Below are 52,912 nucleotides of genomic sequence, written 5' to 3'. Positions count from 1 at the left end.
ATGACACACACACACACACACACACACACACACACACACACACACACACACACACACACACACACACACACACACACACGCACACACACACACGCACACACACACACACACACACACAAACATTCTTTCCAATTTTACCCAGTTCTTAGACTGTTGTCAAGTCATATAATGCCGGGGCCAGCAACCCGTTTTCTCACAACCCGTTTGTGTTTTGAGTCCTTGGCACAGTGGTTGACAACCACTGTCTTAGAGGCTTCATATGGATGCTAATTGGAGCGCAGCAGAGAATCAGGACATATGTTGCATCCTCTCCCCTCTCCTACCGATCCTTCTCTTCTTGTCATCTTCAATTCTCTTTCTTCGGGCACTCAACCTCAGCTTCGAGTCAGCTGAGCTCCAATAAAGTTTCCTCCATGTCTCCTGGTTGACTCCACCTAACATCTCATTCCATCGCTTCATCTTTATTCCTGCTCCCCGCCTCAGTCTTTCACCTCTCTCTCCCACCTCCTCTCACTTTATCCTCCACCCCTCTCCCTCTTTAAAAAATAAAAAAAAAAAACGGTGAGAGGGAGAGATAAACAGAAGTGGAGAACAGCACATTCAGACTGGAGCGTACATGTGGGAGGGCTCTGGTGTCAGCGAGCAAACCCACTAACGCCACCAACACACATCAGAGGCCCCAGTGTGTGTGTGTTTGTGTGTGTATGGATGGTGCATACTGTGCCTGCTGTGCCTGAGGGCAGGGAATTTAAAATCAGGCGTCCAAGGAAACTGATACAGCTGAATATTTGAATATTTATTCCTTATCAGCAGCTGGGATATTAATGAGGGAGCCGTGACTGAGCGGGTTATGGAAAGAGAGCGAGGGAGTCAGGCGGATGTGTGACAGGCAGATGGTGTGTTTACTCCTCTGTTTTCATGTCTTAGCTGAAGGAAAGCACATGAGCTCTGCCTAGTGTTTATCCTCTGGAATTACATAAGAGCGAACACATCTAACAAGGACGCGGGGATGTTATGATGGCTGTATTCCCTGCTCATCTGCAGTCAAGTCAGATTTTCTCTAACCCAGTTTTTTGGATGTTGCCTCCAGAAATGCGGAGGATAACCTGAGAATAAGGAGGGAAAACCTGCTAATAGGTTCCCACGACAATTTTAGAAAGAGCTATGAAAATACTGCTGTGTTAGGGAGATAAAAACAACATGAAATACAATTAAGTTACAATAAAGTCACTGATAGGCACCAGAGACACACTGTAAATCTCTGTACATAATGGCATTTAGGGAAACATGCTTATTCGCTTTCTTGCAGTAAGTTGGATGAGAAGTTTGACACCACTTTCATGTTTGTCCATTAAATACGAAGCTACATCAGGAAGCTGTTAGCTTAACTAAGTTTAGTAAAATCACAACATGCATACACAAAGCATAACGACCTAATTAGAAAGTTTTATGATTTTCCTTAACCCTTGGACAGAGCCAGGCTAGCTGTTTGCCCTGTTCCAGCCTTTATACTAAGCTAAGCTAACCAGCGGCTGGCTCTAGCTTCATATCTATTGTACAGACATGAGAGTGGTGTTAATCTTATCATCTAATTCTACATGAGGAGTAAGCATATTTAATTTCAATAAGTAAATAACATTTTGAACTATTTCTCTAAAGGCACCAAAAGGTCATTTAAACCTACAGGAACATTAAAGTGCCTTCAAGTGACACAATCTTAGAGTCAAAGAAGCTAACATGTGGAACAAATCTCCCCTCCCGTTATCTCCTTTAACATTCACTCTGTTGGCCTGTTCCCGTCTTAATGGAACAATGGAACAGCATTACCAGCGGCTCATCCTTGTGATCCTGGCTCCCTGGGGTCCCGGTCCCCTTCCAGTGGTGTCTAAATGTAGGTCGACTGCGCTGTGGTTTAGCGGGCCTGTTGTTTGTTTAGATGAGGACTTTCAGTCGAGATGAATTATCGGCTCAGGCACTTGAGCGTGTTTACGGGTGGGACAGACGAGGGGCGTAAGCACCTTTCTCAAATGGTCTCTTAGTAGTGGTGATGTACAGCCGGCTGAGAAAATTCAGCAGGGAGTCATAAAGTGCTTTTCAAGCCACCTGTTTTTAATGCACTTTTTCAATTTGCACATTAAAAAAAAAGGAAAAAATGGTTTTACACTTTGAGATGGAGGAGTTGTTCTGTCATAAAGACATAATGCAGTTAAATGGAAACAGACTTGGCATTTCGGCACACAAGAAGCATGTGACAACGTCAGCCCTGTGCGGATGGATGAGAAAACTGTGACCTTCCTCACATTAACACATGAAGCAAGCGTTGGTGTGATTTTTCTATCAGGTTTTCCACTGTTTGAGGTTCAGCTCTCACTCGTTTAATTCCATCAACTCGTTGCAGTGACATAATGACAACTGATGGATGACCAACTGCTTATATTACCAACCTTATATTCACATGTTTGTTCAAATCTGCTCTATATTTGGATGGAAACTTGACATAGAGTCTCTGTGGTTTCTCAACAGGGACAGAAATTGTTCAACATTTTGGGGAATGTGATTCAATTTCTTGCTGAGCGACAGATGAGAAAATTGATGCCAGTCTCGTGCTTGTAGGCTAAATATGGGGCTACGGCCAGCAGCTGGATAGCTCATCTGAAACAGCCTGGTTCTGTCCAAAGCAACAAAAAAAACTCGACCAGAACCGCTGAAGCTCGCTAATTAAAAAGCCATAACTTGTTTCTTTAATTGTTACAAAATGTGCTGTTTTACGGTATGTGCTGGAATATTTCTTGGCTTTTATTTTCCCATCTGCCGCAGAAAGCAGTGAATCTCTTTTTTTAGATTTACTGCAGAATTACCTCTGATGTTTGTTAGGGAAAAGACTTCCTAAAGCATGGTTTGGCATTTTTGCAGGATCTATCGCCTCCCCTTGTTTGAAATCCACACTCTGTCAGCTTGTTGTTCACAGACCAGACGTAGCTGTACAATTTATCACAATGTTCACTACAGGCACAGTTTCAAATTGCAGAAGGCTGCACTTTTTTCTCCGTGAGAAAGATGTTTGAGACGGCTTTGGAAGCAAGGTGTTTTGATGTTATGCAGAATGCGTGGCCTGTAAACAATGTGTTTTCAGGCGGGAAAATCATTCATTTTACTCAAACTAAGCACTCGGGCATTTTCTGAGCATCTTTCAAAAGCTGAGGAAGAAAAACTGTTGTGTTGTATTTCAGCCCATATCTCAACTTGCAGTATTGAGCAAAAAGAAATGGCAATAGGCCTGTGATTTCTTTTTTCTTTGTCAGCGCTGTGCAGCACACTGCTCGTTCCAAATGGATCAACAGACGACTATACATTTGTCTCCTTGTCTACATTTCCATCCGCTCATCCATTTATTCACCCCGTGTGTTGCAGCGAGCCGCGTTTTCATCTGAGAAACGGCTGAAAGCACAAAAAAGAAGAAGAGAACAGGGGCAGGGTGTTTGGAGCAGAGCAGAGCCTTATCCCTCTGACACAAAAGCTCACTCTGATCCCTGGAACACAATAGAGCCAGCCCCCTGCACCCTTGGGCCAGGCAGCAAATAATACCCGTAATGCAGCATGTCTGTGACTGCCGGAATCCCCCGTGGCCATACTTGTCCAGCTTGTAGAGGACTGTGCCAGAGACATGATGCCAGGCAGCAGCCTATAATGCCAATTTATGGATGCCAAATCCTGGCACACACTCCATTCTTATTCTCTCACCTTATGGACAGTGTGGGATGATGCTGGTCTCGCAGAGTAACATGCCCTTCAGGTCTATAATGTACATACACTGACAACACATGCTCACAGCAGCATGCAGACCCTCGTCTCCTCCATCACGCTCTGTGGCACAATTGAGTTATTCGGCGCAGCCATGCTTGTCACACCAGCAATAACGTGGCAGTGCAACTCATAGTGGCTTAGATGAAGCAGATACAACAGTTCTCACACAAGTAATAAGTCCCATGGTGATGCTCCCTAAATAAAAGAACAAGGCACACACACGCGCAGAGAGACTGCAAGTTCACTGCAAAGTTTCCCCCTGCACTCCCTTGAGCTCCCATCATCTCCTCAAAACAGCTCTGATGAGGGAAAACTGGGAATTTACCCACAGAAATAAAAGAGCAATTACATCTTAGATTCTTCTGAATAATTCATAAGTCATTGTTTGTGGGATGCTGCGTGAACATGTGTGTTTGGAAGAAACTGTCCCTCAGAAACAACACGACTGTGCTACATTTATGGCCTCAAAGTTGAGGGCTGGGAATTTAAGAAGACTCATGAACAGCTATTGGTTTCAACTGGGTCGAGCTGTGACGGGGCAGTGCATAGCTCCACAGCGCCACGCTGTGGTGAGAAGGAAGTACAACTCTGGCATAGCTGGATTTTTCTTTTTTATTTCAAATATACAGGGCTGCAGCAGCATTTACATCAAAGGTATGACAAAATTCCACAGTTTTACACTTTGGCAGCAATGGCAGCTCACGCACAACAGCCAGCGACACATTCATTCTTTACAATGAAAGCTCACAGATAAGCATACAGCGTGCAAATACGGTGCATGAACATACTCCTGGAGTGAACTGTGGATCATGTGCGGTGGTTTCAGTGCCTTTAAGCGTAAACATGGTCATATGAGGAAACCTCGGACACCTTAATCATTCCCAGTGTGTGAGATAATATGTAGGTTTACATAATGTCATATTGTGTTTGTAATAACTTTTTACAGCAACGTCTATGAGAGCAGACTCAACCCCAGCTGCCCCAGGTTATATTTACTGTTTGCACTCGCTGACATGAGGGACCACTCGTCTTGCCACATATGGGCATGTGATGTGTGTGTGTGTGTGTGTGTGTGTGTGTGTGTGTGTGTGTGTGTGTGTGTGTGTGTGTGTGTGTGTGTGTGTGTGAGAACCCACACGGGTTTTCAGGCTGTTTATAAGACTGTTATTTATTACAGTGCACCATGATGCATTCTTGGCTCTTGACTCTGTAAATACTCGAGGGAGACTCTTAGAATAAATAATTTCACACACCCAACTCCCAATTTAGAAATATAGAAAAAGAAAAGAGAAACACCAGATCCGACTCCAAGTCTGTTGACTCATGCACACGAACATTTTCAAAAGGGAATGGTGCAATCGTCCGCTGCTATCCAACATTCTCAGTCCTTCTGGGCGCAGACAGCCCGGATCACAAATTAAGGCACTCAATGTGGAGACCACTTAAGTGTAGCAGACTGAAAACCCTCGTTTATAAAAGCAGCTTGTGACTGAAAGAAAAATGCTTCATGAAGAAGTCTGAGGCTGTTTTTGTATCTTACATTTCTCTCCCACTCACCTGTCAATAAATTAGGTGACATGAGGGTGCCATTATCAAATCTAAAGGAGCGGTTAAGCTGAACATAGCATCTGGATGAGCCAAACCATCAGGTATGAGTGTCTTCCACACTTCCACACAGACTTTAGGCGACATGTAGCCCAAACAGGAATCAGGCAAATTCCCATGCCGCCCCTCATACAAGGGTCTACACCAACACTCATCCCCCGTTCAGCGGTTCCATCAAGGATCCATCCCCGTACAGACATTCCTGATTTTGGTCCTCTCAGCTCGTCGGAGCGCGCGCTCATACTCGTCTCTTCTTCGCCGTCTCATTCTGTCATTCACACATTGAGCTTCTTAAGCTGTTCATATGTGAGGAAGAACTGGAAACAGAGTAAAGGAGGACAACCAAAAAGGAGTGTATATGTTGTGTTGAGCAGAATGTGAAGAGTTTGGGCTCTTCCTGTACTTCAGCTCTGAGCCTCCCTTGGTACCATTTCATTGTTACCTCGGTCTACTCTGCTGCAACAAGTCAATAATCTCATTATATTTTTCAGGCCTGGTAGGAGCACACCGACGGCCTGCCAGCACTTCTCCTCTCCTGTAGCTCTCTGTGCTTTGCAGAAGGCTTTCATAAAGTTCAGTCTCCACTCTTCCTCTTACCCCACACAGAGGGGCCCCACACGCCCTCTCTAACCAGAGGTAGTGGGGTACTGAGGCAGTAGTTACATAAGTTACATAATGGAGTTAGCCAGGCATTAAGCTAAGCCTCGCCACTGAATACATAACAGAATTTACAACTTTTCCCCGCTGATGTCTCCAGTTCAAAGATATTGCATCACAGAGGATATATGTAAACAGACTGGTGCACTAATGAGATGGTTAAAGGATACAATGATGTTCCACGGTCCCAGGCGGAGCCAGTTGGGAAAGAAACCCTTGTAGAGGGCCATGAAGCCCTCAGAGCGCCATGTCTGAAAAGAAACAAACATGTTAAAAACCCATTTTATCTTATTATCCTCTGATGGTATTTCTGAAGTCATCCCTGGGCATTTTTGAACAGGGACTGGAAAATCAGTGATCTAGATAAATTAAACATTATTTCATTATATTAAATATTCATCATCACAGGAGGCAAAAACCAAATGCACACACAGCACTTCTTCGTGGTAACAGACCAGTGATTACCAAGTCTAAAAATCTAACTATTTTGATTGGTTTAAAGGTCAAAACAATTGACTGAAAGTTATGAAGATGCCTGTGCTTAAAGCTGTGGGAACCACAAGGAATAAAAAAGAATGATTGAATTTGAAGTAGTGGACGGTGAGACATCCCGACTTTTAGTCTCTATAGTGAGAGTTAGTCTCTCAGGCTTTAAAAGCTCCATCCAGAGCGACAGAAAACATTACGCGTGACATTATCTTAAAGGCTGCATAGTGGTGCCCATTATGAGTAAACTGATCTTCATTTGCAAAATCAGTGGAGTGCTCCTTTAATTGAATCATTTACAAAAACAATCTGACTGACCTGCAGTATACAGTCAAGCGTTCCCTGGTACAGAGCGCCTCCTCTCTGGTTCATCATGCGTGTCCGGACTACGTCCACTGGATTGGAAGCCAAAGCCCCTGCCAGACCACACACAAAGCTGGACCTGAGGCAAGACAAGACAAGTTCAAATGATCGTCTGTAGACTCTTCATGTTTGTCCTGTGATTACTACTTTGGTACTAAACAGTCATTGCTGTGTTGTGTGTGCTGCTGCCACAAAGGTGCCGTGTATAGTGTTTCGAAATATGTCCCGCCCTGACAAGCAATTCCTTCAAGTGATGACCACCACATAAAAAACAGCAGAATAATGTCCATGTGACTTGGGAAACTTACAAGAAGTGTGTGTACACGGTGTCCCCCATGCAACCTGACAGGATCAGATGCTTCTTGGTGATGTCATAGACCGGTAGTTCAACCCCGACCACGATGGCCGCCCGCTGAGCCGTCAGAGAGACGCCCTGATGCAGAAAGAGAGGGAATGTTACGAGACTGAAGAGCCAAGTTATAAAGAGCAGTGTCAGTGCCACCTGAAACCCACGTAAAATGAGCTCATTTATTGATAAAATAAAGCAATTTTTAGGCTTTCTGCACCTTCCACAGTCCTCTTGTTCCTTCCTCCTGGTAGATGTTGATAAAGTTGCCCATCATACTGCCCTGGATCACATTTCCCTGAGCCTGCATGCGAATCTGGAAGGACAGACAGAGGTAATGTCCATAAACTTGAACTTGAGACAATGAAAGCATACACAGCCAGTACGGAATGTTATAGGTTCACCAAGCCAAGCCCGGGGGTGTATTAATCAGGCTCCCGTTGGAATGCAAAGGCCAAAAAAGTTAGTCGGAAATGCTGGCAAACACGATGTCCTAAAGTATTTTTTCTCAACCCTTGTTTCCAGGAATTCTCCGGCCCGTGCTGGACTTGCTTTCATTTATAATGACTGCTGTTTACTTCAAGCTCCAAGATGGCTTGGCCGGCGCAGCTAGAACACACCGTGATGAACACGCAGTGTTCCAAACCTGGAGCCACATCCCCTTCTCTGCTAAACTCTTAACAAACACACACTGTGGACGGGGGCTCATTATGCCCAATAGGGTGTGGCAAAAACGAAGCCGAGCAAAACATTATGAGAGCAGATAAGTATGTGCACATACACACACACACACACACACACACACACACACATATTCATGCAGCCATATCATTTACAGAACACTATGTTAAGCCTTAGAGGCTTCCATCTATAAATAATCCACAAGTGGTTTCTTAATAGCACCAAGACAGCCTTTACTGCACACTGCATCACATCAAAACACACCACCAGCCGGGAGCTGTTACAGGCTCATACAGAATGGACTTGCTGTCTCTCAGTATAGTCCTCAAGGCTGCATGAGTAGTTATAGCTGTATGGCATGTGTAAGAAACAAAAGAAGACTACCCTGTTCTTCAGGGGACGATTTGAGAGAAACTGTCCAACCTGCTCTACTGCCTTAGAGTTTTCATTGACTCTTTCATGAGAACAACACAACACGGAGATCCAACACAATCGTCACGTGTGCAAATAGCTACCTTCAGCACATCAGTGGGGTTGGCGATGGAGGAGGAGACGACTCCAGAGAGAACACCACACATCACATTAGTCAGCAATGTCTCATCTGAAAGAGGAGTGGGAGGCAGACTGTAACTGTGGACAAGCAGCATTTGATACCACGCATCAGGCAGTCGGTTGCAGTTTATCCTTACAATGTTTTGCAGAAGCGCAGACAGTTACAACGAGCTCTTAGCATGACAAAATGAGGAGACACATTTAAATAGGTCAACATGCACATCTGCACCTCCCCTTCAAGGGGAATGTGCCTGAGTCTATGGGGGCGGGTCACTGCCTGCTGAAATATGTGTGTATGTATGTGTGTGAGAGAGAAACTGGGACTTACCCTCTGGTCTGTCAACCAGCAATCGCTTCAAACTCTGGTATGTGCCAATTTTTATGGTCCCATAGGAGGCCTGGCGCAGCATGGCAGGCTTAATTCTGCAAAAGTCAAGTATATTTTCATCACCCATTACCATAATGTCTCAGTGGGTGTTACAGACCCACAACTATGGTTTCTGTCAAGAAAACAAAGGAAGAAATCCCCCCCCAAAGTCTCAGCACATAAGGAAAAAACAAAACATGGAGACAGGCACATCTAAGACAGCCCCCCACCCCCGCACTCTGGATAGGATGGTCGAGGTTAAGGTAAGTCTGACAATGTGAAAACAGGAAGTGTGCCCAAAGAGGAAATGTAAATATTTAGAAGAAATACGAAGTACAGTGGGGGTTACAAGCAAGGAACAGCCCCATCCGTGTATGAAACAACGTCTGGAAGACATCTAAACACGCGCACATAAATGCAGCATACAAACCCTGAATACAGCGCGCGGAGCCCCTCCTCTCGCCCAATCCTCACGATAGCATGGAGCATGCCTCTGTAGCGGATCTCTCGGTACTTGCTGTCGCCCACTTGGCCTTGAACTTGAAGACGCGTCTTGGCTAGGTCGATTGGGAAGGTCCCTGCAACACAAACCATAAGATGTTCACCTTATGAGACTGTAAATGGCAACACAGATTTAAATGATCAACAGTAATCCTCGCAGCTCGGCCTCCTCGCCGCTCCACATCACTCACCGCATTCAGCCGTCACAGACGCTAACCCGCCGAAAACAAAGGGCTTCCAGTTGACGTTAGACATTTCTTCCAGTCGCGTACCGAGTCAGAGAAAAAGTCTCCCGGCGAAGCGGGGGGACCAATGTTGAAACGTGCGGCTGATACTCTCCGGCTGCTGTGTTTCAATCCCAACCGGCGTTTGATGAGTACAGCCTCGCGTGCCGGCTCCGCCTATCGCTCCCTCCACTGGCCACTGTATTCACTCTCCCCGCCCACTGCCTGTTGCTAAGCAACCGTGCCAGACAGTAGCGAGGTGCCATGTGATCATGAATTTGGCGACAAGGGTGCTTATTTTGTTTGATTGCGCACAGAAACAAATTAATTATGATATTATATAAATTCCACCACCAAATAATTTTAGAGCTATCTCTGGTTTGAATGATCACAAGGATTATTTGAAAGCAGTAACCAGTGTGCCTGAAACTCATGGGAATGAACACAGTAAACTTCTCCCACCACATAAACATACAAATCCATAAATGTATAAACTAAAACTATATGTAAATTCTATTTCCTGTCTTGTCCTGCCTAAAGACACTGAATGTGAGCTGCAGAGGTTCTGTGGCCTCTGACCTCTTTCCAGAGTGGGCAAAGATAATGTCTATTTTATTGCTGGGATCAGATGTCACATTGACCTATGGCAGCACAGAGTTCTTGAAAAGGTTACAAGATCACTTGCAGTGATACTGCACAACTTATCGTATACTTTATGAGCTACAGAGCATGTCTGTAGTCATATTCATGTATTTCTACAAACTTAAAGTTAAATTGTAGACAGCCAGTGAAAACAGTGGCTTATGCATGCGAGAGGTTTAATTTCCATGTAACGATAAACATAGCAGGGAAAAAAACGTGAGCTCTCACTCTGCCCATACTTCATGTAACACTGATAAAATGGACCAGACAATTACCGTAAATCAAGCACCGAAGCAATGCTAGCGAGACAATAAAAATGTTCTTTTGCCCACTCTGCAGAGAGGTCAGAGATCAACATCTGGAACTCATCTTCGGTGTAGGGGTCCACAGGAAAACAGATGTATTGTAGGTGAAGCAAACATCAGAGATTCTTTGCCCTCTGATTCTTTTCTTTGATTCTTTGAGTTTCCTTAGTGGAGGGGTGGGCAGAGCATTTACATCATTGGAAAGCCTTCTGCATCTTCAGCAGGTATCTGAGGTACCTGCCCTCAGCCCTTAGCCTTTTCATCACTTATGATGTACTTGCCTGTGTGGGGCAACAGAGACTAGATTAACCTTCACCCGCAAAAGGGTTTCAACTGCAGGCTCGATAACCACAGCCATCTTCAGCTGGTCTCAGCCGCCATGGTTATCTCCTTGGAGGCATTCTTCATTCTTCTCTAATGGCATCCTTTGACAAGAGCTCATCAATCAAATCCTGGTACTTGGCCTTTTTCAGTTGGTGGGATATGACTAACCTGTCCTCCCAAGTCACTGTGAGTTCGGTTACTATGATGCTTTTTCTGCTCCTGGATAGAAGAACAATGTCTGGTTTGAGTGAGATTTATTCTTCTGGAGAGTTTCTTTGCCAGGTCCACTTGTATCTCCCAGTCAAACACTTGATGCAAAATGGAGGATTCTTGGCAGTTGTTCTTACCATAGGAGTTTTGTATCCTTCCCCAAGGAAAGTGACAACCTGGGATTGCGATACCTGGTGTTTGTCACCTTTGACCCTCTCCAGGTCCATCCATTTGGCAATTTCTGTAAGGATCTTGTCGCGCCTCCACCTGATCACCTACTTTCAGTGCTTTTGGGAATCCAGTGGTGCAAAGGGTTGCTCCAGACTAACTGTTGGCTACTCTTATCGTTTATTGACAAAAGTGTAATTACAATCAATGATAAGCAGTAGAAATGATCAACAATAAATCATCAAAGAATCAACAATAAAAAGATAGTGAAGGATATAAACAAATAAAACTGAATGACAGAGCATTACTGAGATCTCCACGATAGGCAGGAGTGTATTGCTGAATGTTGAGACTGTTGACCCTTCACACCATTTGTCTTGGGCTGTAAATGTTCAACACATTCATGCAGAGGAAGGTCAGCATTTAATTTCCGACTGCCAGGGGTTCACATGGACAATGCACTGGAATGTCTGAAAAACAGTGAGGCTTGCATAATCAGTGTCATGCTGTCATGTTCAGTGCCAATGCCATGTGCCAAAGAGGCCGAGTCATTCAGGTGAGTCATACGGGCTCATTTGACAGGACGACTGAAGAGCCACGCTCATATTGAAACCATTTTATTGAAGGTCTGAGTGTGAGACGAATAAAAACTGTTATAGGAGCATTTCAGGTTCACATTGGTCGCCACAACAATGACAAACATGCAAAACTTCCAACAGTTCTTCTGTAAAAAACTTCCTTCAAGAACACGAACAGTCCTAACAATCACTACACCCACTTTAGCCAGAAGCCACGACACCCTTTAACTTTATCACTGAATCGATATGCCATTATATTTTATGACTATATCATGCGCCAGTAGTTAACTATGTGAACATCATGTCTCGGCACCATACAGTCATGATATCATTGTGTTATAATGCCAACAGTCAGCTATTGTATCCTAAGCTAATGTAATGCCGTTAAATCAATGTGTCATTCTTCCAATATGTCACAGTGCACTCATGTGAATTAATATCAATAACATGCAACGTGTTTTTGTTTACATGCTGCTATACCTTTTGTTTAATGTGCGGTTGTGAGAGATGTCACTGTGTCACGCGTGTTGAGAGGGCATATTGGGAACATTGTGACTGATTACTCATAGACCTCCACTTTTTTTGCACTAGCTTTTTCATCGTAATGTTCTGATGTTGTTAGTGCATCTCAAGTGTCAAACTTATATTTGTCTAAGTTTAAAAGCATGTTTTCTTAAAGAGTGCAAAACACATAGAAAACCCTAAAACATTCATAATGTTAACAGTAAAGAAATGAATAACAATTTCTGAAAGAGACATTAAGGTTACTCATCAACACCAGCCATTCACCATCTTAGAAGTGTCTGAGATGGGTTCTAGTCTTTTGGGAGGCACTTCAAGGGAAACCACAGAACTAAAAAGCACGTTTGAAAATGGTGAGGTGCGACCCTGTAATTAGATCTAAAACACATTAAAAAAAAACCCGCCTTGAAATTCAAGGAGTGGTAGTTTCATCCCACTGCCACTAGAGGGCAGAGCAGCACCACTGTAAAACTCTTCCAACAGAGGCCTGATTGTCAGACAGCACTAGCTAGCAGCTCAGTCTCTTTGATGGTGAACCAACCACAGACATATGACAATTAGGCCAATCCCCTCTGAATGAGAGGACACTATCGATACAGTAAATTAGAAATTGCAGATATATTTGAATGACAACATGCATGTGCAATAGATCAGCAGAGGATTGTGGGATGACGGTTTAGTGAGGAGGACATGCTTGCCTGAATGTAACTGTGCTCTCCTTATGAAAACAGCTTTCCACAGGAAGAATATATTGCTCGTGTAAATACCTCTGCTTCATCCTATCTGTTTTCTATCACATTCGTCCTTTTGCTCTCAGCTTCTGGGAAGCATTGGGTCTATACTCCTGACTGCAAGACATTCATCTGGAGCATATTTATTATGATCATATGCTAGTTGTATTGTTTGATTAATGGGTTGGCTTCGGGTCAGTAACCTCAGTATTGCCATCAGTACATTATTAACGACCACAGAGAAAGAGGTGGTGTGTGTATAACTGTGCACGTTACCGTGCGTGTGTGTGAGTGTGTGTGGCATGTGCGCGGATGAATGCGATGCACAACTTCGACAAACGGAAATAGATGAATGGAAATATTGCAGTTTTATCTGAAACCAATAAGCAGAGGGAAGTGTGGTGCACCTAAAAATGGCCACATTTAATGTGGTGATTTGTCATATGAAGCCTGAGAACGGACCTGGGATAGAAGAGGAGGGGATATATCTGTGTTTGGTGGTGTACAAAATAAGGAAGGAGAATACAGTTGTGTTGAGAGAGTGAGAGCGCATAACCTTATTTATCATTTGTTTGGCACTCTTGGGACATATAAGCCTAAAAACACATGATCTACAACTATACATCCTATATCTGGGTTTTTTTTATTGTAGTAAAAGGCTTTAATGTTCACTTAAGTATGGCATACATGGGCAATTTGTATTACTGCTGCCAAGATCAGCATTTCATGTGTTCACAGCGTTTTAGGCCTACACACATGTAAAAGCACACCCACACTCTGTTTTATCCTCTGGCACAAAGTGCATTGTGCTGTTATTGTGTCAGCTAAATAGGGAACGCTTGTTTTGTGCTCACCATGAGTGACTGCGGGAACATTGTACTAATGTCACTGAGCATCTCTTGACTGGTGTTTTACACCAGCAAAATCTCTCTGCAGAAAAACCTGTGTGTGTGTGGAGGTGTATTACTCATGTTGTGTAATGTGACATCTTTTTACATGGTCACATTGTGGGGACTCGCCTTTCTTATTGGGACAAAATGCAAGTCCCCATAACGTCATTTTAGGGTGAAGACTAGGGTCAACGGTTAGGGTTAGGCATGTACTGGTTATGGTTATGGTTAGGGAAGTCCCCAGGAAATGAATGCAATGTTCCCTGAAGTGATGGGAGCGTAACTCTGTGTAGGCGTGTGTGAGGTAACTGATGTTCCCAAGACAACACTGTACAACATGTGACAAAGGATGTATGGATGTGGACTCAATTAGAGTGTGTGCAGTTACATAACCCTAACCCTTCTAACTGTACCAAACACCCCTATAGCAAGCACACACACACATGCAGAAGTGGAACTGTATGAAGTACCTGGAAGGAACAATTTGACATTTTGAGATATATGCTTGTTTACTTTCTTGCTGAGAGTTAGAAGAGAAGTCATAGCACGAGTTTGTACGCTACAGCCATCAGCTGGCTAACGGTTTGGCACCAAGACTAGAAATGGGGAAAGATAGCCAAAGATAACAAAATCTGCCTACCAGAACATTTAAAGCTCACTAATCAATATGTTATATCTTGACTGATTTAGCTCTTCAGGTTTGTTTTGTACAGATGTGTGTATTAGTGCTTTAGAGTTGCTGGTAGGCAGAATTTGTTACCCCCTGACAGAGGCCAGCTAGCTGTTTCCCCTTGCTTACAGTCTTCATGCTAAGTTAAGCTAACTGACTGCTGGCTGCTGCTTCATATTTACCATCCATGTACGACAGTGCTATCAGTCTTCTCATCTCACTTGCAGCATTAAAACGAATAAGGAAAAAAATGTGTCAAATTAACTCATGAGGCAGGAATACAGTATGATATTTATGGAAGTCAAGAGGGGTGTTAAAGCCCAAGCTTTTCATGCTGAAGGGTTTAAACACCCACACATGCCCTAGATAGATGAAACCACCATTTCTTCTATTATTTCTTTCCCTTTTTTATTCCACTAAATACATAAACTTCACTTCATTTCAAGGAGAATGACTCAGAGATGGCTGGAAATCCTAAGGTCATCCAGTTATTGCTGATACACTGTAAGGATTACATGACTAAACCAGTGTGCTTTCATAGGCTCCCCACCAATCACACTGGTTACATTATTATCCAAGATTATTTTTTTTTATGTGTTTTTAATTTCTTGTGTAAATGAGTGTGCTTTTTTTTTTATACAACATTAAATTTGAGGGCATCAACATTAAAGTAATTATCTCTCCACAATTAAAATAATTATTTGTAGAGGATAATCAGTGCAAGGTGAGAGTACACTGATGAACACTGCCTCATACACACACACACACACACACACACACACACACACACACACACACACACACACACACACACACACACAGATTTGTTTTGGTCCCTCTCTTTGTAGTGAAGTATTTTTACCCCGTCCTCAGGGCAGCACTGAACTTAATGGGAAGCGAAGGCTTGTCCACTATGGTTAGTGTGTGTGTGTGTGTGTGTGTGTCTGTGTGTGTCTGTGTGTGCATGTATCTTCGTGTGTGTGTGTGTGTCTGTCCTAGTTGTTTACCATGCCCCCTCACACTCTGCTCCTCACACCCTCCAGCTCTGAGAGCGTGGACTCATCACTATACGATGATGAATACGACATGCTGCTTTCTGATTGGTCGGACCTGAGCTGTGCTCCTCCAATCTCCATCCAGACTGCATCGGAGAGGTGAGCCTCAGTTATACAAAATCCTCACATCACAGTGACGCAAAATTTGCAGTGTTTTTCCAGACCTGTATTTTTTACAGTCACAGTCATTCCCATAAATCCATGCTTTCAGTTTTTATTCTGACACCATATAAGGAATTCTCATAAGACGTCATCACAAACCCCCACAATTCACTGATACTCCACCTGTTAATCCTCTTGCTGCGACATAAGATTCATATGTAGCCTCTGTACCTTACAACCTGAGCACCTGCAGAAGTATGCAACCTTGTGTGTCTGTGTGTGTGATCACCTTGGTTTGAGCTTCCAGGTTGTCCACTAAGCACTCGGCCTCCTCAGGGTTGCTGCCCTGTCAGCAGGATTCCCTTATCAAGGCCTCCAAAGAGTGGGAGGTGGAAGGTTGCTCACTCAGAGAAAATTTTCTAAAAGTGGTTAAAATGGCGAAATTCTTAAAATGAAAGCTTAATGTTGCCAAGGCCTTTGACGTTGACCTTAACCCTTAGCTAATAACTAGTAAGAACAGCTGACTTACTGCACCGTGATCTGCCCTCAATTAAGAGCTGTTGTTGCTGCCAAGAGGGAAGAGGAGTGGGCTTGAGACAGTGAGGTCAGCAGTATGAGGACCGGATTTGAAATGTGGAAAGAAACTAAAAGTTCTGCTGAGATGCAAGGCACTTGGAAACGAGTGTAACAACATGCTGACTTTACATAAATATCACACTTAAATTCAGCTGAATTTTACTGATGGTCTGAGGAATGAGTCATTGTAAATAAAGCAGAACTGAACGTGTGAGAAACAAAAAGAATAAGCTGTAATGTTACAATAAGAACAATCCCTTAAGTTCTGGACAAAGTAAATGTTATATTGAAAGCTCTCCTCCACTCAGATGTTGTTTAAATGTGACCTTCACTGCGCAGAATGATTTCAGTGCAGACCTTGACACTAGAAGGCTGTTTTTTACATTTAGCTGCTCAGCCTCATCTGTGCTCAACTTCAGTTAGAGTTTAAGACTTTTCAGAGAAACAGGAGACATCTTGCCTAGTTCTTCACATAAGGTGGTTCATATCTCTTCAAAAACCTCTTGGTTACATCGCGTATGTTCATGTTTCTCTGCAGACTCTGATTTGGACCAAAACGCTCTGTGTGATCATCAGCTTTACATGCAAAAATAGATTTACATTACTGAGGTCTTTGAGAGAAAAAACTCACACATATACCTCTTAAATTCACATTTTCCTACTTTAGTTCTTGCCCTCCCTTCCTCTTGAAGGGCAAGATGGATTTGCAAACAGCTCAAAGTTATAGTTAACCACAAAGAAAACACTTCACTTCAACTCACAAGGAGAACATAGGCCAATGCTAAGAAAATTCTATCTACGTACAGTTTATTTAGTGTATCTAATAAATACATCTTGATAAAGATTTGCCTGTAAACTACTTCAAATAATACGTGGACATTTTTGCAGAGAAAATAAAAACAAAATAAATAAAAAAAATCTGTCTGTGGAAGTATTACAACAGCTGATTGATGCAATTGTGTGCGTGTGTGTGTGAGAAGTGGTCATTAATGAATGTGTAAAAGTGTGAAGGAGTTGCCAGATGTAGGACTTTGCCATATATGGAGGACTTTAACAAAGAGGTCATCGCAGTCATCTTGGGTGCAGAAGGCCCATAATTCTGGCGACACCCCTCGGTGCATTCATAATAATCTAGCGCTCCTCTGCTCCGTTTGGGTCTGTATTTAGAGCCATTAACCCAGCGTACGTATCCTCTTCTCCCACACTCCTTCCCTCTGCTTCCTAATAGCCTGGATTAGCCGCTGCTTTAATAGACTCATCCATCTCCTCTGTTTATTCACTAGTTTCCCTCTCTCGAACACACACACTTTCTCTCGTCCTCTTTCTCCCTCCATCTCTCTCTGCTCATGGGCAATTACACAAACAAATGCGGTTTGTTTTCCACTCAGTCCGACTGGAAGGCAAATGAATGGATTTAGCAGGCAATTACGTTTGTAGTTTAAGGTCAGTTGTTGTATTATATTATTGCTGAGAAAAGGTGAAGTCACAGTGTCACTCCTTCAATTTGCACAGGACATTAGCCATGCAGATTTATGCAAATTCCTGCCACAGAGTTTCGCCTCTGATTGGCCAGAGCTTTCCGCCCCTGCCAGGCAGACTCAGAGCTTAAATCCAGATTTGCATAGCTTGACGTGAAGCGAACAGAGGAGGCAGAGAGGAATGGCTTTTTGTCAGCTGACGTCGCAGGGTTGGCAGTCGTCAGACATACGTAAGACACCCACGCATGATTCATATAAAAACATGTATGGGCAGCACAAGCTTTGAGGCCTCTGAAGGACAAATCAAGGACGAGATTCTCGGATTTTGACTGTTTTGTGTCTACAGACAATAAAAAATGTCTGAAAAATGTCTGAACTGTTCGGTTCTATATGTTAAGTCTTCAAAGTGGTCACCCAGAATGACGTTCAAAGCTATGGACAATTTTATCATGGTTAAAACATTGTGTTCATTTTCTAGATTTGACCCCCAGTCAGGCCTTTCAAAATGATTCCTCTCCTCTGGAAAAAAAGTTACCTTTTCAGCTCCGGTCAGTGCAGATGCAGCTCCTCAATAAACTGACCAGCTGTAGGATGCAGCAGTGTGTGTGTCTACATGCTGTTTATTGATTAGCTGACATATCCTTAAACCAGCCAGTGGAGCATTGAGGCACCCTGAAGTAGCTGCGATCTCACACACACACACACACACACACACACACACACACACACATACACACACACATATTGATAAACTCGTGTTTTTAAATGAAACATGTTTGACCTAGTGTTACTGTAGGCAATGGCGGGGGACGCCACTCACGTGCACGCTTCAACTTTCAACTGTCAGCCGCTCATCGGTCCCCTCCTCCTCCTCCTCCTCCTCCTCCCCCGCATGTGCCGACCCCTCACTCCTCATCTCCTTCCGTCGTGTTTTCCTTTTGCTTGATTTCCTGAAGGGAGGAAAATTCCTCTTATCAGTCCCAACCAGAAGCAGCACTGCATGTGTGTGTGTGTGTGTGTGTGTGTGTGTGTGTGTGAGGATAATCCCCTGCCTTGCTTTTATTGGCTCAGCATTAACCCGTTTTTGCGGAGCTGATGACTTGGGGTTTATTTTAGAAATGGCAGAGTTTCATTTAGCATTTTAGAGGTTGTGTCTTTTAAATGGCACAGCAGCGATTACAACATGAAACATCTGAGAGCGGCATTTCAGAAAATTCATTAGAATCTCTTAACTCTCACTTAATCAGTTTGTATTTGCCTCTGCTGACTGCATTAGAGCATCTCTATGTGTGTGTGTGTGTGTGTGTGTGTGTGTGTTGGTACACAGTGACTCACTGAGCTTGTCTCAGAGTGTTAGCGTCACTTCAGCTCATTCTGTTTTGACCAGCCAACCCAGAATTTGCTTTGCTTATCCATTGTGATTCGATCAGTGGTGTGTGTGTGTGTGTGTGTGTGTGTGTGTGTGTGTGTGTGTGTGTGTCTGAGTGTTTCCATTCAGCAAAATCCCAACAGTCCACCTGCACGTCAAACCCAACACCCCTCACATCATCACGGGATGATTACACATGACCAATCAGCATCAACATCTTAAGTCAACATCCATTGGCTGCAGATACGGAGCTGGTTTTCGGTTCGTTCCTCCATTCAGCTCCTCAGCCATGATCACATGATGTCTGCGTGTGTGTGTTCTGGTGTGTTCCCAAAACTGAGAAAAACGAAAAACTCTCCTCGCTGTAGTTGCCATAGTAACCAGCGATTCGCCGCATCTGGCAAATTATAGGGTTGTATTGAAGGGCGAGAGGGTGTGTGTGTGTATGTGTGAGTGTAACGTGTGTCTTGCTGTAAGTGTGAGTGTGTGTGTGTGATTGTAGGAGAGAGCGAACTTCTCCTGCATACAAAAACTGGTGTTCAGGTGAAAATGAAAAGCAGAGCTGGATGATCGATTATGATCTTTGCAGCCAGTCGATATGAGATAAGACAGCCCTCACACACTCACACATACAGCAGACAATGAGACAAAGATGCAGCCTGGATCATTAACACCAGTTATTAGACCAATGCTCTGAGCGCGTTGAGATGAGGGCAGCTCTCTATACTGAGGTTTCATGACTTTGTTACGGACAAGTGAATGGAGCCACGGATGAAAGGGAGATATTGTCTCTAGTGACCTTGCAGTAATCTCCATCATGGAGTTCAGGTGATACAGGTCCCTGTGGAGATGCTTGGGGTCACACATCTCCTCCTCACTCTGACACAAACCCTGTGAAAGAAGGTCAAGAGGAAATGATGGCTTCCTTTCAGTCACTTTAGCAGCATGCAGCACTGAGCAATGGACTCAGACTCAACACAGCAGGGTACATCCATCAAAACACACACACTTAAGATGAACATTGGCATTTAATAATGTTGTTAATTCTGTTTTTGAAGAAGCTGAGCTGACTTTACAGTAATTTATTTATCACAGTATTTTGCAGCGTAGAAATAGAATCCTGCAGTATAAAACCTATAAATAAAAAGCCTCCAAAATGTCACTGAAGGGCCCTACACACCAGCCATCCTCCCTCACAGGTATCCCAACTTCCTGCCTGATCAGGCCTCTTCTCAGAACTGTGCGGTTCACAGACACCTCGCTCTCCTCCTCTCTCTTCCACATGTCAAGACAAGTTACCCGTCATTGATCTTACATTCCTGGTTTCATTGAGTTGTAGCTAAATCCCATGAACAGCACCTCGTAGCTTATTGTTATATAAAGAGAGAGATCTAACCAATCACAGTCACTGAAAACACCTGCGTGAGTGTGTCGAGTATGTAAGTAAAAGTGAACCAGTAAAACTAGTATCCACTGTCAAAGTACTCATACAGAATGGCACCTTTCAAACATTATATTATATTATATTATATTATATTATATTATATTATATTATATTATATTATATTATATTATATTATATTATATTATATTATATTATATTATATTATATTATATTATATGTGGGGTTGACTGATCCATGATAATTAATTGGATTCTATAAGATTATTGTCTGTTCTGTGTGTAAAATGTGAAATGACATACATGTATGACATGTACACCTTTAAAATTATACTTAAACCCAAACTAAACCTTAAACTTTTTTCCACTGAGGGCAGGACAACAGGCTGTTCACATAAAACTCACATATTATCACCTCCAAAATAGCTTTCAAGTCTGTCCTGATTGAACTATATTTAAGAAATGAACCTCAGACCAGCCTTGTCGTAAAAGGATACGTTGCATCTCGGATTTAAACTTCTCCACAAACATGATGCCAGCAACACAACAAGCATTTTTACAGGGATAAACAGGAGAGCAGCCTCGCCCAGTGGCTGCAAACATCGCTCTATAAATCACAAGGGTAAATGGTGTGTTTAACGTTTAACCGCTGCCCATTAGAGAGTCATGTATGGCTGTCAGCATGGTGTTTATTGGGAACATTAAGCTATTTCTAAAAGCACATTAATGTTACAGAGTGTGTATGTTTGCCCTCTTCTTCACCTGACAGCCTAGACTCCTCTTCATCCCCAGGATGGTGGAAATCTCATTTCAACTCTCTGAACTCAGTCAGACTTTGACATCTTTATTTTTACTGTACTTCAAATAAACTGAGCGCTTAAAGAGGAAACATGGGGAGAGAGGAGGAGGAGAGGAAGGAAGAAAAGGGACAATGGAGGAAGGAAAGGAGCTGTAAGAAGGACAGTGCATAGAGGAAAGACAGAGAAGAGAGGGAAAACAGAGGAAGAGGAAGCTGAATGATGGATGGATGTGTGTTTGTGTGTCAGTGCGAGTGAGGACAGAGGTATACAGAGAGAGAGAGAGGTGTGTGAGGGCACCATTAAAGCCTTGTACTATAAATCTCTGACAGTGCGTGTGTGTGTGGAGATAACAGAGGGATGTCTCTCTCCATTCTGGCTCTGTCAGAATGATGTATGCATCCCTTTCTTCCTGCCTGTGAAATATTAGAGGGGGGCCCTGTGTGTGTGATCTCAGACAGCATGTGGCCAACATGTTTGGTAATTCCTCACCTCTTATCAGCGCTCACATGAGGTATTGTAGGTGGGAGACTAGCGGCCGCATGGGAAAAGAGGAAAAGTGACCCAGAAACACACTCACACCAAAACACACCGAAATGAAAGAAAGCTGGAGACAAGAGAGAAACAGGCAACAGCTGACAGTGACAGCTTTCTTGATCGAGGGCTACGGGCTTGACAGCTGTGATTGATCGCATAATGGCAAGCACATTTCAGCGCTCTTCATTTAGCTGACAGCATTTTCTTTATGGCACCTTGTGTTATGGTATCATAATCATGCCAGTGCCGCTGGAGCGCCTGAGGAATAAATCTTTCTAATCCCCCCCCCCCCCCCACCCTCCATGTGACGCACCAGGAGATGCAGCTTAGCCGTTGCTGCTGCTCAGGCTTCTCTGTCTCCTTCACGCCGTTTCAAATGGCCGCCTCGGCTGTCACTCAAATTACCTCATCGTTCAACTGCTTCATGGACGGAGAAGAGAAAGCATGGAGAATGTGTTTGTCTGCAGGTGACACCATGCCATCTCACTTAGACTATGGGCAGTGGTGAGTGATGGCATTCTGAAGACAAAACATATTAAAGCTCTGTGGTTTCAAACCTATAAGTATTTCTTTTTGAGGCTGCTCCAATCAATATTTCAATATAGACAATGGATGAAATAAGTGTGAGATGTGAAAGGCTTCATTCGGAGTGACGCACCCATAATGAAACAGCACCCGACTCTGCAGCTCTACACAGCCTTTGAGCCTTTTCTGGCTCATTGTTTGGGTCTGATAAACAGACTGTGGGCCATCTGTCCAGGACCAGATAGCTCAACAACAAAGTTAGTTAGCGACTAGCTGGGGAACAAAGTGAAGCTTTTTGCAGCTAACAAGTCAGATTTTTCCCTCAGGAAGAGACCAAAACACATTCATCAGGTGGCTTGAACAGACTCAAAATGAATGCCAATATCGCTCCATATTTGTCTTATACACTCCTGATCAAAATTTTAAGACCAGTTGAAAAATTACAAGAATTTACATTTTGCACTGTTGGATCTTAAAAGTATTAAACTGTAATAGGCTGTTCATCAGCTGATCAAAAGTTTAAGACCATATCTCAAAAAAACAAACAAAAAAACCCCCTAAAATAGAAATAAAAATTTCAAAAAAGGACTCAGTAATGAGTAGCTGCGCCATTGTTGTTAATCACCTCAAAAATTTGTTTCGGCATGCTTGATGCTAGTGTTTCCAGGAGGCTAGTGGGAATGTTGCTCCAAGTGGTGAAGATGGCTGCACGGAGGGCATCCACTGTCTGGAACTGGTGTCCATTTTTGTAAACTTCCCTTGCCATCTAACCCCAAATGTTGTCAGTTGGATTTAGATCAGGGGAACACGCAGGATGGTCCAAAAGAGTGATGTTATTTCTCTGGAAGAAGTCCTTTGTCAGGCGAGCATTTGTGAACTGCAGCGTTGTCCTGTTGAAAAACCCAGTCATTACCACACAGACGATGGCCTTCAGTCATGAGGGATGCCCCCTACAACACATAGCCAGCTGCCGTTTGACGCCTCTGCACAACCTGAAGCTCCATTGTTCCATTGAAGGAAAAGGCCCCCCAGATCATGATGGCGCCCACTGATGGAGGCCATCAGGACTGTCAAGGTTAAATTCTTTCTCATCAGAGAATAAAACTTTCTTCCACCTTTCAATGTCCCATGTTTGGTGCACTTGTGCAAACTCCAAACCGGCAATTTTGTGCCGTTGAAGGAGACGAGGCCTTTGAAGACGTTTTTTGTCCTTAATACCCTTCTCTCGCAGATGCCGTCTGATGGTTATGGGACTGCAGTTGGCACCAGTGACAAGCTTAATTTGGGCCGAGGATTGTCCCCTGTCTTGACGGACAGCCAATTGGATCCTCAAACTCAGGGCCGGTGAAATTTTTTTGGGTCTACCACTTGACTTTTTTGTTTTATAACCCTCAGGATCATTTAAGAAGTTTAAAATGACTGTCTTACTGTGTCCAACCTCAGCAGCAGCACGCTGCGAGAGGCCTTGCTTATGCAGCTCAACAATCCGACCGCGTTCAAAGAGAGAAAGCTTTTTTGCCTTTGCCATCAGGAGGTCATGACAGTGTGGATACCATCCATCCATTATCTATACCGCCTATCCCTTTCGGGGTTGCGGGGGGCTGGAGCCTATCCCAGCTACAATGGGCGAGAGGTTGCCAGCCGATTGCAGGGCCACATGTAAGGACAAACAAACATTCACACTCACATTCACACCTACGGACAATTTAGAGTCATCAATTAACCTGATGAGCATGTTTTTGGTCTGTGGGAGGAAGCCGGAGTACCGGAGACCCGGGGATCGAACCGGCAACCTTCTTGCTGTGAGGCACCCGCACTACCTGCTGCGCCACCGTGCAGCCCACAGTGTGGATACCTGACAGAAAATGACACTGAATCCACATTTTTGCAAAGATTTGGGCTTTTAAATGCTGTGGTCTTAAACCTTTGATCAGCTGATGAACAGCCTATTTCAGTTTAATACTTGTTTGCAATAAATTGCTTACTCAATTTTTTTTTGTCTCACTCCCATTTCTTCTTTTTGCATTTTGAAGCTCTGCTTAGAACCTTCTTAAGATCAAACAGTGCAAAATGGAAATTCTTGCAATTTTTCAACTGGTCTTAAAATTTTGATCAGGAGTGTATGTAAATAGGTAATGAAAGGTTGGGTGCCCACCAGTGGCCAAAAGAGTAATAAATACATTCATGCAGCTTTAAAGAAAATCTTATGTAATATGTAAGGAACAATCCGAGTTTAAGTTAGAAATGAGCCTGAGAGTCCAATCTGCTTCATCAGAACTGTGTGGGTGTCGGCAGATTCTGGGTTAATTTTTTTTACCTATTAAAGAGCAACATAACCCCCCGTGAAAATCTTGTTTTTGTTAATGCATCCAGTGGTTTAGCTTCTCACCTTGCTGCAGTGTTGTAGACGTGTACTCCAGGGCATCTGTCACTTTTAGATGTTGTGTCAGGTGAAGCAGCACTCACAAATATTGACATCACACATGTGAAATAACCAATATTCTTTTGGCAGATAATAATGTGTTGATGTAGGACGGCATCACTGTAAATCAGACGATGACTGAATGGGAGAAAAAAGGGCTTTTCTGGGTGTGTGTGTGTGTGTGTGTGACAGACAGACAGACAGACAGACAGACAGACAGACAGACAGACAGACAGACAGACAGACAGACAGACAGACAGACAGACAGGTAGGCTACAATGTAGGAGAATGTGAGAAAGAAAGCACGACTACTGTCACATAAGAAATCCTGTTAAAGGTATAAACCAGCCTTGAGGCTCTCTGTTGGATCTGATTAATGAAGCATCTTGGTGCACCTGTACACCCTTAAACCAAATTTTTCTTTTAAAGGCCTCTATTGCATTTTCAGATGGTAAGAATATGTGTGTCTTCTGCATGCTTAATAACTTTTTACTGTGATCGTTTTTAAAGCTGCTGCACTGTTTAACCTCCCAGTGCAGATCACCTGATTATGGACATTGGGCTGCCTGCTGCTGCACAGGCTTTCTGTTTTTGCACAATCATCTTTGCAGATGAATTGATCAGTTTCATTTTGTGATCACAAGACTTTTTTTTCTTTATTCTGGTGATCAGGTCCCCTAATAAAAGTGAGCCCATGCAGGCTTTTTTTGTGGAAATAGCTTCCTCTATGGATGGACAGCCAGCAGAAATGACAGAGGCATAAAATGAAGCAAGGAAAAGACCGGATAGTTAAAAGCTGGAGGCAGACAGATGGAACGGAAGGAAGAGGTGAAATGAAAAAAAAATTAAAAACCTGAAATGGGTGATGAGTGAGGGAGAGACAGAGATGGAGTGAGGAAAGAAAATGAAGAAATACAGAGTTGATGAGTGAGGAAATGATGAATGGGCTGAAGGAGAGACAGATGGGCCGACTCCATCAGTGCTGCAGAGAAATGGAAAGAGTGAGTAGAAGAGTGCTTACGAAGTCAAAGATGATGATGATTATGATGATGACAGACACACACACACACACACACACACACACACACACACACACAGAGGACAATACAGTGCCCAGTGGACAGTTATCCTTTAAATAGAGTTCATATTAAAAGCAAAGCATGTGCAATGATATAAATGTTAGCTGTAAAACCCATTGGCTCATGCTACGAGGACACAAACAAGTGAGTGATTTAATTGAAAAAATACAATAAACTGATGCGTGACTGCGTGTGTGTGCGCCAACACAATGTAAAATTAATGCAAGATGACAGAAAGGTGAAGACTGATGATGTCCTGGACACCCACAGACATCAGTATGATGCTTTTGGTTGCTATTTAGCATGCAGACATGAGAGTGGTGTCAATCTTCTGCTCCAACTCTCAGGTGAATTTCCCAAATTGTTGAACTATTACTTTAAGTGTAATAGCCATTGTAATAATTTTTACAGGGAGTTAATTTATACATGTCCATTAGTCACAAAGATGGTTAGAAATATTATATTTCTGACCTGTAAAGTATTTTATTTTTGAAACTGTTTTGTATTTTTGTGTTGCTTCTTTTTTTTTTCTCTTTTGCTGCACATTTTGACGCCATCATGTGCTGCATGGCATTTTGATTTGTCTGTTAATGCCCGTGTGTGTGTGTGTGTGTGTGTGTGTGTGTGTGTGTGTGTGTGTGTGTGTGTGTGTGTGTGTGTGTGTGTGTGTGTGTGCGGACCCCCGGAAGAAAATGATGATGAGGATCCTAATAAAGGAAATGAAATGGAAAATTATGAAATGTCACTGAAAAACACGCCTGGCTTCTCTTGAAATGACAGAGAATTCACACAATATTCGCAGGGTTTTGTGTTTCAAACACTGACTGTGGCGTTCAGGAGCAGCTTGTAATTTACTCCACTTCATTGTTTTGATTTGCGACTCAGTTACATCACACATTTTAATTAACCTTACATGGCCTTCACACTGGAAAAGCAGAATTTTGGCCAACAAATGAATCAATACTTGTGCTACCTCACTTGTCTCCCATTATGCAGCCTGTTTGTGACGTCAGCACCTGGCATTTGGTACCCTGCCACCTCCCAACCCACCCCACCCCGCCATCCTGTTATACAAGACACACACACACAGACACACACAGCCATAATGGAGCAATTATCCTCTCCTACTCCGATCTGCTCCTCTGATTGTAATTTGCATTTATTATTAGCCTTCAGCCTGCCAGAGGCTGTGAGGCATGAGGATGGATGGTCATACACCACATCACACTGACAGACCTGCACAGATGCTTCACAAACACGTGTGCTCGAGGACACAGCAACATGAGCACCGGTGTACAAAATTAGGGGGAATAGAGACCGCACAAAGCACGTAGGCCTCCACCACAGATGAAGTCATTATGACGGCAGGATGGTGTTTCGTTTTGTTAATGTCGCTCTGTGTTAATGATGCTACAGTGGGAACAGTATGTTCAGTGGCGTTCCATCACAGAAATACATGCTTCACATTCCACACTGTGATGTCCTGAAGGACTGCAATGAGTCTTCCTGTCCCGTGTCCCAGTCTGTGTTCTCTTTTACTGCGAAGACAGCCTCAGGGCTCATCATATGGAAATATGTGAGAAGCAGAGTCTCTCAAGGCACATACAGTACTACAACACACCAGCACACTAATAGATGTGCATACTGGTGCTCACACGCACACACTCAAGCTCATACATGCACACAAAGAGGACGTGCAGAGGATCACTGAAGTGTGAAATGATTCTGTTATCATGTCGTCTGTGTGGAATATATTTTCCCATCAACCCTCTATGGCAGGTGTGCCTGATGGGCTGCTGGTGCTGTGTGTATTTGTGTGTGTGTGTATTTTGTGGCTCTCCGTCTGTCTGTTGTTGGGCAGGAGGGGGTGGGGAGGGGGATCTCCATAAAACAAGGTGACAGTGTCAGTGCAGCTTTTGCTGTTCACGTTCCACCTTGGTGTTTGACACTTGACATGAAGAGACTCGCTAAATTACTGTAAAATAATATCTTACATGACTGGTTGAGTCTGGAAACATGGATTCAAGTGAACTCAATATGTCCCTTTTGTTTTTTTGTTTTTCTGGATATTCATGAGCTCTAAGCAGGCTCTTAAAGACGCTGAAATCTGATTTGCTTGTGCAGCTTCGAGCAGTGGGCTCGTACATGAAGATTTTCTGCCAAAATTAGAACAGTTCTGGTTATTTCACATGAGATATTTCTGTGCTTTTTATTTTTTACTTTTTCTAATTTGTGCTCCTCTCACTGGTTTGAAGTGGGCGGGTTTTAGTTGATAAATTGTGATGTCACATAGATAGATAGATAGATAGATAGATAGATAGATAGATAGATAGATAGATAGATAGATAGATAGATAGATAGATAGATAGATAGATAGATAGATGATGAGTGTACTTATTTCTGCTTTTATGCATGAAAGGTGTCCTTTATATTTGTCTGCCCTCTTGGAATCGTGCACCTGTGATGCTGAAAGAAACTAATGGCCATTTATTTTGGCAGGGCAAAGCAGAACAGATTTACCTGAGCAACGTTTAATGAATGCAACATGTTCACAACACATTGCCAGACTTCAGGGTTCAGTAGCCTCCATGTAGGGCCATGTGCACTCTGGAGACTTTTCCCTTGTGTTTTTGTTTTAAAATAAACATACAGGATTTTTTTCTTGATAGAGCAATTAGCACTGCATGTTCTTAAGTGCACAAGATGCAGGAATTTTACAAAATTGTGCAGTTTAGAGTATGCAACAATCATTAGTCATATATAGAATTTACCAGTCAAAGTTGAGAGAAAATACAAGAAACACATTTATCCTTCATAGTGTGTAACTCATACAATGTAAGAAGGTCAAATGTTATGCTGATAATATAATGTGAGATACTCTGGGACAGTCAGTGGACTATCCAAAAACCAGTAGATGTGTAGAGTAGATGGGAACCACAAACTTTGAAGGAACAGCACACGATAAGCCTAGCTGCTAATGTGTCATTCCTATCTGTTAGTTTGGTCCCACGATGGCAGTGATACGCACAGTAATGTGAATGTAATCTTAAAGCTTTAGCATTCCATAATGTTCCGTGAGAAACTGACTTGTGGATATTGTCCTCATTCATGTCTGTCTCTTTTCTGGGATCCTTCTGCTCATGCAGTGACACGGCAAACTTTTCTCGAGATAAGATTGATTGCCTCCTCTCCATTTTTTCCACTCATGAACACACACACACAGTCTACACACTCACCAAAAACATGCACATGGTTCAGTGGCATGCCTGTGTGCATGAGATGGATCCCAAGGGAGAGTTCAGTCTGAGCAACTTCACTGCGCTGCCTAATTGATGTGTGCTTCTGGGTGTGTGTGTGTGTGTGTGTGTGTGTGTGTGTGTGTGTGTGTGTGTGTGTGTGTGTGTGTGTGTGTGTGTGTGTGAGAGAGAGAGAGAGAGAGAGAGAGAGAGAGAGAGAGAGAGAGAGAGAGAGAAAGAGAGAGAAAGTGGCAGGTGAAGAGAAGGCATGCATATTTAACAGTCCAAACTAGCCTCACCTATCTCTAAACAGTGCTTGACACTCTGGCAGCAGATGAACGAGCCTGTCAGTCATGTGCTAATTTAGTTTCTGTGGGTCTGAGTCTTCAGCCTGACAGTTTATGTCTTCTTGAAATTATAAGACAACCATGAAACAATATAGCCAAGTGCTGAGGACACCTGAACCCATTCACCACACACACTATTCCCATCCTCACACACGCACACCAACACACAGATTTAAGAATGAGGGCAGCTCTTTCGATGTATGCGCAGCTAATGTAGCAGTTACAGCTACTTATTGGATGAAATATGGCTGACATGGAGGGTGGACAGAAACAGCTAAGCTTTGTGCAAGAGGGGACTGGGGAAAAGCCTTCAAAATCTCTTATTTCTGAGCTTAAATGCTGCACACATGACTGTGCATTCAAATGCATTTTTTGGTGTCTTATTATTTCACAAATGAAGCAACCAAAAGACATTGCATTGCTGTTGCAAACTGAGGGGGACGGTAGAATTATGGATGGTAACATGTCATGGTTCAACAGATATTAAGACATTAGTGTATGACAATACGTTTTATAACTCTGGTAATAAATTAGCTAATTAAAAGTTTAACAACCCATACAATGAACAGATACACGTAATTACCTATTTGAAATAAAAAGCAAACTACGTACAATAGTGCGCCACCACTTTTATCAGCTGACATGATCTGCACACTACAAAAGTCAGGTAAAATCTGTCCTTTGGCCACATATTCTGATAATTACAAAATTTCCAGCAGCACGTGAAGGCAGCACTGACTCGGCGTTGTCCCGTTTCTATGGTACCGAGTGTTAGTTTACCTGTTGCGTCGCAACCATCGTTTGTCCTACTGACACGTAAGCCCGTTAGCCTGTTAGCCTGTTAGAGGAGACATCGTTATTGAGCATTACAAGAAAGTTTCAGAATTTACAAACTTTCTGCCCAAAGTTGCAGTTGCTTTATCTTCCTCCATGAGCAGGTGAGCAACGGCTAGCTGTTTAACATTGTGCCATAGCTCACAGAACAGAGTTAATGTATGCTTACAGTTCATAATGCAACGTTAGCTACCCGCTAATTTGAGCTAACAGATACTTAACTAGCTAACCCAACATAGCAGTTAATGACAGAATCATAAGTGTTGTTTCAGCAGGTAAATAAATACTTATACTTGTTTTGTTTTTTCTTGAACAGTCTGAGAAAGGATATTGTGTGACATAAGGTCACTATATAGGCCGAAGTATACAATGAAGTGCCACACATAGCCAATGCTAAACAATTCCCAAGCAATAGCAAAGGATTTTATGATTTCACTGCTGTAATTTGATATTCAGGTTAGAGTGTTTGGGGAAATCCTCCACTGGTTCCCAGAAACAGGTAAACACTAAAGAATCACACATTGTCCATGGTTGTGCATTGCCACTGTACGTGTCCCAATAAACATCGTATGAATAATGCCATCATTTTGATCTATACCTGTGTGTAGCTGGCAGTAGAAATCACCTCTGCTCATGCTGAGACACACAAACCCGAAGGTAAGAAGCAATGCAGACGACACATGGTGCACAAAACATCAGAGCCACACGTATTTCCTTTTCAAATACTGAAATGAGAAGATTTCACTTTGTGCTTACGCTGCTCTCTAGCCTTTCATGGCAGGCTCATATTCTGTTATGTTCCAGACAAGGTGGGGAAAAAGACAGTTACTGATAAACCTCGGTAAGAAAAGTTCCGTCTGGGCAAATATACATTTCTCTCATATCTCCCAATGCTCATGCTTTATTCTTTTCTTTACTTTTTGCGTCCAGCAGGAGTCTTCCTGCTCGTCCATTGCCTCGCTCTGTCCAGGTGTGTATTCTGAGATAGACTGAAGCAATTGGATTAACAGAAATATGCTTTGCTTCACTACTGGACTGAAGGTCTTTGTCATCCTGAAGGTTTCTTGTCAGGAGACTCAAAAGTCTGGGTTTTCATGTGGTGAAGTGCTGGATACAGACGGTATGTGTGTTATATGTAATTTAAGAAATGTATTTCTGCACAGGCAGCCGTAACAGTTTCTCCATCGAAATATGCCTCAAAAGACCAGAATGCATTGCAACCCTCAGACATGTTAAGGAGTGCAACGCTTGCTTTATCATGAATGAAAAAAACTCTTGTCCTTTTTTAAAATTGCTATTGATCACTCTTGACAGGTACATTGATATATGCGTGCATGTGCATGCTTGTTAAATTTGTCACATTGTCAATTGTTACATTTTCCTGTAGAGCGCTCACCGAAGGAATCCATCAGCACATCACCAAGGTCTGTACTCAGAATTCAAATAGCAGGTGATCGCGAACAAATGAAATATCACTAAAACGCGTTTTAAATCTTAAATGGCATTTCAGGGTTGAAGAAGAAGCACAGTTGACTGCAGTGGCTGATGATGAGCTGGAAATGAAAGACTTGATGAAAGCACAGCCCCCAGACTCAGCAGTAACAGGTAGGCAGATGTACAACAAGCTCAAAATGCAAAGACAGAAACGCAGAGATAAGAAACTGGAAGGGGGAGTTCTGTTGTCAATAATGATGATGATGATGATGATGATGATGATACTGGCTGCCATTAGGAAGAACACATGCTCCCCCAGCAGCTGAGCCTCTTTCCACGCATGAGCCGAACGGGGGCGAAGAACAATCTGAGGAAGAGGATGCTGAGGATGAAGACCTTAAGGCACCAGTGGAGCTGATAATGGAGGTAAAGTGACTGATCACCATCATTGATTTCACACTTCAAGCTCTGTTGAGAAAAAGGCTTAAACTCTAAATGTAAATCTAAATGATCCATGAAATATTTTTCATACTTTTAGTCAAAATTCCACCTTGAGTCAATTTGGATGAGCTGAACTTTAATGGTGGAGAGCGACATTGAAATGAGGATGTATGGTTTCAGTTCCTCAGAGCTGTGATGGACAGAGACTTTCAGCTGGCCGGCAAACTGTGTCAGATGAGTATGTATCCTGCATCTATCAACTGTATGTCTGTCAGTCAATAACCAGCCACCAGCAGTCAGCCCATCATGCCTCTTCTCTCCTCGTTTCAGTTCTCATCTATGAGCCAGACAACCCTGAAGCCTCGGAGTTTCTCCCGCTGATCCAGAAGAAGCTGTTGGAGGGTGAGAGTCCCCCCATTTTTACGCACGCAAACATTTACCTGCATATCCCAAAACTCACCTTCAGTTTGTGTCATGTTTGTTTTTTTCCATTAGAGCAAGAGGCAGAGGAGAGCAGTGAGGAAGATGATGAAGAAGAAGAAGATAGTGAGGATGAGGATGATGACTCTGGAAGTGATGAGGAGTCATCTCAGAGCTCAAGCTGCTCCTCTTCATCTTGCTCTTCTTCTTCACCATCAGATGAGGAGGGGGAGGAGGAGGAGGAGGAGGAGGAGGAGGAGGAGGAGGAGGAGGAGGAAGAAAAGCGGGTGAACAGACACAAGCCGTGTCCTCCTTCTCACATTTGACCCGAAATCTATTAGAACAGTTCATAACAGCATCCTGCGTTTATTTTAATCCTTGGAGCTATATGAAGCATATGAAGTCTTCCTACACTGTCGTGGAATGTGAAGGCTGAATGTACAACCCACAACAGGCCAGAAAAAGTCAAATTCAGCTGTCCGAGAAAAATGCTCAAAAAGGGTCTGCAGGAGTCAGAGTCCGAGAAGCAAAAATACTTTATTACCTGCAACAAAGGGGAAAAACATCCAGAAACACACAAAGTGTAACTCTGAAGAAGTTCCAACTAACAATCGTCAGTGCTCCGTCTTTTATACAGTTCTGCTCAACGTTATCCCCGCCGTTGGAGCGTCTTCTCTTTTTCTAAGGTTCTTCTATTTTTTACACCATTTGTAATCTTTTGGCCGCTGTCTCTTTTTTATTTTCTTTCCATTCTTCTGAAATTACACCATTAGCTTCTGATTGTCATGGGCTCTATTTTTAAAAAAAATATTACCAAATTACAGTTTATTGCCATAGTTGCATATAAAGCATTACCTTTAAGTGCACTTTGAGAGTATATTGAATACTATATTTAACAGTGTAAAGTATATTGAATCATCCCAAACCCGCATTCATCAAGCATAGTAAGTCATAGTGTGATTATAAGACCGTTCAATTCTTTCATGATTATAACAGATACTCAAACATGGATTGAATACAGTAAGGTTATATGAGGACACACAGGGTTATGTTAGGTCACAAACAACACCGGCTGAAACCGGTTAAGACTGGCTAAGACAGCTTCAAAGACACTTGCAAGGTCATGGAAAGCCCAAAAGATCCATGATACAGGTGCCCTGCCCTCATATCACAGTATCATTGCTGCACAGCATTCCCTCTCCTCATCTTTGCACAACACCATCTTGACATTTCTCTACTTCTCAAACAAACAAGCTATCAAATTTCTACTACCATATCATGCTCTACAAATCTGTTACTGTTGTCTACCATTGGTTACAATGTTTCACATATCATTTCACTTAATTCTTCACATATCTGTTGGAAAAAATATACTACAACACGATGTAGATGTTGTGAAAATTGGGCAACTTTACATATTTCAACTGCAAATAAAATATTTAGTGTGGACAAAGCTGATGCACTTGTTTGCTGGAAACGTGTGAACTTGGGAAGATCATCAAAATATGAAGCAAAACATCAGCTGATATAAATCCAATCATCTGTGGTGCTGCATCAGAAAATGTAAAGACTTATAGGCAGGAATCCGCTTCGATTTTCTATCAGCTTTTTGCACTCTCTTCTTCTGTGGTGGTTTCATGGCATCCACCTGGAGAAGTGGCGCCACCAGCTGTTTATCTCCATGAACCACCTCCTAATGCTCACATGGAGAAGCACTTTAATCAGCACTTTCTTTTGCTGCTTAACATGTGCTTCACACAGATGGTCACAAATGACCCTAAGAAAAAGTTTAGAAAACAGTGCAGGAAATAATGAGTGAAATCTTGACAGTTCACTCAACAGTGATGTAACACTAAGAAAAATATGATGAATTTATGTGGACAGGGTCTACATTTGAAATGGAACCAGTGAACGGCTGATTATGAATGAGGATATAAGCAAGTTTTGTGTGACACGCTGCTGTATGTGCACACTTTCAAGGTTACGCACCTTTTCTCTCACTCACTCACACACACACACACACACACACACACACACACTGCTAATCCATCCTTGTGGAATGGTGTCAGACAGTATATTCTGAGTTATTATCACATGGCAGAGCTTATCTTTATGAGTCGTCTCTACGCATGACTTGTGAGAGGAGAAAGTGTGAGCGCCATCTGATAAAGGCTGTATAATTTGCTGTGATTGAATGAACATAATGGCCGGTCTCTGCCCATTCAGTGGACCAGGACACAGGCACGAGGATGACGCCGAGGACACTATGTCAACGCCTGCCAGGCTGGATTCACTTTGATGTCCCGGTGTTATTGTCCATGTCAAGGTTATAAAAAGGATGCGGGTCAAAAATTATGATGCATGCAGCGTTATCATCTCATGAAGGTGAATATTACAGTCAGTACTCGTGTGGATGGATGGATGGGTCGTGGATGGCGCGCTCTGCTCCCTCCATCGCTTGCTGTTTGCTTTATTCTGGGCTAAATAACTAGACAAACACCATGAAAAGCAGCATGCAGAGCTTCCACAGGTCCTGTGAAACTGTGATGTATCATGTCTGCATGCCTAAATGTTGTTACTTAAACCCATAAACCAACTGTTTGTCATCCCAAGGTCAAGTTTCTATATAACCCACTCAGAATGCATTTCACATTCAAGTCTCCATCCTCCATCCTGTGACACGCACCCACACCTGGACACACACACACACACACACACACACACACACACACACCCACAGAGAGAGAGAGAGAGAGAGAGGTGGGTATACGTCACTGGTGTTTTTCCTTTTGCTTTTTGGGCTTCTTAAAGTGGATTGTGGCTGTCAGTAGCACTCAGGGAGGCTTCATTAGTCGTCAGAGGGAGGCAAGGCTGTGACTCATGCCTGCGTGAAGAGACCAATGGGCAGCCAGAGCCTGAGATATAAATAACGAATAAAAAAAAATATTCTTGAGGGAGAAGGGTCACTTGCGCGCCGCTGGATGGGATTTTATTAGTGCGCTCTGTTGGTATTCCGCCGTCGCCGCCTCTGGACTGTTCCTGGTCGTGCCTTTGGGTGGCAATTGTAACATCCAGTTGTAGTTTCTCTGGACTCGACAACCTGTGCGCCTGTGAGTCGGTAAGATGCCTCCGCCTTTCATTTCAACGGCGCCCCTTGATGTATTGATAAGCTTCATGTTTCCTCTTTATTCGTACATCACAACGTTATTTTGGAGAAATTTTATATGAACAACAAAGAAAAAATGTGCTCCAATTCGCTGTGCCGTCTGACAGAAGCGAGCCTCAGATGAGTGACAGAAGGAATGCATTAGTTGCTCAGTCTGTCTCGTGCCATGGTGACATTGAGTGATGATGGTATGGGATAGCTTGTTCAAAGCGCAACTTAATTGAAATGTCGATTGCTGAGTCAATAGGTGAATGACGTGGGTTATTTATGTGGACGATATGGTTGCATTTTATCAACATCTTTTTAATGAGTCTGTTTAAAATCTGCTGTAATTATTAAGATATCCTGTCACCTATTCGTTTATTTTTTTTTCTCTTATGTCATCTTAACTGTGTCAGGCTGAATGTCTCTTTTTTTAACCCTCTTGTTTTTTTATCCATAGAAGATTCAGCTGTTGTGAGCGCAGTGGATGATCACACATAAAGCTCATAGATTTTAACGGTCTGGTGCCCTGATCTACTGAAAATGAACATTTCGCTCCAGCGAGCTATTACCTGCTATTATATGTCCCTGATAACAACTTTTAAATTCCATCCTTATTGGCTCCGTGCTCTGGACCTCAGCGGCAGCACAGTGGCCCTGGGAATATTTTAATGGCTAATTGAATGCAAGAAATATTGACGGCTATGTCCAAAATGAATGCACCCACATAGGAATTATCACCAAAACTGTTTATCCTGATGTGTGTGCTGCTTATGCGTCGTGCGCAATCCTGCGCGCCTTGATTCATGTCCTCCTGGAATAAAGCGCTCCTGACGACGCACAGCAGATAACATCCTTTTCTGAACGAACCCTGACCGACTCATTAAACTGACTGCACCTATTCTATAAATACATACTATAGATTATCAATATATTTTTAATATACAGGTTTTTTATGTCTCAACTCGATAAGCTGACCTGGTCACTAACCGTGGACCGTTTTGTCCGCAGCTGAATTATTTCCCAGCTGGAGATCAGATAACAGAGGACTGATGGCCACGTCTGAACCGAGAGCCACCGGCGGGGACCAGGACCCCAACTCCGACAATTTAAGACCTCCGTCTGCAAGTACGTCTTCACACTCCTCGTTCTTAACACTCTGATCCCCTATCGATCCCCGAGGGTAAATTCTCGTTAAGGATGTCCCTCACCGGAGCGTTCCGGTGGTGTTTACAGAACCAGCCCACTGGAGCTGACAGGGACTGGGTGCCTTGCTCAAAGACACTTGTGCAGTGCGATCTATTGCCAGCACACAGGGCTGAGACCCAACACACCCCCACACACCTCAGTCTGTGCCTCTCTCTCTCTCTCTCTCTCTCTCTCTCTCTCTCTCTCTCTCTCTCTCTCTCTCTCTCCCTCCTCCTTCTCTGTCTGATAAAAGCGAGTCTCGCCCGGGCCATTTGCTGTGTGGGCTCCGTCGTTAATCATTCCGGTTAAAAACAGAGCCATCACAGCTGCCTGTCGCTGCCTGGCGGATCAGCGGTGCGCACCGAGCACTGGACCTGGCGCAGAAATGATGCGCCATTAAGGCAATGTTGTTTATAATGATCCCGAGTGCATTTAGTGCAAACATTTCTGAATAAATGTACATTTTCCCCATCAAAAATATAGGCTACAGATTTGAATAATTTCCTACATTTTATTGCAGAGACGCATTCGTTGGGTTTTAATTGTGAGCGTTATTTAGTGATTTCGACAAATATCGCCAAAAAGCTACACATTTTTATTCATGCTGATTTATTTCTATTCTAATTTATCTTATCTCATTCCCTATGATGCTTTAGGCCCTCGCGGCTGTAGGCTCCGTTGATGGGTTGCTCTTGGGAAATATATATTTAGCTGCTAATTCTAAAAGTGCCTGTTTAGATTTACATTAACCTGTGGGTTAATTCATTAGTTTCAGACGGTGTCGCATGCACAGAATCGACCCCATTACAGTGCACTTGAGCAGCCATCTGCAGCGCAACGCGGGGAAATAATTACTGTTATTTTTGTCTTCAGCCAAATATAAAGGGAATAAGCGACAGTTCCCGAGGCTGGCTAATGTACACCTCACTTTCATATTTTCTCTCTTTATCGAATAAAAATATTTTTCAAGCTTTTATTTGTGGCCCTTGGGTATCGATAATCATTTCTACAAAACAAATAAATAAATAAATAAAAATCTCAGGTTTATTTCAAATGTGGATTTGTACCCAGAAAAGCCCATTAAAAAGAAGATGTTTGTTTTGTGTGACTTGCTCGTATACTGCTGCTGGATGTTGCCATTATCTCTCTGCCACGCTCCATCTCACGCCTGGCGGCTTTGTAGTGTGTCGGCGCCTGCGTGCGTGCGTGCGTGCGCGCGCGCGTGTCTGCCTGTGTGTATGGTCTTGGCCTCGGCACCTCGGGCTGTTCTCTCACAATGAAAGTGCCTCAGTAAATTTAAATACTTGTTTTTGTTTGGAAACTTTTCCATCAGGTATATGCGCCGCCTCGCCTCTGCTCTGCTTGCCGTGCGTTCTGCATTTTTCTTCCCTCCGGCTGCTGCTCCATATCTGCTCACGCATGTCCACGCTCGGGTTAGTGTGTAGCTGTGAGTGTGTATGCATGATGTGTGTATGTGTGAGCCGCATTATTCTATACTATAAGTTTCTGCATCAAGCCGGCCATAGGCTTCCCGGCCACAGACATTACCAGCTCGCTCCAGTCACACTGTGTTTCACTCAATTAATTTCTGCCCTCCTCCGTGAGCTCATTTCACGGGCGTTAATTCCCGTCCGCCCCTTGGCTGGGTGTGTGAGCCGGCGGGGATGTGCCGCGCGGGCCACCGTCGGCGCCTATTGATTGAACTTAAATCGGAAATGTTATAAGACTCATCCCCTTGTGGTCAGTGGATGCTTTGGTAAATAAAAAGGTGGAAAAAGTCTCGGTTATTGAGCCAAAGTGCTCTTTAAAAATCCACAACAAAACCCCCCAAAGTGTTCAGAATCTCACACCTGGCCAAGAGCCGTCAGCATCCCGCTTGCACTGTGCTCACTGCGCTCCACCACCAGCTTTATATCCATCATCCGCCCATCCACGCTGTCTCCGCGGCCTCAGACTCAAACGTTCATTCTGTTTTAGCCTACGAATACGCGTGGATGCACGGATGCACGCGGAAACTGGGGATGAAGATTTGTGGTAAGTTTTTTTTTTTTTTTTTTTTTTTTTTTTTTTGAGCACATAAAATATTCCACGTTAACGTTATTGAACATGATATATTTATTTTTTCTAGTCACATTTTTTGGCATCTTTGGAAAATGCTGTCTGAGAGGGAAATGAATGCCTCCACAATACATCACTGGGGCTCTGTATTTTCTCCTAATCCTTTAAAACTTTCATCATAGGGTGGCTGTTGTTATTCTTCTTCTTTCTTTTAATAAATAAATCCATTTGGAGGCCGGAAATAGGCCATTCACGACTGTCACAGTGTGTTTCCATCTTCTAAAGGTCAGTGGACATTAGCCTTTAGGTCTGGTGATGAGCGCCCCGCATCAGCCCCCCCGACCGCCCCTGAACCCCCCATGTCTTTTCCATTTCACCGCCAAGACAAAAAATCCTCGAGACAGGCCTGCAAATACAGGTCATAAATCCCAGAACGGCTGTTGAAATAGCCTGTAAATGAAGGTGAAGCTTTATTTTCCATTCAGATATTTCTTCGAAACGATGAATACAATTTTACCTTTGGTTGCCTTCACTGTCGGTCTCACTCACAGCCCACATTGGAGCAGAGGGTAGCGGATGTGACGTTGCAGGGAAGGTTTGTTTATTTCTCCATCATTTGAAGGAACGTGTTTCTTTTAGTGCCTTAAATCTTTTTAAGAGTATGGAGAATGTGTTTTTCTTGTTACTGATGGAAGCTTGATATGATCATTCAAACATGACATTTTTGGCCTGTTTGTTATGACAGAAATCAATTCAGACGAAAGGATCGAATAAGTTTGATCTTTGCATTTTGGAAAATGAGACATTGACCAGTAGATGTTGATTGACCTAAATGACATTTAAATAGACTGCAATGGAAATTGAATGCAATTGGAAATGTTTCCAGACGGTAGACGGACGCTATTGCAATTATAGGGTCTCACATATTGATTTTTAACATGTCATTTAGGATTTATTGAGCAAGGTATTATAGAGTTTCCACTGGAAAAATATGAGAGACAATATTTTATATGCTCACAGATAAGAAGGGTCTGTGATTTCCACATATTTTGCACACAATTAGGCCCACGCATGATCCTGCAGCTACGGAGGGCCTATATGCAGAAATTCGATCAATCATGGAGTCGAAAACATGTCGGCTTCGCAGGGTCAGACTGCTTTAGGGCACTGTGACTCCTTCATTAACCCCTCTTTACAGGATGTGTATTTATTGGCTGTTGGGGTCATCACCAGGGGCTGTCCTGCCCACAGATCCGATCTGTCTGCAGACCCGGTACCTCTGGGTGTTTTCTGAATGGGGTGTGGTTATGATGTCAGAGGGTGGGGTGGGGTGCCCTCCCCGGCGGGCACCCATCCACACAGGGATAAAGGTGGTCCCTCTTCCTTGTGTTTGTGTGTACATATATGGCCTACATAGATTTGGCCTCCATCAGAGAAGCATTCCTGATGAAAGAATTCAGGGGATGATTAGCTGACTCCAGACAAAACAGATTATTTTCTGTTACCACGCGCACATTTAAACTAAATAAGAGTGCATTTGGACTTTTTTTTTCTCTCTTTCTTGTATTTTTTTTATTTGCTTTGGTCCCATCATTTTTTTTCCTTGTGTGTGGAATGGAGATGTTTGGTGATAACTCCTGCCCTCCGCCGTGTAACGCTCTAGGGTTCCTGCAGAAGAACAACAGCCTCGAGGAGAAGGGGAGGCTCGCGGGACAGAAGAACCTGCTCTCGTGCAACAACAGTGACAGGGACGCGCGCTTCCGCCTCACAGAGACAGACTTCTCCAACCTGTTCGCCAGAGGTGAGACCTACACGTATCTACACCTGTCTACGTCTAAATATGCTATTGCTCATTTCTCCAACCATTTCTGTAATTTTCCAGAGCTGCACGCCATGTTCACAGAGACTCATCACTTCTAATTCAATTGACTGTTGGGCCTTTGTCCAGATAAGGCTGTTAAGGGCCTGCCAGAGGACTAGAAAAGCCCAGCGTCTGTTTGTTGTTGTTATCGGTTTCGTTCATGTAGGCTACTACTATAAGGTGTAGACGACGACCAGAGGCACGTGAATAAGAAGGACAATACAGGAAATAACCAGGGACGGGTTGAATATGGCGTCAAAAAATTAAGTTGGGTAGGACTACTTAATTTTTTGTTCCTGAAAATTAAAATAGTAACTCGTACAATTATGTTAACGGTTTTTGTTCGGTGTACAGTGAGTGTTACCGGTTAAGACCTGGTGAAAAATATATTTCTCAGCTAAGCCAAAATGTGTGACGCAGTTACGAAAGAGAGGCGAAGATTCTACACGTTACCTTATTGGACCAATGAATTAGCTGTAAGACCTGGGTCACCAACAAAAAAAAAATGTAAGGAATACAAAGTAAAATTTGGATTTAAAAAGACTGAGTATGTGAACAAAGCTTTCCAAAAGCTACTCAGTTAAATGTTAGGATTACCATGCCGGATTGTCACCTTGACAAGGTGGTCTCCATTATACGACAAAATAAGGTGGGACACTATGTAAAATGTAACGTTAAATAAACCAGTGCAACCACTTGCAGACAAACTGTGTTTACTGACTGCAGTTTTATGAAGTGTTCCTGAGCTCATGTACTGATCTCCTTTACACAATCATGTGTTCACAAAGTGGTGAACCTCGCTCCATCCTTGCTTGGATGCCCCTTTCATACCCAATCATGATACTGTAACCAATGAGCCTGTTTACCTGTGGAATGTTCCAAACAGGTGTTTTTGGAGCATTCCACTATTTCTGCCAGTCTTTATTTGTTCCTATCACAACTTGTTTGAAACATGTTGCTGCAACAAATTCAGAATAAGCTTATATTTACAAAAATCAGTGAGGCTTATGAGATTAAAAATTAAATATATTGTCTTTGTGCTGTTTTCATTTGAGCATTGGTCAAAAACAATAAGCAACTTGTCACAGTCTCTTTTATTTCTATTTTACACAGCTGGAATCAGGTTGTAACTTGTTTGAATTCATCACACAGACATAATTTCCACAACCTTTCACCTTTTAGACTTGCTGCCAGCCAAAAATGGAGAGGAGCCTACCATACAGTTTTTGTTGGAGATAGTCGACATCCTCACCAACTATGTCAAGAAGACTTTCGACCGCTCCACCAAGGTGCTGGACTTCCACCACCCTCACCAGCTCCTGGAGGGCATGGAGGGCTTCAACCTGGAGCTGTCCGACCAGCCTGAATCCCTGGAGCAGATCCTGGTGGACTGCAGGGACACGCTCAAATATGGCATCCGGACAGGTAGGCCGGGACACCTTTAAGGATGAACTGTACCATAGAGCTGTATCTGAGGGGGGGGTCACCTAGTTTGATTTGAGAATATGTTTTAAAAATCTGAGGCCTTTTCAATAATTCATATAGTGGCATAAATTTATTTAAATAGCAAAAGGTCACTGAATTTGTGAGGCAATTATGTTGCACTGTGTCAGTTCTGAATAGGCTACTAATCTGCAGACCAACATATAATCATATACATCACTATACAAAGCATACGAAAATATTAGAGTTCAAGGAAAATGATGACATATTCTTAAAAACACCTGCCAATTTTATCCCTTTCATGTCAATTAATGCAGACAATTTTACTATGCAAAGGTGAATTCAACACAAACCTTTGGAGAAGAAGTCGTCTGCCACGTAGTCCACAGCCTGTTACGATGACTGCCTTATTCATTGTCCCCCTGGTAATTCAGTTGACATCCCCCCTTTTCTTTTCCCTCGACTTAATAAAGCAAGTGTTGCCTGAGGGGATCCTAACACGGGCTGTTTCAAGCTGTTAAAAACGACAACGCTCAAACTGTCCCCTGGGTTTTATATATCATGCAGGGTCTAGTGTGTCTACAACTCAGCACCACTTCTCATCTGGAGATGTGGTGGTTTTTTTGTGCTTTTAAAATGTTTCCGTGGCTGAAAGTCCCACCAGAGGAGCTGTCCACGGTGCTGAAATGCAAAGCTGATCGTTCTTTCCTCTCACTGCTAAGCAGCACAGTCAGTTTCTTCAATACATCCACAGTTTTAGATGTATTTTTCACATTTGATATTTTTATTCACATTAAAGTAATGACACACGTATTTATTATGTCAGCCATACAGCGGTTTTTATATCCATGACTGCATTTAGGCTCCAGGCCTGTTGATGGTGACTGTGTGTGCAAGCACCTTAGAGTCTAAATGGCTGTCATATAGCCTTGTTACCAATGTAATTATGGTACACTGAACAGTGCAGTGTCAGATCCCCCAGGTTTCATGGCTGACCAGGGGAGTACAAAACGAAATCTGAAAGACTGTGGATATTGAAACGAAGAATGCTTTCTTTATGTTTCTTTTAATTTTTTTGCAATCACTTGTAAGTGATCAGCTTTAGCCTGCAGGTCATTGTAGTGATTATATGCCTTCATAAAGCTCAGGACAAGGCAGACGTATCAGTATTTCTTATTGCTGTGTCTTTATATAAAGCATGATTCGCTCATAGAGGCAGCAAAGCCCTGTTAATAGGAATTCAATTAAGATATTTTGTGTACATATTTTTTTATTTAGGTCACCCACGATTCTTCAACCAGTTGTCTTCTGGTCTGGACATCATTGGTCTGGCTGGAGAGTGGCTCACCTCCACCGCCAACACCAACATGTAAGTCACACAGTGTGCTGCTCTCTTACGTCCATGACACAACTTATATCCGTACAGGGGAAACACCTCTATATGTCATGGCGGGACAACATTGATTTCCTGTTTATAGGCCGCTGGAAATAGCCCCCGGTCATTATCATACTGTATAAAGTCATGGTGGAAGTGCTTATGGTGTTCCTCTCTGCTCACACCACAGTTGGTCACAACAGCCTCTGAGGGCAGTTACATAAAGTGTTTGGTTTGTCCTGTGGAGACTGTGTATTGACAGACGGCATGCTGCCACTGCGCTGTACTGTATATCGGAGGCAGCCGAGCCCCAGGGATGGTTAGATTGCATATTGATCCCAGGTCAGAGTTACATGGTGGCCCAGTCTGATAGAGGGCATGAAACTTATCACACACTCTCGACACAGATACACACACAAACTCACACGCATACATTGTAAATACACTATGACTCTGTGTTATAATCACTGGAATAGAACGGGGAACATTGTACTAATATTACTGTACAGTATCAGAATATTGACTACAGACTCAAGCATGCACAGAGTTGCACACATTGAAAAACACATCTTTGCTGAGAGTATACCTGCCTAATATTTACAACTTTGTTAATTCATCCTCGTTGGAGGCATAAATAAATCTGTTTAAGTTGAATTACTTCTTGAAATAAACGGGAGCTCCTCAAAAATAAGAACCGAGAGCAATATGCACCATGGAAATCTACCAAATATATCTTGATGTTTATTCACAGACATAGTTACAATATTAAGACCAAAGAAGAAACAGTGCCACACTTGTATGTAGGGCTACTTCATCATTTAATCTGCCAGTTCATTTCTCAATGAACTGATTAATAATTCAGGCTATAAACTGTCAAAAATAGTGAAAACTGCCTATTACTCTTTCCCAAAAGTTTAAGGTGATGTATTTAATTTAGTATAACACGAAACAAAGGAGAGCAATAAATCCTCAGAATTTAGCAGCTGGAACTATGGAAGATTTTACTTTTTTGCTTGAAAAAAATGAACAATTAATCAATTGATTGATCAGTTGTTTCAGGCTCTTATGTATAAGGCTGAGAAAAAAGCATGACAATTACCAAGTAACAGACAGAAGGCAAGAAAAGCGACAGAATCTCACATATAGCTGCAGAGACAGCTGGACCTGCACTGTGCAAAATGACCACACAAGATAATGTGGTGGTCAGAGGACAATATACACCACAAATTGAACATTCAGTATTCTCTAACTATTGTGGCCTCTATCATTTCCCCTAGGCTGGCTGCTAAAGAAAAGATCGATGTACGGACAGTAAACCAAAAGCTGAAGGAAAATTGAGACACTTAATTTATCCAATTTCTCAAAACATTAGCTTAGGAAACCACCCCCTCTTTGGAAAAACTTTCCCATCTCATCTCCTGGTTGGAAGAACGCCCCAAGAGACAGGGCCATTGAATTCACACACTCGCGCACACTTTCATAATGACACACACACGCACACACCAGCTCTGGCTGTCCCAGATACAGCAGCTAGGGTTTCCAGTCCATTGACTGCAGGCTCATTGAGAGCTGGTCTTAGCAGATAGGCCAGCTGGGCCCCACACTGACACACAATGTCCTCCGGCTGCACAGAAAACCCTGTCACACTGTGGAAACTGGCTGCTGCAGCTCCCTGCAGAGTGCTCATTCCGGCTCTATTGTCCCTGTGGATATAGACTGACTCAGTGCTCCTTTGAGGGGCTGAGAGAAGAGTGTGGTAGGGGGTCACAGGGTTAGTCACATAGAGACACATACACACACGCATTCAAACACAGACACACACATTGAGTGCCCTTGATGATGATAATAAGGGCATTTAGGGGCTGTCCCTGGAGACAGGCAGGTGACTGAGGGGTAATTTTCACCCTGAAAAGACCAATGATTGGCTCTGATTGTGATAATGATCACCATTATTGTCATTACAGCGTGAAATGACTCAGAGAGAAGGAGAATTTTAAAGAGATGCACTGATTTTGTACTTTTTCGGCTGTGGTTGGGATACATTTAAGAAGAAATGAAAGTCAGACACACAGCATAATTCATATTTTTGTGCTCCTTATACAGTATGAACCATAATTCCAGTAAATCACAAAACACCATATTTCTGAAATCCAGACCAGCCAGAGGCTGCAAAATATGTCGTTTTGTCTTCTTTGTGATTTTATCCGTGGTTGTCACGGTTCATAGTTGACGCCCAGCAGTCACAATCTGATCTGATGTATTGACTTGAAGCTAATGTTCCAATCAAATTCATCCTCTGGGTGACCCCCAACCAGGCGCAGTTATACAAGAAAAATTTCTTTCCCATTTCTTTCATCCTTCTGTTCTTAATTCAGTTCCTATCTATCTCGACCGTGGCTTTCACTCTCTTTTTCCCTCCTATTTTCTGCTGCTTCTTTTTGCCTTCTCGTCCTGTTTCTTTTCTGCACGCTTCCCTTGCTCTGCTTCCAATATTATCCCCTCCTCTTCCTTTGTTGTCCTCTGTCACAGTTTCTCTCAGTGCATTGTTTCCCCACAGCCCCCTCTCCTCTCAGCCTTTATCTCCCCTCCTCTCCACCCAAGCTGCGAAATGCTTCGGCCCTCATTTAGATGCCTACTTGTGAAGAAAGCAGAGAGGAATCAAAGAGGAGAGGAGATAATGTTATTGTTTTAGATGGTACTGGTGGTGGTGATGATGGAAGTGGGTGAGTGTTGTGTAACTGGCCTCATTAAAGGCAGGGTAAACAGGGATCAGTCCTAAAGGGCTGTGTGGGAGGCGATGAGATGTCCTGTCAGTTAGCAAAGAGAGCAAAAGTTCAGGCCTCACTGTACGAGTTGGCTGTTTCTGAAACACACTTAACCTACTTTAGCTTCTCCAGGAGTTTTCTTGGTTTGTTGTCCATGGAGCTAGCAGCCATTTTACCGTCTGTAAGCCGACAGAGAGGTCAGAGACGCATCTAGCATTTTCTGTCTGTCACCTCTCCAACAATTGTTCTTGTGTTCTGAGTATTATTTTTTGTCTTTTAATCTTTTCTTTTTTCTTTCTTTTAATGAAAGAATTAAATTAGGAATTATGGTGTCTTCCTCAGTTTCTGAATTTTGGGGTCAGCAGAGGCTGTTATCTCTTTAAAACACTCTCCACCTGTCTTTCTTCCTCACACACACACACACACACACACACACACACACACACACACACACACACACACACACACACACATTCATGTCCTCTCAGCCATCAAATCAGCCCCATTCAGACTCACGACTGAGATTGGCAGGATTGACAGATAGTCATCAGAGCTTTGTGTGCTTTAATTAAACTACTGAGTGATTTTAGAGAGCATTTGAATATGAATGTTTGCTGCCCGACTCCTATCAGACACTTTTTAATTAGCGCAGTCAGCACAAGCTCCAGTTTGTTGCTGGAATTATAGTAAAGCTAATGAAAAACCAATGAGTGTGTGTGTGTGTGTGTGTGTGTGTGTGTGTGTGTGTGTGTGTGTGTGTGTGTGTGTGTGTGTGTGTGTGTGTGTGTGTGTGTGTGTGTATTTGGGCTTTCTAATCTGCACTAGTGTGTGTGCATAAGAATCTTCTTTCATTCTTTGTTCTCACAAAGCAGTTGTTAATAACTGTTACAGTGGTGTTGAATGATGCTATATTCATACATTTTGTAATATGATTGACAGGTTCACCTATGAGATTGCTCCAGTGTTTGTGCTGATGGAGCAGCTGACTCTGAAGAAAATGAGAGAGATGATTGGTTGGCCCGACGGAGAGGGTGATGGACTCTTTTCACCAGGTTAGTTGATGAATAACATTGTCCGTATATGCGGACAGTGTTGTGTTGGATGGTGAAAAAATGCTTTTCCCATTTACAGAAAGTTCAATGAATTGTTATTTATTCTAATATTTTAGTTACAGTGGACTACAGTGTGTGTGTGAATGCTGCTGTCCAAGGTGCTGATGTACTATGTGTCTCTCCTCAACAGGGGGCGCTATCTCTAACATGTACAGCGTGATGATCGCACGTTACAAGTATTTCCCAGAGGTCAAGACCAAGGGCATGTCTGCTGCTCCTCGTCTCGTCCTCTTCACATCTGAACACGTACGTGACCGTGAATACACACACGCGTCGTCGCACACACACACACAGACACACACACACCATTTTAGGTGTTCTAATAAAGCAGGCGCTATGCTTCATTGGCTGTAGATTGAGGCCATAGAAGAAGTCTGGTAATAGTCAGTGGGAGATGGCTCGTTTAATGCGTTCTTTTTGCTTTTATCACATCTGCTTTTGTCTATAAAACACTGCATACTTGACAACAAGACAGAAGGCAGGCTGGACCTCAAATAGCAATTAGTTCACAAAATCTCCACTCTCCTGAGAATTTAGCTATCATTTCAATGAAAGATGTCTTATATACCTAATGTGTGTCCTTTCAGAGCCACTACTCCATAAAGAAGGCTGGAGCTGCTCTGGGCTTTGGTACTGAGAATGTGATCCTGCTGAGCACAGATGAGAGGTGGGGAGCTCTTCTTAGAGATGTAAAGCCGCAGTAGATACAGAGTGAAATACGAGGTGATTCCTGCAGAACTCGTATGACATGTTGTATGTGATGATGATATGATGCTCTACGCTCTTTCAGAGGGAGAGTCATTCCTGCAGATCTAGAGGCCAAGATCATTGATGCTAAACAGAAGGTCAGTGTCATTGTAAATTTGTCTTTCTTTTACTTAGTTTGTTTGTTTCAATGTCTGTTCTTGCTCTTTATCCAAAAATCCCCCCCTCTTATTGTCATGTGTGTTGATCCTGCAGGGTTATGTGCCATTGTTTGTGAATGCCACGGCTGGTTCAACAGTGTACGGTGCATTTGACCCCATCAATGAGATTGCTGACATCTGTGAGAAGTACAACCTGTGGCTCCATGTCGATGTGAGTAGTTGACATTGGAGCAGTGACTGTAGTATTTTGTTTATAGCAGTAGTAATACTATGCCCTTGCCTGCATACCCTTCTTTAAAAGTGCTGTCTCCTCAGGGAGCGTGGGGTGGTGGACTTCTGATGTCCAGGAAGCATCGCCATAAGCTTAGTGGAGTGGAGAGGTGAGTACACGGGAGCAGATGGGTTGTTCTGTGTTGTTATCTAAAGTTAAATCTTCAGTGAAATTACTTCAGTACATTAAGACATATATTTTACTTTGCAGGGCCAACTCTGTCACATGGAACCCCCACAAGATGATGGGCGTGCCTCTTCAGTGCTCTGCAATCCTGGTCAGAGAGAAGGTACAGTAAACACACACACACACACACACACACACACACACACACACACACACACACACACACACACACACACACACACACACACACACACACAATTGAAACATTTCTAGATTTTTAACCCTTTAAAACACCTTATTTTGAAGGTTGTATTTGTACACACATTGTATCTGGATTATTGTTATGGCCACAGTGACCAAAATGACCACAATGCATATTAAAGTACCCTTTCATAGCACTCGTCTGTGGCAGTGCTACGTGGTGCCGGCTTGCCTTGGGCAGAGGAGTCCTGGAAAAAAGGTGAACAGTGTATGAACTCTACGTGTGTCTGCAGGGAATCCTGGCAGGCTGTAACTCCATGTGTGCTGGCTACCTGTTCCAACAAGACAAACAGTACGATGTCACGTACGACACTGGGGACAAAGCAATCCAGTGTGGCCGGCACGTCGACATCTTTAAGTTCTGGCTCATGTGGAAGGCCAAGGTGAGACATAGGGAGACAGATGCACACACATGTATTGGCTAACTTGTAAATCTTTCTTTCACCAACCTATAAAAGTCAAGCCAATAGCAATTGTCATGGTCTTATCATAGCAGATGCTATAGCTTTGCACTGATTTCCTGATCGTTCCCCCCTCCCCCCGCAGGGCACCATAGGGTTTGAGCAGCACATTGACAAATGTTTGGACCTGTCGCAGTACCTGTACAACAAGATCAAGAACAGGGAGGGATATGAGATGGTGTTCGATGGAGTGGTGAGCTTCCTTCATTCTATCATTAAGGAAAATCCCAAAAAGCTATCCTTTTCATTTTTAAGCATTTTGGTGGGTAACCAACAATAAAACAATTACATTTTATTCTACTGCAATTGCTTTACATTAAAAATGTTTATTAAATATTAATTAAAAATTTTAATTCTTCTCCAAGTATTCCTCTTGCTCTCTTTCCTCTGCCTCCATCTTTCTTCATTTTCTTTTTGTTGGTGCAAATGAAAAAAAGATCCTGTGGTGTGTGTGTGTGTGTGTGTGTGTGTGTGTGTGTGTGTGTGTGTGTGTGTGTGTGTGTGTGTGTGTGTGTGTGTATTAATTGTATTTATTTCTGTCTGCAGCCCCAGCACACCAATGTTTGCTTCTGGTACATCCCACCCAGCCTGAGAGGCATGCCGGACGGTGATGAGCGGCGAGAAAAGCTCCACAGGGTGAGACACCCGTCAGTGACTGTTGTCTTTTGCTTTGCTGTGCTGTGCATCGCTGGTGGTCGGTGCCCAGAGGCTACAGATGAAAATGAGCTTTTAGCTACATGTGGTGCAATAAATATTGTGCTTGTCCTTTTTAAGTAAATTAAAATAAAAAAGTAAATTAATTGATTTCCACCGACCAGCTTTCATGTTTATCCTGCCTTTTTATTCATACACTGAATGAACACTTGTCACAGCAGACTGCCTTCAGGAAGGTGAGGCTCTAAGTCGTTCTTTTTTTGACTCCACCAGGTGGCGCCGAAGATCAAAGCCATGATGATGGAGTCAGGGACCACCATGGTGGGCTATCAGCCTCAGGGCAACAAAGTCAACTTTTTCCGTATGGTTGTCTCAAACCCCGCGGCCACCCAGTCTGACATCGACTTCCTCATCGATGAGATTGAGAGGATGGGTCACGACCTGTAGACGCTCGTCGCTGCACTAGTGGTCAGACGGTGAACCTGCAGTCTTTAATCTGTCCTATTTCCACTGTGAATGCCAGTGAGGTGAAACACTCTCAGTGCTGCAGACAGAATAACGATAGGACATGTTTTAGGCTCTTTGTAGCCAGTCTATATGTTTGCCTGAAGCATTCTGACTGTTTCTCCAACCGAAGACGAGCTTACAATGAGAGAGACTTTGAGTTTCTCACTTGATGGTCCCACATAGTTCCTCCTCTAGACAAAGAATATAAGTACAAAGTATGTGAAGGCCCCAGGTACAACAAACATGCTCTAATGTATGTGTGCGCTGTGGAATCTTGTAATGTGTGTGTGTTCTCGTCCAATGTAGTTTGTCTTTTAATGTCTGTATGTGTGTGCCTGAGCGTATGCGTGTGTGTGTCTGTGGTGAAACACTGAAAGGGAGAGAAGCACAGATCAAAATATATAACTATCATAACATTATTCTGCTGTATCATACATTTGCTACACAAAATAGAATCACTGGTGCTTTCAGCTGTACATTATATTTAATCCAGTGCACCGACCTATTTGTCCTAAACCAGTGTCTAAACCCCTGACGCAGTCTGTGCGTGTGCGTGTGTGTGCAGGTGTACATGTGAGTGTATCCTGTCATGTGTTTTAGGCTAGCAGTGTGATAAAGATAAGCTTATTCTGACCTAATGTGCACACCATATGTACCAAGTGTGTTAAGCTGAGAGGTTTTAGATAACCTCCAGTAACTGGTCTACAGTCTGCAATATTTTCCCTCATAGAAGTTTAAAGATTTAAAGATTTAAAAAGTCAACAGCTCTCCCAAGTCTGTGACAACTTTTAACTAAACGCTGGCTCGTTGTCTGTTTCATGCAATCATGTGATACCCATGTGTGTTTCTAACATTGTTGAAATATTAATATTTGATTATATAGGAGCAAATATTTATTGCATTTCCACTGTTTGCAAATTCAGGTATTTTATTGTAAATGTATCTTTATGTGTATTACATGGTAATACATTTGTAAATGTAATCACAGAAATTTGAGTAAAGTTTATTTATAGTGATTTTGTCAGCCAAAGAAAGCAAATCGGGAACAGAGCAATCCATCGTACTTCATATAGAACTTCTTATAGATTATAGATGTTTGTAAAATGTTACCTATTGACCCTCGACTGCGATGCAATTTCTATAGCGTGTTTCTTTCTGTGATTGTTAGTCTTTTTGACTGAATGTTTTGAGACGACTGACTGGCCTTCTGATGAGATTAAGGATGAAGTCTATATGATCCTCTGGCGGTCGTGCCAGTCTTTTATTTCAGAGAGAAGCACAAGGATGTGAGAATGTACTCTCCTCTAGAGACTGGGAAGAAAGGATCGTTGTACCCGTCTGAATCCTAATGCATTTACTGTAATATAATATATTAATTGTAATACATATTACCTGTATTCTCAGTGTTATGGGAGCTCAATGGAATATCTTGTATAAAGAGTTCCTGTTTGTGTCTTTGCACAATGTTCACCTTTCTTTCTTCCATTGTAAATGGATGTGTATTATGGCAGTATTATATAAGAATTATGTTAAGTATTTATGGTATTTAGGGACCATATGTGAATGGCACAATTGCGTAAATCATATTTAAGATAATCTGTGTACTGTATGTGGCCCGTGACTCCTGTATGTGACCAAACTGGTTTTTTGCTGAAGCCAGCCCTAAGGCAACATTTCCCAGGAGGTTTTCAGTCGGCACTTTAACAGAATCATAGCATCTCGAAAAAGATCTTTAATAAAGTCTATGAAATGGAGGAGTGAGTGTCACTTATTGAAACACACACACAGCGCTCTCTCTCTCTCTCTCTCTCTCTCTCTCTCTCTCTCTCACACACACACACACACACACACACACACACACACACACACACACACACACAAAATAAGTCTCTCATACAACCATTTTTCTCTGTGCGTCAACACACTGCACTCCTCAAAAATGACAGACATTTTATTTTTGTCTATAATCCCAGTCTGCCTCTGAAGTGCCTGCATCAGTAGCTACACACACACACACACACACACACACACACACACACACACACACACATTATTGTCTCTCTGCCTAATCATCCTTGAGAGGCTTTGTTTGGCCCCCAGCTGTGTGTCGAATTGGCTGTTCTCCAGCCTGAAACAC

The 52,912-nt window shown here is 42.9% G+C and overlaps 3 protein-coding genes across 4 annotated transcripts; 2 read left to right on the top strand and 1 right to left on the bottom strand.

The window, feature by feature from the left end:
- Window positions 1-4,396: 4,396 nt before the first annotated feature.
- On the bottom strand, window positions 4,397-9,740 carry LOC139339392 (kidney mitochondrial carrier protein 1). Its single transcript, XM_070974983.1, has 9 exons — window positions 9,554-9,740; window positions 9,292-9,439; window positions 8,823-8,917; window positions 8,458-8,543; window positions 7,482-7,577; window positions 7,224-7,348; window positions 6,871-6,994; window positions 6,237-6,317; window positions 4,397-5,726 (listed from the first exon to the last, which is right to left on the bottom strand). The coding sequence occupies exons 1-9, from the start codon at window positions 9,615-9,617 to the stop codon at window positions 5,685-5,687; spliced, it is 861 nt and encodes a 286-aa protein (XP_070831084.1). The 5' UTR covers window positions 9,618-9,740; the 3' UTR covers window positions 4,397-5,684.
- Window positions 9,741-30,343: 20,603 nt separating this feature from the next.
- On the top strand, window positions 30,344-34,129 carry erich2 (glutamate-rich 2). The gene is made up of 12 exons (XM_070974903.1): window positions 30,344-30,488; window positions 30,841-30,883; window positions 30,993-31,041; window positions 31,189-31,225; window positions 31,318-31,354; window positions 31,444-31,504; window positions 31,772-31,808; window positions 31,895-31,989; window positions 32,117-32,244; window positions 32,440-32,497; window positions 32,590-32,661; window positions 32,755-34,129. Exons 1-12 carry the CDS (start codon window positions 30,481-30,483, stop codon window positions 33,003-33,005), a joined length of 876 nt encoding a protein of 291 aa, XP_070831004.1. The 5' UTR covers window positions 30,344-30,480; the 3' UTR covers window positions 33,006-34,129.
- A 1,357-nt stretch (window positions 34,130-35,486) lies between these two features.
- On the top strand, window positions 35,487-52,529 carry LOC139339482 (glutamate decarboxylase 1-like). 2 transcript variants are annotated; one of them, XM_070975123.1, is made up of 17 exons: window positions 35,506-35,797; window positions 36,839-36,955; window positions 38,993-39,049; window positions 40,737-40,874; window positions 42,117-42,359; window positions 43,656-43,746; window positions 47,457-47,569; window positions 47,760-47,875; window positions 48,217-48,296; window positions 48,420-48,474; window positions 48,590-48,706; window positions 48,811-48,875; window positions 48,977-49,055; window positions 49,387-49,536; window positions 49,700-49,807; window positions 50,161-50,250; window positions 50,542-52,529. In XM_070975123.1, exons 2-17 carry the CDS (start codon window positions 36,880-36,882, stop codon window positions 50,713-50,715), a joined length of 1,752 nt encoding a protein of 583 aa, XP_070831224.1. In that variant the 5' UTR covers window positions 35,506-35,797; window positions 36,839-36,879; the 3' UTR covers window positions 50,716-52,529. The 2 variants fall into 2 exon arrangements, with proteins under 2 accessions (XP_070831225.1, XP_070831224.1); XM_070975124.1 differs by lacking the exon at window positions 38,993-39,049 and having other exon boundaries at window positions 35,487-35,797.
- The last annotated feature ends 383 nt before the right edge of the window (window positions 52,530-52,912 follow it).

This window comes from Chaetodon trifascialis, chromosome 11 (genome assembly GCF_039877785.1).
Source record: "Chaetodon trifascialis isolate fChaTrf1 chromosome 11, fChaTrf1.hap1, whole genome shotgun sequence".
Classification (NCBI taxonomy): Eukaryota; Metazoa; Chordata; class Actinopteri; order Chaetodontiformes; family Chaetodontidae; genus Chaetodon; species Chaetodon trifascialis.
The sequence above is the reverse complement of the archived record's forward strand: the minus strand, read 5'-3'. Positions and strand labels throughout refer to the sequence as shown.

Coding starts and splice junctions, on each gene's coding strand:
- LOC139339392 (XM_070974983.1), bottom strand. CDS start 9,617: ATGTCTAACGTCAACTGGAAGCCCTTTGTTTTCGGCGGGTTAGCGTCT. Junction 7,578..8,457: donor ACCCCACTGATGTGCTGAAG/GTAGCTATTTGC, acceptor CTGTCCTTCCAG/ATTCGCATGCAGGCTCAGGG. Junction 5,727..6,236: donor TGGGACCGTGGAACATCATT/GTATCCTTTAAC, acceptor CTCTGTTTCCAG/TTCTTCCTCACATATGAACA.
- erich2 (XM_070974903.1), top strand. Junction 31,226..31,317: donor ACAGTTACTGATAAACCTCG/GTAAGAAAAGTT, acceptor TGCGTCCAGCAG/GAGTCTTCCTGCTCGTCCAT. Junction 32,245..32,439: donor CAGTGGAGCTGATAATGGAG/GTAAAGTGACTG, acceptor GTATGGTTTCAG/TTCCTCAGAGCTGTGATGGA.
- LOC139339482 (XM_070975123.1), top strand. CDS start 36,880: ATGGCCACGTCTGAACCGAGAGCCACCGGCGGGGACCAGGACCCCAAC. Junction 40,875..42,116: donor CTCCAACCTGTTCGCCAGAG/GTGAGACCTACA, acceptor TTCACCTTTTAG/ACTTGCTGCCAGCCAAAAAT. Junction 47,570..47,759: donor TGATGGACTCTTTTCACCAG/GTTAGTTGATGA, acceptor TCTCCTCAACAG/GGGGCGCTATCTCTAACATG.